Source organism: Sprattus sprattus, assembly GCF_963457725.1.
Source record: "Sprattus sprattus genome assembly, chromosome: 12".
Classification (NCBI taxonomy): domain Eukaryota; kingdom Metazoa; phylum Chordata; class Actinopteri; order Clupeiformes; family Clupeidae; genus Sprattus; species Sprattus sprattus.
In genome coordinates, this window is record NC_137910.1 from 22,880,876 (window position 1) to 22,943,558 (window position 62,683).

General features: G+C 40.6%; 2 protein-coding genes across 2 annotated transcripts; one reads left to right on the forward strand and one right to left on the reverse strand.

The window, feature by feature from the left end:
- Positions 1-2,203: 2,203 nt before the first annotated feature.
- Positions 2,204-50,789, reverse strand: tspan15 (tetraspanin 15; the record flags this gene model as incomplete). Its single annotated transcript, XM_080848413.1, has 8 exons — positions 2,204-2,365; positions 11,673-11,789; positions 12,133-12,183; positions 26,143-26,259; positions 30,882-30,977; positions 31,967-32,041; positions 42,140-42,325; positions 50,709-50,789. 8 exons carry the CDS (start codon positions 50,787-50,789, stop codon positions 2,204-2,206), a joined length of 885 nt encoding a protein of 294 aa, XP_080704539.1.
- Positions 50,790-55,738: 4,949 nt separating this feature from the next.
- Positions 55,739-59,204, forward strand: tacr2 (tachykinin receptor 2; the record flags this gene model as incomplete). The annotated part of the gene is made up of 5 exons (XM_080848906.1): positions 55,739-56,082; positions 57,161-57,355; positions 57,697-57,847; positions 58,169-58,365; positions 59,012-59,204. Exons 1-5 carry the CDS (start codon positions 55,865-55,867, stop codon positions 59,202-59,204), a joined length of 954 nt encoding a protein of 317 aa, XP_080705032.1. The 5' UTR covers positions 55,739-55,864.
- Positions 59,205-62,683: the final 3,479 nt, after the last annotated feature.

A 62,683-nucleotide genomic window follows, 5' to 3' on the forward strand; every position in this document is an offset into this window, starting at 1 on the left:
GTTACTGAGCCAAACTAATATGAGAGAGAGACGAAGAACAAGACTTGTTGGTTGTAGGACCGGGGCAGGCCTATTGTGATTTCTTCTTCATTGAAAACCTTGTTGGAAGTCACTGAATTTTTATTTGATGAAATTTCCTTTCCCAACCCTCTCGAGTCAAACACACACTCTAACTGGAGATTTGCTCACCAGGCCTCATCCCATAAATACGCTTAAAAGCCTGTTGGTAAGAATAACACATTCAAAACACATTCTGCAAAACACATTCTTCTGCCTTTTTGGAGTACTGTAAACCAGACAGGCCGCAAAAAAGAATAACAAATTAAGTAAAGTTAGAGAGAGAGAGAGAGAGAGAGAGAGAGAAACACATGGGAGTAGTTACACAATGATTATTTAGGGTATGCTCCATAGACAAGTAAAATATTTACAGAAACATGGCCGCTATGCAAGGTGAAGCCAGCAGGATGGCCAGAGAAATTAGAAAACCCACTAAAGAGATCTCTTACAATGTACTGGAAACATCAATTATTTATTCAGCAGGCCACACATAATGTTCAAGCACAACTAAATATGAATGCGCACCCCCCTACCACACACACACACAGTTAAAAATTAATGGCATTATGAGATAAATGCAAGATTCAGAAAAATACAAACAAAAATTACTTTTCACTTGCAGCATTTACACTATGTTCCTTCTTTCTGAGTTTGTGTTTACATTAAGATGTTATTCAGGACATTCAAGCAAAATCTTGTACCTATATGGCTTTTGACCACCCAGTCCTCCAGGTGAGCTGGGCTAACAGGTAGAAAGCCATTAATAGTTTTGTAATGTGGAGCCTTTTCCCAGACCTTCACCATGGCAACTGATAGTTGGGAAGGAGGCTAGATGGGGGAGGAAGGGGGGGGGGGGAGTTGCACTTACAAGCTGGTAAACACCAATCATTACTCACGCCTGTTAGGATTAAGAAAGCCATCATGTTTCACAGAGAAAATGTGTGCATTTCCACATGGACTGTGGTAAGGAATGGATTTTCCATCTCTTTGTGCTACTGAAAGGACAAAATATTCAGCTCTATAAATCCAAGAGATTTTGAGGCAAAGGGAGAATGTGTTTTTGCTCATGCACATGCAAGCACTAGACTTCGAGAAACTGAGTGAAGTAGAATATGACTAGGAATCTGTGGTAAATTAATTGTGTCCTCACGGCTTATTCTAAACATGGAACTTCTGAACTGTGCTGTGTGCAGTGGAACAGCAGGAGGTGTGAAATGGAAAAGGAGACAGATTTGTTTGTGCAAAACAAAGACGTTTATAGAGTGTGAATATTAAGACATTAGGAAATTCCAATAATAATGTCCAAATATGAAACACTATGGTTGCTAATAATTCCATCAATAACATACATTGTCATGTCCATTGTTCACCTCACTGATCAAAGGCATTACTCAGTGAGCCATTGAAAGTAGTGGTGCATTTCCAGGATGGAGTCTGCTGGTACCTACGGATGGAATCATCAAATTGAAAAATGACCAAGGTGGGGTTAAGACACTGCGGCATGTTCACATGTGGATGTGCACGGGAACCCAGTTACACAGCTTCATCATGTCTAGCAAGACCTCCAGTGGTATTTCATTGCTCTGACACCCCCCCATAATGTGTGAACAGTCCCTCCCTGGCAAAAACAGAACGAATCTGGCACGTGCCACTATAGGGCAAACTCCTGTAAAGAAATGAAGAACAAGCCCTAACATGCAGGTAGGAATGATATATTGCATATGCATGCTTGAATATCCTGCACACACACACACACAGAGTTTTTCTCAATGTAAACACAGGACAAATATATATACATAAAAAAAAAAACTCACGCTTAAACCAGATAACTTTATTCATTACCAAAATACACACAACAATTTTTTAAATGTTAGAAACAAAAACCTCCATTTGACACACTACCGCAAGATTAGATAAAAAAAGTTTCCCTGAGCCACTGATAGGATAGCTGAATTCAAAAGGCAACTGGTAATTTGCTACTCTCAATAAGTTAACACACAACCATATATGAAAACAAATGTGTAAAATACTAGGAAGTCATTTTCACTTAGACATGCATCCAGCATCCATTGGCATGCTAAAATACTGAGCGAGTAAACCTGAGCTGCTTATAGGCTTGTGTGGCAAAGTGTCATTGGCTGATGCCTCAGTCCATCTCCGGCATGCATTTGCACCATTTTGACAGCTTGCCTTGGCTTTTTGTCCCTCTGGTGCCACCATCCAGTAGCCCGTCCTGGTAGTGCCCGTAGTCAGCGATGGCATCTTCCACACGTGTGATGTAGAGCCAGGTGAACAGGACCCCCATAAACTGTAAAAAACACAGTCAAAAGGTCAAAGGGCGCTCTTAGTGCCCTAAGCTACCGAAAGGTATAGATTCATTATACGTAGCAATTTGAAAACTAGGCTACAACTGAACCCACACTGATCTTATTGCACGAAAGCCATGTGAATACGGGATACGGATACAGTAGCCCCTTATACATGCGCCAATGTAAAGCTGTTACATCGCGTCTGCACCGATAGAAACTCGCGAACGTGTTACAATTGCCTCATGTATAAGGGGTCTAGATGTGAACTGTTCGTTTTTCCGCCGATCGTCTGAGCCTTTCGAGAGAGGTGGTTTACCACGATCGTTCGGCTCAGAAAAGGGCGTGTCAAATCAGGCCGATGTGTCATGGGGGAGTCGGTGCGTGACTGGGGGGAGACGGTGACAGGAGGCTAGAAAGTTAGAGGCTAGAAAGTTCTTGCCTGTTCTTGAAAGGAGACTGATCCAATAGGCTAGTAGGCCTACAATTTTTTATCAGTAATAAAACACAATTGGTACACCATTTTAATATGGTAATCTAGCCTACTGTTTTTTGCTAAATGAAAGAAAGCATATTTAGGAAACGCCACTGGAGCCTATTAATTCCGAAATTTCACCACATTGTAGGCTATATACTGTAACAACCCCAACACTTGCCTGCTTCCCTTGCAAATCAAAGTTTTCCGACAATTTTTCTTACCTTCTTTCTTAGCTGTTGATGTTACTGAACTAAAAGTTGAACTTGTTCTGAAAATCTCGCGCTGCCAATGCCCAATGTCACTTCTGAGTCAAATCACTTCTGAGTTCTCCATCATCTCTTTGAAATTCCTTATTCCACGAGTGGTAGGCTACAATGACTGGCTATTTTAAAATATAACTAATAGCCTAACGAAACAAAATAACCCAGGCAGTTTCATCTTCGAGACGTTAAGGCTTTTATAACGCGCCCTGCTGCACTGAAGGAGCGCTCACTCGCAGCACTTGTTGCTGGAACGCATATCATTCGTTTTGCAAGGTGCTGTAGTCGTGGGAACGACTGGCCTTGTTTCTCCCAACAGGAAAGTAGATTTTCCTCTGCTGATCCCGCGTCTATATGGAAGTTTGTAGAGAGAATGCGAGGGAGTAAAATGCTCCGCACCGTTGCACCGTTGTCCCTCCCTGTATCTGCTCCAGCCGCACCATTTTACTTGCAATGTGAATCATTTAATTTAAATGCTTATTGCCATTTGTTTCACCTTAATCATTTTCTACAAACATGATATGCTATGTATGGTGTAGTAGACTGAGACTCTATTCACTACTGCACAAAAACTAGACACGTTTGCAAAACTAGACGTTTGCAATGAAGTAGGTAAAACAACTTTCGCCAATATCTCCGTAAGGGAGATGGGTTGTGTGCTCAAATTTCCTGGGATCAAAGAAGACGTTAGTATTCATATGCAAACTAAAAATCACGTCTCAGGATTGCTGCGCATGCAAGTTATTTTGGGTGTCTCAACTGTAACTAATACCACTGTCAAATAATTATGAGTTCAGTAAAAGACGGAGCAAACACAGTTTTCTACCGTTGTTGAAACACATCCACGCGTAGGCTCGTTTTCTTTCCATCTGGGAGTGGTTATTCAAAGAAAATATTAAGAACTATATGCTGATAGAAAGAAGGGAACTTTAAGCCACTACACTGCCTGTGCACGATGCAGATCCATGTTGATGTTGTTAGTAAACAAACCAGGTGGGAGCACATCTCCGTGGTCTTTGCGCATGCCCGAGGCAATGTAAACGCTTCACATTTTGCACATGTAAACACGTAACGACAAGAGCCGTTTCCCTTGAAAATGTTCACACCTACACGAGAATACGATACGATAAACTGTTCTGATCACATTGGCACATGTATTAGGGCCTACTGACAGCTGTATTGGCCCTATTATAGAGGCCTACAGTTTGTAACAATTTAAACACTAGGTTACTGCTAGGTCCAAGCCGATAATAATGCATGCAGGCTATGTGAATGGGAGATATACTGTAGAAACAAAGTCAGCTACACATGTATAGACTAGGTGAAATCTTTCCTAAAACCTCATAAATCTACTCCTTAAGTGCTCACAGGGTGGGCACGGTAAGTGTTAACACTCTAAGGTCCAAGGCCTTTTAGACTTTTCTAAGTTGTCTGACATGCCTTGATGTTTTTGTACATTTTGCTTAACTTAAAACATTGATGCACAAATGGAATATATGATTCTATTCTAGACGACCTCAGCAATAATATCATGTAAGTAAAAGGAATGTAGTAAAAAAAAAGTTTAATTTAAATCAAATGTAAACATACCCTTGGAAAATCCTTGTTTCAGAGGTGCTCAGACTTTGTACATAAACACATTGTAAAGATTTATTCACAAGACTTTTTATTTCTGAGCCTTGTAAACATAGGTGTTGGCTAAACACATGTTAGTTTAGCATTCAGAAAGTATGTCTTGTTTTACTACCACATGTTTATAATTTCAGAGTGTCCTGTACCATTCCTAAATCTGTGCCCCTACAAATGCATATTGATGAGTTGGTGTGAACAAACCTGTGACACCTCTCGCAAAGACAAAGGCCATATCCTAATGGCCCTAGAATGTCTTTGTGGCCCAAACCCCCCGGAGTGAATCTTGCCACATCATGACCCAATGGAGATCACTGAATCACCATCTCCTTATCATATGAATAGCTGTCATTTGCTAATGGGTGGGTCCTTAGCAGCAGAAACCCCACTCAGATACTAGAAAGTGCAACACATCAGTTCTATTCCCCTGACAAAGTGCTTATTTATTTTAAAATTTTGAACTGTATATATTATAAAAGAAAAGGGTTCAATGTTTCCGTGGTTGTTCTTTTTATGTCTCTAAGACGAAAACTCGCGGAGCTTTACATTTTTTTTGACAAAAAAAAAAAAATATCCCGTACGAGGGATATAGACCTTTGACTGTTAAGGACTGACTGATGCCTTCCAGAACTGCCATAGACCAGAAATTACCATTTATGGCAAAGAATGTCACTGCAGACCAAATACAAGTCCCAAAGCCAGCACGTGTCAAATGGGTCAAAAACAATGCATGTGATGACAATAAGAAAAGCTATCCATTGTTTTTATGGCTGCAGTCTTTTGTGCCCTGACAGTTCAGAATCAGAATGTTTCAGAATCCCAGCAAGCTCAGACAACAAAAGCAAAATTAAAATCAAGTAAAGTTAGGAACATACTATAATTCAGTGAGAAACATGTTTAAAACAAGTGCTCAGCAAGTGCCTTAGCTTTGGTTACACAATAAATAAAATCTGTCACTTAGAAAGTTTAAACTGGTGCTTAAAAGTACCATTTCCATAACGACTATGCACTGTACAACAAAGCCTTCCAATAAAACAGGCTCACCAATTAGTCAGTTGATGGTGGTGAAAGTACATTTGTGTCTAGCAGGGGCTTTTAGCTGGCGTGATTCATGAGTGAGCCACTGGTTGAACTACTGGAAAACAAGCACAATGAGGCCAGGCTTTCACGAAGCACGAAGACTGCCCTTAACCTGCAGCACAACCTCTGTTTGTGAAAAGGGGACTCAACCATCAGACTGTTAAAATGTTCTTAAGTATAACTTGAGCTATGATATTTTATGTGCAATTACCTAGGATCATTTGTTGAGTCAAATCATTTTGCTGTGTTCATGAGCTAAAGCTGCCCTGGAATGTTTTTATCTTGGAATTAGACTTACTCTCTTAGAATTTTCTCTTAGAATCTTTTTTTCTTAGCTCTTCTGAAATCATAACTTGTCAAAGTCATGTCTACTTTCGTCCATCAAGGATGTTTTTAGTTCGGTCTTTCAGCTGGATTATACAAAACCTACCTGGTTCTTCCTCATGAAGCTAGCTAGAGGGTTGTAGCACGGGCCAAGGAGGAAGATCAGGATCATGGGGTGGATCGAGGAATTTATTTTTCACTTTCTTTAACATTGTGAGACAGGGCAATTGGCCCTAGTGGAGGTCTGCGCTCTCTCAGTGCCTTTCTAGTTTGTATGTGAGTTTAATTCACACCACATATTTAATTTGTTCCACTTAATCACACCACTAAAAATTATCCTGTGAAACATAAAACATTTTATGAAAATTCAACCAAACCATCTGTCAGGTGTAAAGTATTACACTCATTATAACCCAAAATACCCAAAAACTAAATGAGTGCTTGTCTTGACTTTTGATTGAGCAAAGCAACAAGCAAAGCAACAAGCAAAGCAACGAGCACATGCCTGGCGGACTTGTTGCTAGTTGATTTAACAGTGCCTGAGTAAATTCTATGTATATTTTGTTGTGTGTCCAATCTGACACTTTACAGATTATGTTGTATACTGTTTACCGCAGAAAAACATTAATTCTTTCAGATGTAAGTTCGCTATCAAAGTGGCCCCTGGCATTACAAAAGAAATATAGTCTCATTAACTGAATGAAAAAACAATCCCTCGGTCTCACTTTTATATAAGACATGGGCACAATCCTTTGATAAACAAAACAAATGTGTTTGATGTTGAAGATTGTGTTATTCCATTAGTATTAGCTGGACAGCTTTGAAAAACAAGATCTACACTTATACGCCTCCTCTAAATGTGTGATTCAGATGGACAGCCCTATGTGAGAAAAACAGATTATATCTGGACTTGCCATGTTGTAATAGATGTTCCTTTAACACAGCTGGCTAAAATGTGGTTTCAAAAGCAGGACAGATGCCACCCTGGTTTCCTTTTCTTACCTCTGTACTGACACAAAACTAAACCCAAATGTAGCTGTTCAATGGCGCTGAAACCAACAAAACCACGTTGGCCAAGATTTATAACAGCGTCTGCCTAAAATCAATACCAGGACTTGGTGAAGACAAATAGTATCACCTGTCTGAGCTTCATGGGTTTGCTCACACTCTGATCCCAGAGACACTGGGCGCAGGCCATGATACAATTACTGTCAGGCACTGGAGGAAGTGAGGCACCATTAAGTAGATATGTAGGTCCCCAAAGTTCTCAGTTTAAGTGGCCAGCTCTGTCAGCATAAAAGCAAGGCCAAAGTTTCATAAAAAAATTCTCCTTCTTTCAAATATACTTTCTTATTAGTTCTACCAAAATGGGTTTAACAGTGATTTGTTTTTAAAGAATACATAGGCTTGGTGAAAGACATGAAGATGAAGAAGTAGATGATGAAGTCGAAGAAAATTGAGTGTGGGAAGAAGTAACCAAAAGCATATGCTTGTATTCCCGGTTGTCTTAAAAAAAGCACTCAAACAGAAATCATTCAATGATCTGATTCCATTCTAAAATGGACTATTACCCTACAGTCTTAATTCCTCTTAATTGAGTGGCACGGTGCCTCAGGTGCTTGCACTGCCGCCTCACAGCAAGAAGGTCATGGATTCAATTCCCGCATGGGGTGCTGTTGGCTCTGGGGGGCAGGTCTCCCAGGCCTTTCTGTGTGGAGTTTGCATGTTCTACCCGTGTTCACAAGGGGTTTCCTCCAATAAGAACCCCAACAGAAAAACATGCGAAACAGAACACTCTTCTGTCCGTCAGTGACCGAGACGGATGGTTCACGTGATCCCCGGCGCTGAGAAGATGCCCACTGCTCCTGGAGGATCCTGGAGGAACGATGGTCCAGGATGGGAAAATCACAGCGACATCAGGTGTGCGTGTGTTTGTGTGTTGTGTGTCGCTTGTGGCAATAAAGAACTGACTGAAGTCAGCCTTGTTTGTTGTTGCAAGATGGTTTTAACAACCAAGCTAATTCAGAAAAAATACACTGCTAGCCATCTGGATAAACTGCTTTTTAAGTATCCACACTAACCCACTGAATTTCACCAAAGCTCATTCCCTTCACTCAGATGTTCTGAAATGCCATGTACCGTACGCAGAGCACGTGTGCATATGGCGCTCGTGGGCACATCATGGCCCTGTTTCTCTCCTCTTGTTGATCGCTTCTTCAGACAAGGTGTCCCGTACACGTGATCCGTAAAGCTCACGATCCAAATGTGGAACCCCTTCTGGCCTTTCCATATTTGACCACAAATGAAACACTTCCTCCCATTTCCCATGTGTTTCAAAGTGGAGTTATGTGCTCATTTTAGACATGACGCTCTGTTCACCATGTTCTCCTTCAGGGGCAGTGGCAGTGGTGCTGACGTAAAGAAAGAGAGCTCATTTGTCTGCTGCTTGAGGGATAAACTCCAGCTCAAAGAGCGTGCAGACAGCTCGGCTGGCCGCCCCTTACGGATCACTGTTTGTGAGACTGTGCAAGAAGAGACTGCCTAGAGGAGTAGTTAATTAATCGTTTGGCTTATTAAGCCTTAAACCTAGTGATGAATGTGTCTGGGGAGATGCCTTATGTGAAATAAAAACACTTTGTCTGACATCTGAGGGACGAAAAAAACAGCACTTGTGACGAACTGCTGCAGTCACGACCGTACCCCTGTTGCATTCACTGAATAAAAACTTAATCTTAGAAAGCAGGGTTGCCAACTCTCACACTTTTACCTCCTGTCTTACGCTGGCATGTAAAAAAAAAATCCAAAGGCTTTAATGCATCTTTCGCCAAAAAATACATCTGTTTTTGTAGATCTTTGTCACAAGTCAGTCTTGACAGCTGCTATATCTGAGTAAGGGAGTAATAAGGAGTAGTAGTAAAATATGGACCAGGGGCCGTATTCACAAAGCCTTTTATCTTACCACTAGGAGTGCTCCTAACTCGCGCTAAAACATTTTACGTAGGAGTAATTTCTTAAAAGTGATTCACAACGCCTCTGAGACCTACTCATACTAAGGATAATACAAACTCCTAAGCTTAAGATAAAAGCACCGTTGCTATGGATGACGTTGATTCTCATGCACGAGTTTAGAAGGGGTGAGGACGGTGATTGGTTGTTGACAAGCTCTCTCATTAAAAACTCATTCGTGACGTCCCTCTAACAATCCCACTATATCAACTGAAAATAAGAGAATAACCTAGGCTTCAAATTAAGTCATATTAAATAGTTATGGACAGTGCAGTTAGCAGAATGCACACGCATGATGACAAGTTTGTGCATCCAACGGGAATGACACTTTGCACATTAAGCGATCAATATAAAATATGGCAATTGCATGTAATCAAGGCGGTAATAATTAAAGCACCCAGCAAACTGTTAGGCTATTATATTTCCAGCCCTTGACCACTTCAAATATCAGCACATACGGCCCTTCAAGCCCTCCAATCTTAATTGATCAAAGCGAAACAAACGTGAAACGTAGCCTAAGCGAAAGCCTACTGGTCCCAGGACCAATAGCCACTGTCACCCCAGCGGCATCCAGCTGGTAAGTTCTGAAAAACCTGCTGCAGACCGCTCTCCGTTGAAATGCACAAGTCATCGGTACATCCAGGCCACGGTAGACGAAATCGTCCTCATCTTTTGATGGGGCAATTATTGTAATGTGTGTCCCGTCACTGAACATTCCTGCGATCGCCATGGAATTTACTTTGATCTTGTGTAAGCGATTGTCCAAAGGCAACTGGATAAACTGTTGGATGATGTGGGGTCTACAGTGCGTTGATAGTTTGATGAATTAAACGGCTGACTGATGATTCCCAGTGTCGTCATTTGCGTTTTCCGCGAAGCCAAATAGGCTATGTTTCCAAACATTTCACTTCGGGACACATCATTGTTTAAAGGCGTCATTGCATCCCGCGCTAATTCTACGACAATATTAATACCTTCACGGTTTAAGCAATGTATTTTATCAATTCCAAGTCGGCTGCAGCCATCGTACGATTTTTTGTGAATAAGTCTTAGTGACTTAGGAGTCCTCATGAGGAGTTTTAAGCCGTCTTAGACTTAGGTGCTACTTTTAGGGATAAAATACTTTGTGAATTGCTTTGTAAAAAAAAAATAGGAGTCCTAAATTTAAGACTGACACACCCATTATTTTTAGGAGTTTCTCCTAAATTCGCCACTTATGAGCTACTTTTAGCCCTAAGATTCTTTGTGAATACGGCCCCAGATCTAAGATGTGCCTCTTCACACCACAGTACCTGTTCCTCCTGAAATACTGAAGATTTAAGGTAGGAAATTGAGTGGGCAATGAGGCTCCTGTAATATGTGGATCCTGACTGATCTTAGTGAGTACCACTGGATAAAAAAGCAGCTACAAAAAGTTCAAAGGGAAGGGGTCTCAGCTACCAAAAAGCATCAATCCGATCGAACTATACACGTGTGCATAGTGGAGTTCTCTTTTTCTTTCTTTCTTTCTTTCTTTCTTTTTCTCTCTCTCTCTCTCTCTCTCTCTCTCTCTCTCTCTCTCGCTCTCTGAAATAATGAACAGGAGGTTGTGTGTGTGATGAAGGCAAATGGAAGAACAAGACTAATGGTAAGAGAAGACAGGAATAGAATGTCCCCAGAAGATAAGAATAGGTGACTGAGGCGGCAGGCAAGAAGGAAGCAGGCAACCGAAAATGACAGTATTCTTCCTGCCACGTTTGAGTGGTAACAGTGGGGGGGAAAAAAAGCTGTGTTGATCATAATGACAGCTGTTAAACCATAGAGCACAAAACTGTCAGGTGGTTTTGGACCCTGAGAAACTGCAGGACTCCTCCAACTGTGAGACTCTTCATTACATGGAGCAATATATGATAGAATAGAGTGGCTGGTTCAATAGCTTTTAAAATCTACTCTGCACATATTTGTTTTGGCATAATTATTCGGACGATATGTGCATGATATCAGTCATCATTTGCCATGGTCAGTGTTGCTCTTTTGCAAGGCACACAAACTTGTTATAGAGCGTGGACCATTGAGAAACGGACTTAGCATTATGATATGATGATACAGATACAACAGCTGTAATATTAATCCGAGGGCTTAATAATGAATGCACTTATGTCAGAGACTTCAAGTATAGTATTATTGTTTGATTACTTTTGAGGGAAGAACAACATTTCTCATGATCACATCATAGACATTACAGTAACATGACAGTCACTTTCAAGTGGCAACACTAAAATGAGTAACTATTTCACTGTTTGAGTGTACAATCAATTGAGTGTATGTATGAATAACACAGATGTATATATGTGTGTGCTCATATTTAAAGACACCAAACTTCCTCTAATTACTATTTTGGAAAGCCTAGACAATGTCCTATGAAAAAAGCTTGTACAGAAAAAAAAAAATTCTTTTGAGGAAAAAAGTACCAAACTTTACTGTGGACATTGGCACTAGGACAGTTTACTACACATCTTTGACACAGTACACAGTGCTTTAGGGACAACTTACCTGTGGTAGGAGTATGCCAAGTAGCAATCCAGCCATGATCTTATAGTTGTCCATGAACCAGATAAAGACAGCGTTTGTGCAGCCTCGAACATTGATTAAGTTTCCCAATTCATGGCGCTTTAATTATGCCAAAAAAGAAGGGCAAAAGCATTTAAATAACACACATACATTAACTATCTCTTTGTTCACCTAACAGAATGTTTATCTGCCATGCTTAAATAGGTATTACTATTTTATAGGCATGTTGGAAACCACTGCACCAATATACAGGTCATTTAATCTAGTATGTTGGGCACTGTGTAACAGCTGCGCTGCACAAATGAGTTGTGATGCAGCCTTCTACTATACATTGTCAGTACTTGCTTCTATTGAAAGGGATGTGCGGACTAAGAACTGAATGAGTGAAATGGCATGGGATTTTTTTACATTATGGGTTATGGGTGATGAAATGTGTACTTACATTTTTATTCATCACTTCGGATCCACACAGTGTATTGACAACTTCATTGGGCTAAAGGATGAGAGACAGTTTTAGTTTCACTCAAAAAGACACACACAAACCAAATTAATATCTTATAGACTAGTTCAGAGTATTCAGAATATTCCAGAATTACTTCAGAGGACATTTCCAGAAGTGTAGGAGTCAACCAACGCAAAACGACTTTCAATGTGCCCCGATGAAAGCCATCATGTAAATGTTGACTCTTTGCAACATCTCCAGCAATCAACCAAAAAGTCACAGCTCTGAGAGGCTCTGCTGCAGAGTGTAAGTAATGTTTCAAGACTAATGGAGTCTACAGTACACTCACCCCCATCATTTACACAAATAACAGAACATTTGCTTCAACAGACAATTACCCTCTAGCACTTTTTATTCACACTGTGAATACTTAAACTGTGACCATTAGCTTTCTGTGTGCGTGTGTGATGAAGGCAAATACTATTATTACTGTGGTAACAGCAGAACCACAAATACAGGCAACTGGGTTCTCACACTAAGCATCTATCTGGCTCCGGAAGATCTTGACTGAATTTGGAATGCAATCACATGAAGAGTCTGTGAGATGGTGAGGAGAGGAGAAGGAGGAGGAGGAGGAGGAGGAGGAGGAGGAGGAGGTGGTGGAGAGCAGGCAGCTGAGTGGAGCGCAACATGACAGTTATCATTTATTGAAATGACAGCCCCAGACACAGTCCTTTGCAGACCCACTCCAGTGCTTAGCACAGCGTGCGGCTCTTTCAGACCAAACCTCAATACGTCAGGGGAGAGAAAGAGAAAGCTTGTTAAAAGCCTAATTTTCAGCCCTTAACCACAGGTGTGGAAACGGCTTTTTATTACACACATTCGTATGAGCAATCGGAAAGCAGAACTAGCGCCGTAATGGACGTGAGTCAGTCAGAATAGCACCCCGAACGCCGCCTGTCTAAAAGGGACAGCCAGCATGGTGGAACATAGGTGTGATGCAGCCTAGCAGCTAACCAAAATGAAGCAAAACTACTGTGTTAGAGAACACACAAATCTGCCATGACGAGCATTAACATGTTGTACATGATGTACACCAACTTTACTTGAGTCTGAGCATTGCTATACATGTGCAAGGCTTGCAAAAGCCTGTCGCCACTATGTTTACCCATCATTGTTTTTGAGAGTAACAGATAAGCTTGTTTGTTTCCAACATGTATGTTATGGCGCACTTGAGACAACTTGAAATTCACTATGTCTACCATGATATTTCGCAGTACCGACTTGAATGCGTCCAAGCCAAAAGTACACAATAATGTGGCGATGACTTCTGTTCTTATATGATCTCTGTTAAGCTCTGTCAGCTTCGTCGCCATATTGATAATGATGCCAAATTGATAATGATGACAAATTGATTAAATGATGCACCTCGCTGAAGCTGGGATATTTATTTATCTCTGAGTTTCTGAGACAGAGCTTTGACTTCAACTGTTTGTTCTAGTGCAATTTTCTGAGTTTGAAATATCCAAGTTCCGAGTGGTCTCGAATGCGACATTATTGGTCAAGCTAGACACTAAGCTAAAGGTCATGCCCTTTGTTCTTGAATGTGGATGTGGGTGGTAACGTAGGCGTGAAGCGCACTTTAATGGGAGGAGAGAAGGTAAGTGCGCCTAATGATGTATTGCGTGGTATCTACTAAACTGACTGGCGAGCGCAAGTCTCCGATTTGGGCGCTAATTCTCCGCCTCATAAAAGCACGTCTTAACCAGCAAGCGCATTTCCATTGAGTCTGAGAAACGTTGATATGGCAGCAGTGATAACAGCAAGGCGAAGAAAGAAGACAGAGACAGCGCACAGAAATATTTTTTTCAACTCGTATAACACATTTTCAGTTAAATGAACCACAAATCATTAGACGGTACAGGTTAAAAGCCACGCAATACTTCAATTACTGAACCAGATCAGAGACGACATTCCACATTCCATTAACACTCCACTCAGCAATCACATTCCATTCCATCAGTTGTTAAAACTAATTTGCAAATATTGGCCTCCGGATAATTTCAACCAGTTTGTGGAAAAGTGAATTCCCCTTTCCACCGTCAACATTAACATTGACTTATAACTCACGTTGCCCCGCAGACACGGGAGAAAGGCACTTCACTCTCGTTGCCCGCAGGAGCGAGAGAGAGAGAGAGAGAGGCATTGAACTCGCGCACACACACACACCCACACACACACAGCGCCATGACTATCGCTAGCTACCCATACAATGCTGAGAGTTCGGCTCTGAACGCAATTGTGGACTTTGAAATCGCAAACTTTCCGAACGTAATTGGAACCATTGATTGCACCCACGTCCATATATATTGTAGTAAACCCATGTCCCTTGTAGAAATTATTAATCTCGCCATGTACACATCTATATTGTTATAATAGACAGTTTATGCATTAATGCCACCAATAGCATATTCTTTATAATCGTGTTCTTTTAAACATCTCGCTGTAGGTGATGGCGGGCAGAACAACAATATAGCAGCGCACACATTGAATCCGGTCCAGTGATTGAGCGAACGTGAACAAATATATATATATATCTCCATCTCGCTGAACCTTCATTTTCTCTTCCTAAACAAATACCACGGAAAATGCGCAAAAACACTGTGCGTTAATGTGCGACAGCAGTTTAAGCAGTGGTCGCAGTGTTAGTAAATCAGGCCCTATATAGGGCGGAGTAAACACAGATTGCCCAGCACGATCTGGTTTGATAAATACCAAGTAAAATGCGCAAAAACACTGTGCGTTAATGTGCGAGCGCAGATTAAGCAGGGGTCGCATGTTAGTAAATCAGGCCCTGAGTGCAGGGCTTGACACTAACTTTTTGGCTTAGGAGCACTGTGCTCCTAAACCAGAAAAATTGGGAGCACCAGCAAATATCTAGGCGCACCACTATAAAAAGTTGGCCAAATCAAGTAATACTACTATTGATCAATGTTAACAACCTGGAATAACATGTTTGAACAGATTATAAAAGGAAAGGCATGACCTTGCTAAGGCCTACATTGATAGGTGGAAAATAATTGCATGGTATTTTAGGTGATTTAGATCTGGGGCCGTATTCACAAAGCCTTTTATCTTACCACTAGGAGTGCTCCTAACTCGCGCTAAAACCTTTTACGTAGGAGTAATTTCTTAAAAGTGATTCACAACGGCTCTGAGACCTACTCATACTAAGGATAATACCAACTCCTAAGCTTAAGATAAAAACTCCGTTGCTATGGATGACGTCGCTTCTCATGCACGAGTTTAGAATGGGTGAGGACGGTGATTGGTTGTTGACAGGCTCTCTCATTAAAAACTCATTCGTGACGTCTCTCTAACAATCCCACTATATCGACTGAAAATAAGAGAATAACCTAGGCTTCAAATTAAGTCATATTAAATAGTTATGGACAGTGCAGTTAGCAGAATGCACACGCATGATGACAAGTTTGTGCATCCAACGGGAATGACACTTAACACGTTAAGAGAAATATAAAGCGATCAATATAAAATATGGCAATTGCATGTGATCAAGGCAGTAATAATTAAAGCACCCAGCAAACTGTTAGGATATTATATTTCCAGCCCTTGACCACTTCAAATATCAGCACATACGGCCCTTCAAGCCCTCCAATCTTAATTGATCAAAGCGAAACGAACGTGAACCGTAGCCTAGGCGAAAGCCTACTGGTCCCAATAGCCACTGTCACCCCAGCGGCATCCAGCTGGTAGCCTAAGTTCTCAAAAACCTGCGACCGCTCTCCGTTGAAATGCACCAGTCATCGGTACATCCAGGCCACGGTGGACGAATTATTGTGATGTGTGTCCCGTCACTGGACATTCCTGCGATCGCCATGGAATTTACTTTGATATTGTGTAATAGGCGATTGTCTGGATAAACTGTTGGATGATGTGGGGTCTACAGTGCGTTGATAGTTTGATGAATTAAACGGCTGACTGATGATTCCCAGTGTCGTCAGTTGCGTTTTCCGCGAAGCCAAACAAAAATCTTTATGTTTCCAAACATTTCACTTCGGGACACATCGTTGTTTAAAGGCGTCATTGCATCCCGCGCTAATTCTACGACAATATTAATACCGTCACGGTTTAAGCAATGTCTTTTATCAATTCCAAGTCGGCTGCAGCCATCTTACGATTTTTTGTGAATAGGTCTTAGTGATTTAGGAGTCCTCATGAGGAGTTTTAAGCTGTCCTAGACTTAGGTGCTACTTTTAGGGATAAAATATTTTGTGAATTGCTCTTAGTAAAAAAAATTAGGAGTCCTACATTTAAGACTGACACGCCCATTATTTTTAGGAGTTTCTCCTAAATTCGCCACTTATGACCTACTTTTAGCCCTAAGATTCTTTGTGAATACGGCCCCAGGGGTTCCCAACCTTTTCGACTTTTCGTATTTGTAACAGGTCAGGGCCCAACAGACACTACGCTTATTTTAGTTTATCTATATTCCATTAGGCTAATTTAATCTATAATCCATTAATTCTAAATTATAAGCGAACATCAGCACCTGCTACAGGTGGAAGCCTAGAAATTAATAAAAGAAAATCTAACTCTAGATATTGCATCAAAATTGTATTGTGCACGAAAAAAACACATAAAATCAAACACAGAACTTAGTTGCCGTAGGCCTAGGCCTATTTGTGCACACCAAACAAGCAAGGAAATAACACCAGAATATACCCAAAAGGTAGCATGCACTCAAATGAAGTGATAAAACATGCAAACAAGACCACTCAGCTAGGCCTAATTAAAATAGGTGATGCTTCAGACATGCAAACAAATAGGTTCAAATAATGTTTAATATAATGATTCAAATAAGTGGAAAAAATATTTAAATCTGTGGCTGCAATCTATTATCAACATAATTAGCACTTCCTGGGCAGTAGTTCGAATTGGTAGCTCTCCACAGAAAGGCATGTCCTCTTGGAGAATAACACTCCAATAATAACGCACAAAAAACAGCACTAATGCAGCTTTACTGGCGTCCGTCGACTCGTCTAATTGTTTTAAAAGGAGCGGGCTGCCTTTCATCTGTACGTGAGTGCTGGATGTCACGTCTCCAAATGTCGATTCAGATTTGAGCGCCTCATTAGACAGCTTTAAAACGCACTCAACACACTGCAATTGGGCTCAACCTCCATTCACAAAACCAAATATAATTGAATCAGGGTTGTATTTACGCTGTATATTAATTGTTTTGGTAGTAGTTCTTTCGCTTAAGAAACTTCTCAATTTCTCCGCTAATATCGCCACAGACTGGTCTAGTTATTTTCCTAGGGAAGTCGTGGAGTGTGGGATGGCGACCATCTAACCCGGGACTGCTTTCTGTCGGGTACTTTGCATTAAGGTGATCACTTAAAGACGAGCTGCTTCTGTGCTAGGTACATTTAGCTCTCAAATGCTCCATACAACTTTAGCTTGGTCGATGGTTCCGTCATTTTGCCTCTTAAATAGAAACTTTCCTCTCAGCTCTTCCCATCTTCCACTACCGCTTCGTTATCTCCTGTCTAAATGACTGCAGGCACGTTTCGTGTCGTGTCAACGCAAACCGAAAGTAAACTAAGTTGCGTTAAGGCCGAATTATGCTCTGTTTTAGACGTAACGCGTAAGCACGTAAGATACACAACCCCCCCTTGCGCGGTAAAATACCCCCCCCTTACGTGCTTAAGTGCGTCGCCCAAAATTCCTGACTATGCGACTGAAGGCCGAATTATGCTCTGTTTTAGACGTAACGCGTAAGCACGTAATTTACACAAGGAACTTGTTTTAGACAAGTTTTGATTTAAGGTTCGTTTTAGACGCAGAGCCGTGTTGCAAGGCTTGTGAGCCGTGTTGCGTGTTGCAAAGCAAATTGACGCCAGAACTGTAGATTTTTTTTGAGTTAAGTAGGCCTATTTATTGCAGCAGGACAAAGGAAAAAAACTTACCGGAGCATGAAAGTGTAGTGGGCGAAAGGCTGGATGTTATGAATACATGTGTTACACAAAATACAAATGTTGGCAATTCAGTACCAGTGGCGAAAAAGACAGCACATGACGCAAAAGTTTGTTTATTGACATCTTTTAATGACTGCGACAGGCTTTAAAACGATGTGTTTATGAGTTACATTATTCAAAGATGAGGTGGTAAACGGCGAGAGAATCTCATCATGTTGTCAATGCTTGTAACTACAATGGTGCTGGCCACAAGGTAACGGCAGGTTACTGTTAACTTTTGTATGAGCAGACCGGGCTCATTCTATCAAACTCGCATGTGCAATTGATGGATTCACGTCAATATGAACTCAATGAAAGATATCACCATGACTCACAAGTGGCGGAAAATGAATATGAAAGTACCTATTTGTTCGTGAATGACCACATTCTCTCCAAACAATCGCGGGTGAGAATGGGATATTCGCGGTAATTTGAGCGTCCTTATAAGTGTTTAAAGAGGATTTGTAAAGGAGTTCATGTCTTCGGTAGCATGGTGACACCAGCCTACGTATTTCCTCCTGAATTGATTTCAAGCTCATACTCAGTCTGGCCCAACCCCGTTGACAATCGTCTCCAGGACTCAAAATCCTGTAGGACCAATCAGCGAACAGTTCAGAGCTGTGACGCAAAACTCGCCTTGGAGGAAAAGACACGAAAAGCTATCGGAAAAGTTGTCTCAACTCTCGAGAACATCAGAAAATTAAAAGGAGAACAAGAGTATTTTCTTGTAAGTTTTATGATTGGAAAGGACGTCGTAGCTCTTCTCCCAACTGGCTTTGGGAAGAGTTTAATCTACCGAATGCTTACTAAACGGTGCTGATTGGTTAAGGGAACTCCAATGATTTTAAACCTCAAGCTAAGCACCCGCTCATCTCGGAAACGAAAATGCATAGCGTTTTGCCAGACTGAAAGACGGAATGAAATGGAGTCACAGGCTGGTAATGGCCAGGCTATGTCTTCGGACCTCTTCTGTTTTGTTTGTTCCTAATCCATAAGAAAAGGCTTGTGAGACGGTCTGCAGGGTATTCATGATTTAAAAAAATGTCTGGGTCTAAAAAAGACTGTATGCTATTAACCCAGAAACGTGAGACTGTGTGAAAGGCTGTGGTAGCCGGCCAATCACAGCCTTTGCGAGCTGTGTAGGGCCGTAGTGTTTTAGTCGCATAGTCAGGAATTTTGGGCGACGCACTTAAGCACGTAAGGGGGGGTATTTTACCGCGCAAGGGGGGGTTGTGTATCTTACGTGCTTACGCGTTACGTCTAAAACAGAGCATCATTCGGCCTTAAAACACTACTGCCCTACACAGCTCGCAAAGGCTGTGATTGGCCGGCTACCACAGCCTTTCACAGAGTCTCACGTTTCCGGGTTAATAGCATAGTCTTTTTTAGACCCAGACATTTTTTTAAATCATGAATACCCTGCAGACCGTCTCACAAGCCTTTTCTTATGGATAAGGAACAAACATAACAGAAGAGGTCCAAAGACATGAACTCCTTTACAAATCCTCTTTAAACACTTATAAGGACGCTCAAATTACCGCGAATATCCCATTCTCACCCGCGATTGTTTGGAGAGAATGTGGTCATTCACGAACAAATAGGTACTTTCATATTCATTTTCCGCCACTTGTGAGTCATGGTGATATCTTTCATTGAGTTCATATTGACGTGAATCCATCAATTGCACCAGCGAGTTTGATAGAATGAGCCCGGTCTGCTCATATACAAAAGTTAACAGTAACCTGCCGTTACCTTGTGGCCAGCACCATTGTAGTTACAAGCATTGACAACATGATGAGATTCTCTCGCCGTTTACCACCTCATCTTTGAATAATGTAACTCATACACACATCGTTTTAAAGCCTGTCGCAGTCATTAAAAGATGTCAATAAACAAACTTTTGCGTCATGTGCTGTCTTTTTCGCCAGTGGTACTGAATTGCCAACATTTGTATTTTGTGTAACACATGTATTCATAACATCAAGCCTTTCGCCCACTACACTTTCATGCTCCGGTAAGTTTTTTTCCTTTGTCCTGCTGCAATAAATAGGCTTACTTAACTCAAAATAAATCTACAGTTCTGGCGTCAATTTGCTTTGCAACACGCAACACGGCTCACAAGCCTTGCAACACGGCTCTGCGTCTAAAACGAACCTTAAATCAAAACTTGTCTAAAACAAGTTCCTTGTGTAAATTACGTGCTTACGCCTCTGCGTCTAAAACGACCCTAAATTGGCCTTTACCTGCGTTAAAATATTTTATCGCATTAAGCCCGTCTACAATGATATCCTAGATTAACGCATTAACGTTGATAGTCCAAATTAATTTTGTTGTCAAGTAAAAATCAGTTCTTCTTGGAAAATTAGTGGGGGAAAAACACCCTGAAACGCGCAATTTTTGCCTATTTCTATAGGCGCACGCGTGAGACTGTGATTTCAAATCAATTCGCACGGCCAAAATTCCAGTCGCATGTGCGACCAGATCAGTCGCACTGGCAAGCCCTGGAGTGTTTAATACCTGACCCTCAATGAGGAAAGTCATAGGTCATTTATTCGACAAAACCCAGCAAAACACAATCAGCAAAACACAAACAGAAAACTACACTTTCTTCGGGGCTACGTCTCTTGCGGGTTGTTAGTCATGGTACAATGAACCTCAATCTGAGTTGACTAGTGTAAGTGTACATCACATCCTCTTCCTGCCACACAAGGTGGTAATTGCCTGCAACACTCAGAGAGAACTCGATGGACTTCAGAGATAACTGACTGACCACTGAAATGCTGTAGAACTGAGAGTTGGTGTCTAACCACCTTGCTTCACCTCTACCATTGTACAGGGACTGTCACGCACTCTGAACAAGCAAAAGCTACAGAGAGAGGTGAAAAAGTACAGTCTCAGTCACCCAGCACAGATTTCCAATTTTGAATGTGCAGGAATAAAACATAGAGGAATAGCCGCTGCCAATTACTGTCCCTAAAAAGCATCTCTCTTCCAACTTTCACACTGGAAAATCATATTGCAAAAACAGTACAGATTACATTTGTGAAAGCCAAACATGTAAAGTATACAACTGATACTGTCCCTTTTAGAGAATAAATGACTTAAGGGAATCTATTTAAAAAACAGTGACACCAAAAGAGATAAGCAGCCCTGCATGTTGTCTGCTATAACACCAATAGCAGACGGCAGGCAGGCACTTAATTCCACTTGGAGATTTCAGACAGATGCTCCTGCAGTGTCATTTTTTCCTAGGAGTTGAAAAGCCAAGTCTGTGACTGTGTCAATACGTTCCATGGTCGGTGTTCACAGAGCTCTTAAGATGTGTTCTACCTCATTCCCTTTTTCCAATGGCGCTTAAATGTTTAATACATTTGTCCCTGTATGGAGGAGGATGAATGAGAGGAACAGATAGCAGTGGGAGGGCCCAAAAACATCCCCTGTGCATTCAGACTTGCCAGCCTGTCAGTGGGGTTTCAGGACAACAGCTATGGAAGATCAATTCAGAAGCCGTCTACGAGATGATTTTTTTTTGGGGGGTGGGGGATTCTTTTCAGTGGCTCAGGCTAATATCATCATTGTCATGATTGTATGCAGGCTTGTCGACTGTAAATACCTGCCGTTTTAAGATACGACTGAGTTCTGAAGTGCAAATTGAATAATGCTTTTCATTTCTGGTGAGGTCCCTGAGGAGATGCATTCTCTAAACAATAACAGATTTCTTTTTTGTTGTTATGTCAGAGTAAACAGCCAGGATGTTTAGTTTATTTCGAGTTTATTTTCGCACTGCCATTTTAAGTCTTCTCTGTTTGAGTGTCTATTTATAATTGAAGTAAACATTCGAGGACTTGTCCAAGTCCAAAGTTCAAGCCAACCTTTAAAAAAAAAATGTTTTACCCTGAGGAAATTAACATTAAAAAGAGAATATTAATAAAATATTGTATAACAAAGGCATATTCCTTTGCTTTTAGGGTGGAACTCTGTGCTTTTTCATTTCTTGCTATGGTTATCCATCCAAGATGGGATTATGAACCTGTCGGTATCTGTGAGGTATCTGTGCTGGGCAACAATGTGTCAAAGTAGGTATTACTTGTTCACAGTAAAGTAACATTCCTGTATCGGAGACGCTAGATCATTGATTACTTTAGGTTCATACTGGTCCTTTGTAACAGAAACACATGTATTTTGTAACTGGTTGATGTTTGTGAAGGTGTGTTTTTATAAGCATTAGGGACAGTTGAACGATTTAACAAGAGAGGTGTTCATCCATGATTTAGTTTCAGATATTGATTAATATAGTAATAAACTTGTATGTTGCCTTCCTTCGTGCTGATGTCTTTGCAATATCCTCAAAGCAGAAAGAAAAATCACCTGACATCTTACCCATCCTTGCAGAGATTAAGCGACTATCTGTTGAAGAGAAAATGTATTTTTTTTATCTCTGACTCTCTGGACCTGCCTTTAAGTCAGTGAATAGACAGATCACCCTACATCACTGACCTCCATAAGCATTAGTCTGATTCCTATTCTTTAAGATCAAGATGCTCTCGTTTGATTAATTTCTCATGGGGGACTGGGCCCTTTCAATCCATGACCCTCTCCTAGTGAAATCTACAAATGAAGTCTTCAAATACACAATAGATTTGAGTCTCCCAATTATTAACAAGGAACTTGAGGGTCGAAGAGAAGAAGCGCAGATTACCGCTGTTGGGAGGGTATAAGGAAAAGTGTGTGTGTGCCGCAAAGAGAGGCGTTAAGTGCGCCTAATTATGTATTCTGTGGTATTTACTAAAACTGCCTGGCGAGTGCGTCTCAAATTTGCGGGATAATTACGCGCCTCATAAAGGCACGTCTTAACCAGGATGCACGTTTTGATTGAGTCTGAAAACTTCGATATGGCAGCAGTTATTAGAGCAAGGCGAAGACGCAGACAACGCGCAGAAAGATTTTTTTCTGCACGACTAACACTTTTCCAATTTCCAAATTGTAGAGCCAGAGCAGCATATTCATTTCACCTTCCATGTTTAATTTAACGTTATAACCAAAATAAGTGCCAAAGCAACCGAACGTCTGAACTTCAGTTTCCCCTGCCCTGTCCACAATACAAGTCCAGTTTTCAAATGTATCCGTCAAGGGCAGCATTTTTGAAAAGTATAGTTTTCAGTGCTGGAATACACCGTTTCAAAGTAAGGGGTGTTGTGTATTCCTACCAGACTATTAAACGGGATGCTATGGGCAGTTAACCTGGCTATTAACTATCCTAGCTATCTCTAGCTTAGGGAACCATCTTAACAGTTTGCAGTTGCCTGTGTGTGATAAACTCATGTTAATATGTGTAAATATGAACTTGTGAACATAAACTCGTTAATATGACGCTGCACAGGCACACTGAGGGGTAGCCATAGCAATCCAGAAACTCAATGTTCATTGAAAAGTTGAACAGCCCAAAATCAGCTCACCAATAAAGGACAATCATGAACTTAAAGTGATCACAACTTTAAATGTGGACGGGAGGGCTAAACGGAAAAATATTTATGAGATTCTATATTTACCTGGGTTGTTAAGCTGCGGTCACAATGTTAGTAAATCAGGCCCTGAGTGTAAAAGAATAGTTTGTATTTTAGTGTATTTATATAAAAGAAACACACACAGTCCACTGACTATGACCGTACCTGTAGAGATTGCCCTTGGAAAGTGTATGTTATTCACAATCCAATTCTACAGGCGGACAAAAGAAAGCTGGCCTTGGTGGTTTCATTTACTTTGAGCCTTCCCGGTTGGCAGACAAAAGCCTGAAAAACCTGTGGTTGGATACCACAAAAAACCCACAATGGCTACAGATAGAACTGATAGATAGATTGTTAGATTTAATTTGAATATGGGCAGTCAGAATCATTAAATATTAAAAGGACAGGAAAGGGGTATCTGTTCTATCAGTTTCTCATTATCAAGGGAGGTTGTGGATGGCCTCTGGTTTATCAGTTAGACCAAACTCATCACCTGAGCAGACCATGCCGTCAGGTCCATAGGTGTACTGTGAATGGGCCTGTTAAATATTGTTATTTTAATTTATGTAAAAACTGCTTACAACTAGTTAGCTACCATTCTGATTCGATTTTGAAATAAAAAAGTACCAAAACCATGTCCTTGTTAGCTACATGTGCATGGGAAATTCTGTTTGGTGACATTTGGGTGTTCCATGATTCACTAGGTGAACCTCACAAGAAACTCTGACTCAGCTGCAGACGTGAGCACATGGCAGCCGCAACTATCCTGAATCACGCGCGACGTGTGATCCGACTGTACAAACCGTCAGCCTGTGGAGATCTACAATCTAAAATACCTATGAGAAACCCTCAGTGAGGTAGGGTGGCCATCTGCAATTGTCTTCGACGTGTGGGAGTGTGATGCATGTTTCTGCTGGGCTAAGAGGTTCCGTTAAAAAAACAATGCTATTCTATGTAAAGGACAAGAAATGATAATTACATAAAATTCCCAACTGACAGATCAGAACCATCCCAATTAAAACGGGTCAATAGTTTGAAACAACAACTTGAACATGCTAGCAGTACCTGTCCTTCTGAAAATCTAATGACCATTTGTGACAAGAACATGTATAAACACCTACAATGCTGAATTCATGGCTTTTTTTCACTGAAGCCTTAAGTACAGTATATCACGAGTAAACATCTATGCTCGGTACGTGTAGCAGCTACCTACAGTGTATCTCAAGTGTATCTAGAGAGTGTATTCGCCTGAAGAAGAATCGTTATCAAGGAACAATTCACCCTAATGATGACATAATGATAATACAACATGATGTCCCTCTGTATGGAAAGAGGTAATGTAATCACAAGCGTCTGCATTGTGCAATAAACTGTCATCAAAGACACCCTTCAGCAAACATCCAACCCACTAGAAATGATTGGCCTGAGAGCCCTACACCGACCTCTTTTGTATACATTTGCCTACATTTAGATCTTACACATAACCAGTCCATCGTATCGAGGATGATCTCCTTTCATAGAACACTGTATAATTTCAGGGCTAGTTATGAGTCCTGCGATGGTTGTGTAGATCTATTCCTGCATGTGTGCATTTGCCTTTATTCACAACCCACAGTTATGACGTGCATCGTATGATGTACACATGAGTGAGGTGTCCTGTGTGGACTACATATAGGGACTGTGTGACCATGCCAGTCTTCAAAATTCAGCTGCACGACCATCTCCATTGTTAATACCATCAGCTAGATCACAGGTACGGGGCTATCTGCCACTATTCGAACCGCTCGTGGAAAGACAGACAAAGCCACACAGTGTAGCCGCACAACAGGGTCCCTGCTATCTGCATCACCTGATATTAATCTCTTGTCATAACTCCATTCGGCAGACCTCTGGAGAGCTCCAAAAGACAGAAAGTAATTTTCAGGCGGATTTTGTAACTTTAATAACCTCCATCAGAGCCTATTGTATATCACAGTATCTTCCGAGATCGGGAAATATTATCAAGAGATTTTTCCACCAAATGTGATTTGTCGTGTATGATGAAAACCTTGTAGCAATATTGCCTGGACTCAGCTCGCCAAGACGCACGTCACTGTGCACACACAGTCCACTTAAATGTACAAATGAATAAAGGCAGTCAAAGAGATATGGGACAAAAATATGATGATGAGGATGATCACTGTGCACAAAAGGCACAAAAGACACAAAGGATAAGATGAAAGAAAGGTGATAACATATTGCTCCTTATAGGTTTTTTCACTTGCAGGCCTGGGCTTAAATATATTGGGAAAACGCTGGCATAATTTAACACACCACTGTAACTATAGGAACTATGATTGCAAATGAATGACTGAGTACTATTTAGAATAATCCATCTCTCCAAAATGATCTTAGTGAGCTTATGAGATCAGGGGCGGGAGGGCATTGACATATTCATTACTTTGTGCGTTATGCCAGAGCACACTCACCATAGTCTCCAGGCAGCAGGTGTAGGGCACTCCACAGGCCAAGGGTCCGCGGCCGCTGCAGTTGTGGTACATGTTCACATTCCAGTCAGTGAACTCCTCGCTGCCACAGCACTGGAACTGGAGACACGAAAGACAAATAAAGCAAAATACATCAGCAGTCCATCACATACCAGATGTGTTAAAGACTCTCCAAATGGCAGAAGCGTTACAGTAAATAAAAAAATAAGAGTAAATGAATGCCCCATTACTCAATATGAAAATAAATGCTTGAATGAATGAATGAATGAATGTGCACGCATACTGGGGGGCTTAACTGAGCTTGAAACGGTCGGTAAATGTATCTGAAATGTGGAAAGACGTCTGGGAATTGTTTTGTTTATTTTTTTCTAAAGTGGCCATGCTTAAGTTACGAAAACACATTAATCAATTCTGAAGTGCAACTAAGCAAGAAAAAGAAAGCAGCCATCTGTGAATCATCTGAAGTATTTTGCAAATGAAGCCATTCACAAAATGTTCAATGCTTTGTTTTTCTGCAGCGTCAATATGATAATTAGACCCATCTCTGCTGAGTGCAAAATACGCTGAAATACAATGTCAAATGTCTCCAGCATCATGAAATGGCAAACCATGATACCACATAGTAAATAAACATAGTTTATAGAAATCATTAGACTACTTTATCAATATTACTAATGTGTTTTATAAAACAGGTCACTTCATAGATATGGTAAAACGGTGAATGATTTGTGTATTTATATCTGCTTGTATAAATAAACATTAGTTACCTCAATTTATATGCCAATCCCACAAACACATTTGAATGACACTGAATACCATTTACAGCCCAAAGAACCAATTATTTCAACAAGTAGACACCTTTGCTCAATGAGATACGTTTAATGCAATGGAAATGGGGGCCCGGTTTGAATCTTTATGGATTAAAAAGAAGCGATGTGTGCCTGAGAACATGGCACATCAGGACTAAAGGACACATTTATGCAAAATTTATATTTGAGGTATAATCAACACAGTCAAGTTGAGTGGGGTGATCCTGTCCCAGGGAGATGAAAAGGAATGTTTCTCTCTTTGACACACACACACACACGCACACACATTGAGCACAAAATCTCACACACATATGAACACACAAAGATACACACACACACACACACACACACACACACAGACACACACACACTCACAAGATACAGGCACAGGCATTCACATGCCTTAAGCACTTGCACACACACACACACACACACACACACACACACACACACACACACACACACACACACACACACACACACACACACACACACACACACACACACACACACACACACACACACACACACACACACACACACACACAACACAGAAAGCTCTGTGACAGCATATAAAGTATTCCTCTCTACCTGCGCAACGCTGCTGAAAGGCTTGCTCCGACAGCCTGATAAACTACTTCACTTGGCTCAGTAATGTCCATTAACTACGTCGCTTATCTGTACTTCAGGTGTGGATGTAGAGATGAAACAGAGTAGACAAGCTCACACTAAACCTTGTTCTGTAGGCCTTAAAGACATCAAATAATTGAAAGAATCAATGAAACCTTTTGGTTGAGCTGTTGTCCTGCTCTAATAATGTTTTGATATGGAGCACTTTATCAAATTGATAACTGTAAGGTCAACTTCGTGGAAAAAAGTGTTGGGGTTTTTGAGGATTTTTGGACTTCTGATGAATAGTAGGTGGCTCACAAGCACTGGCCTGGGTTGACCCTACACGAAATATCCTAAGCTGTGCTTTGAGTGAAGACTATCCAGTCAGACTATTCATTAAAGTTGTAGTCCACAACAACAACAAAAAAACATGCTTCTAGATAAAATAGGAAGAAAATCTGTGCTTTTGTTTCAAAATACAAATACATGGTTTGCCATGACTGATCTTCTGCAGGTTGCATATCAAACGTGAAGCACGGAGCACTCCTGGGAAGATGTGAGCAATGCACGTCTAAAACTCTGCACAGCAAAATTATGGGGATTTGTACCCTCCCCTGTGGATAAGAATTATTTTTTTGTAAAACAAATTAAAATATATAAGATTATGGATTATGAAATATGGGTGTCTTACTGTGAAGCTGTACTACAGCTGTACTACTACTACTACACTTTTTTTTGTTAAATGACATTTGTACACATAATCGGCGGATTATTAAATCAGCAGGAATGGTTTGATGTTAGCCCAAGAATCCTCCTTGAGAGCAGCATGAATAATTACAGAATCTCAAGAACAGACTTTGCTTTTCGTGTAGAACCCTGTCTGACATTTAGGAAACTTTAAGGCCAATTCACAACAAAATAACTAAAAATGTCACATACAAGTCTAATCAGTGAGTATTCACTCGGAACTAAATGCGGATTTAAAAGGTCATTAATCATGTTACATTTCACTGGCTCACGGCACCAAGCATCATAATTAACATTTTTATCATTCCCAAATAGTTTGCTCTGAAGGGTTCCTATTGTGTCATTACCAATGATTGAATAGGGATTTGCTAATATAATGAGTCAATATCCAGGAATTATTCATTATTTGTTAGTGTGGTTGCTCAATCGTAAGCGATCACACTATTGCTCTTCTGAAAATGTTGTCTTTATTTCACCTGTTTTTTTGCCGCCACTTCTGCGCCTATCGCTTTGAGATATCGACACCACTCTGTCACGTCCATCTTGATCGTGCTCTTGTAAACTTGTTTGCAGTGCCTCTATTGTTCTTTTGTTATTGTCGTTTTTCCTCCCTTTTTTCTGTTTGAAATGAATGGTGGAATGTTCGCCTATTGTGACGTTACTGCCAGCTGTAGGCTACAGGATGTAGACTGATGAAGATTTTAGTATAGTTAAGCAATATAGCACGAGTGGGAGTGGGGTAGGTAAGGGATAATCCCACGGGTGGTGTTCGCCATAGCCACCAGGGCCGCAGGCCGAGTGGTGGAATTTTAAGAACTTTTCATCGCGGAGTGATTTATTATTAGCTGTGAAAAGTCCTGTAACTGTTGGTATGTTGACGAATAACCTATAGCATGGAACGTCTCTCGTCCAATCAGAAACAGCTAAATTACGCGATAGAACCCAATTGTTTTATAAAGCTCTATAATCAGTTATTTCAACCTTGCCATTAAGTTTACTTATTATATGGCTCTTCAGAATGTTCCAAAAAGTACCGTTGATTTGAATGGGCCATCCCTACGTCATAGGTCACATTAATTCCTGCTAACAGACCGCTGCGAAAGATAATCACCGCTGTCATTGGCAACGGGTTTTGTACTTATAATTCACATCTTTCATATCATTCCGCCAGAAGTCCAGTCATTTTAACGCAACAGTAGACAGTAATTTGAAGTCAGCAAGTAATGCGCGTCGGGGTGTTGTTCGCCCCGTCGGGAATTATTTTTGTAGAATGACCTCCGGACAATACATTATCCCTTACATATCTAGCTGTTTAAAAAATTTGATTTTCCGGTATGTGACATTTCATGATAATTTGGAACTCAATTCTGAGCCAAAGCAGGAAGCATTTAAAGTTGCTTCTGACAAAAGCATCTGCGAAATACCTGACCTTTAGATTAATAATAGGACAGATAGTTTTTGTTTATGTTTATGTGTATGTTCTGGGGCGAAACAGAGCCATTCAAAATATTCACGTAATTTTCAAATAAACGAAGATACCACCACCACTGCAGATTAAAAACGGTCTTCATTTCAGCTGATGTTTTAATTCAAAGTGACAAGGTATCTTAATATCTATGATAACTAAGTTAGTCACTCAACTAGCTCCAGCCAACAGCTAACCCTAGGTAACATAACTTGGCCAACAGCAACATAGGACACTAACGTTCATGTTTACAGCTTACATTGCACACTTTAACCCACTTCATGGACACTCATCTTATTTAAATAAAAGCCGAAACCACTTAACACTGTGGATTATTTGCAGCCTACATTCCCAATCAGCCTTAAATTTATTCTGCACATTAGTCCAGCATATCGGGTGAATACTACCCAACTATGGATAGTGTTGCTGAGCTAGGTTTACTGATCCTCTGCTGCTGTTGAGCAATCACCCTTCACATTTTCTCGCGGAAATGCATCTCTTGTTAAAACCACAAATGTATTCTAAACTCTAACATATTCACAGTCTAAATTCTGACATGTGTAATGTGTTAGGGCAGCGAAGGCTTCTGGTATGCAGGAGCGACAGACTGTGGAGTGTCTTCCCAGCATGCCATGGGAGTGAAACTGTTTATTCTGTTACTTGGTTTGTTAGGGTGTTCTGTTGATGTGGTTCATGCCTGACTTTTGTGTCCTGCGGTAGCGTGTATCATTTTGTCTGCGTGTGAAGCTGTTTAATGCTTGTGTTAGTTTAGCGCTATGTCCACTGTCAGCATAATGACCTTCAGTGTAATGCAAGACCTGCCTTTCATTCCCCTTGTTTTGCGTTGCAAAGCAAATGAAGTGGCACTTCTGGGGTTGTGCAGTGTAAGGAGCACAAGAACTGCCTTAAAACCGAGATTCCTGTCTCCACATAGCCCTCTTACATGGTAGCTCGCCACAATACATTATGAGACAGAAAATAGTTCCTAGGCGTGTTCAACAGAACATTACAGTGACTGAAGGTGTGGTGAGTGTCTTCAAATATCAGATACTTTTTTCTGTAGGCTGTACATGTCTGAAAAAACTTACCTTTCTTTGAACAAAATCCAGAATGTTTTTGAAGTCTAGATCGTCGTAATAGTTCACCATGCCTTTCCGAATGTTTTTGTTTAGCAGTTCCACTGTCTGCGCAAGGGTGAAAAAACCGGGATATGAAGTTAAACATTTTCATACAGCACCATTTTCAAGTTTGAGTAATTTACTTTGTGTCACTTGAGTCACAACCTGTGGTCAGGACTGAAATGAGGTGTTTCACTCAAGAAGACACGGTGTAGCTACTGGAGAGGAGGACCTGTGTTATTCTTTGAAAAATTGAAACCACATAACACATAACCCCTAACCCTTGGCTCTGTCTAAAACAAATGAACCGGCAAAATGAGACTAACAGCCAGCCCCTAGACTCACTCGCTCTGACTCACATCATGGCAAACACTCCTTCACTTGAGTGAGCAATTCCACAAAGGCCATGGCTTTCATCTGACCACAGCCATGCAGCCACTCCATCCTTCACTGCTCAGAGGAAAACAGAGACTAGCTGGCCGGAGATGAGATTGAGCTGCTCTTCACTCATGAATATTTGAGGCGAGCGCTCCATGAGTGGGTTCAGAGTGTAATGGACAGACACTGAGGATTTACCTAAAAGTATACAAATGCTAAGCCAAGCAGGTGCTGAAAGCTTAGGATTGTGTAGCGGGCAATGCCTGGTGCTTTGGCAGTGGTAACTGTTAAAGTGTTTCCGACTGGGAAGGCGCTAAAAGATGTGTGCCAGAAGTCTAAAAAAAAAGTTACAGAAATATGCGCATTATGTGTGCTTGTAAATTGTAAAAGCTCTTTCTTTTTTGTTTGAATAAAAATGCTTTCACAAAATGGCACCTTAAAATGACCAAGACTGAGCCTCTGCTACAATGAAAGTAATTGTAATAATGTCACCTGTTCTCTGCAATGAACCTATGATTGCCTTTTTCCTGTACGTGTCCTATTTTTCAGAGGTTTTATAAGAGCCCTGGTTAATGCATTCACAAATTTGAAGCAGTTGTTCCTCTCGAGTGATGCTTGAGTTGCTGTTGTAGTGTATGCTATAGCGTGGAAACAGGATGTTGGCTAATTGCTCTTACCTGGTTTCTAAATGCAAGAGCCAGTATTCCTCCAAGAAGCTCCAGGATTAAACAGACGCTGAGCATGTAGAGAAACTGCAAGGCAATGACACAGATACTTTCATCATTTCCACGCAATGATGTTGCTGGTACAGCATGGTACCTCAGTTCCGGTGCAAAAGGAGAGAGAGAGAGAGAGAGACAGAGAGAAACAAGCATACAGGCACCGTAAACCATTACAACACAACAACATGTAAAACACATGAATGTGAGAAAATGTACAGTGAATATACAGCCGCGGAAAAAATTAAGAGACCACTTCAAAATTATCAGTTTCTCTGGTTTTACTATTTATTGGTATGTGTTAAAGTAAAATGTACATTTTTGTTTTATTCTATAACCTACTGGCAACATTCCTACCAAATTTCAAATAAAAATATTGTCATTTAGATCATTTATTTGCAGAAAAATGACAATTGGTCAAAATAGCAAAAAAGATGCAGTGTCTTCAGATCTCTGTGGCTTGTAGGCCTCTCCAGGTCGCTGTCTAACCATCAGACGACCATGTGTTGGGCAAAGCTGAAAATTAGACTCATCAGAGAAGACGAACTAGGAGACCCTCCAGTCCGCTTTGGTTCAATCCTTATGGTCTTTTACAAACCTCAGCCAGGCAAAGTACAACGTTGTCCCGGAAGAAAAACTTGCTTCCTTTTGCTCTGACAATGTTCCCCAACTCTGAGAAGTGTTTTTTCCAGCAGGGCAATGCTCCATGCCACACAGCCAGGCCAGTAAAGGTGTGGATGGAGTATCAGCAGATCAGGACCCTGTCATGGCCAGCCCAATTTCGAGACCTGAATCCCATAAAAAAAACTTTGAAATGTGATCAAGAGGAAGATGGATGGTCACAAGCCATGAAAAGAAGCCGAGCTGCTTGAATTCTTGCGCCAGGAGTAGCATAAAGTCACCCAACGGCAATGTGAAAGACTGGTGGAGAGCATGCCAAGACACATGAAAGTTGTGATTTTAAATCAAGGTTATTCCACCAAATATTGATTTCTGAACTCTTCCTAAGTTAAAGCATTAGTATTGTGTAGTTTAAAAATTAATATGAGCTTGTTTTCTTTGCATTATTCGAGATCTGAAGACACTGTATCTTTTTTGCTATTTTGACCAATTGTCATTTTTCTGCAAATAAATGATCTAAATGACAATATTTTTATTTGAAATTTGGTAGGAATGTAGCCAGTAGGTTATAGAATAAAACAAAAATGTACATTTTACTTTAACACATACCAATAAATAGTAAAACCAGAGAAACTGATAATTTTGAAGTGGTCTCTTAATTTTTTCCGCGGCTGTATATGATATGTACAGTTAATTTCCACAGCATATCAAGTAGCCCAACAGGTGGAAGTCCAAAGATCGACGTGCCCCTGCAAACAAACCCAGTCTGAGTTCAATCCAGTGCATATAGTGCATTTCAGTAGCCTGACGATGTCATACTCATAATTCTAGTCAGAATATGAGTCTGATACTGCTCCATTGAGCTGTGATTATGGGGCGTGTTTCAACAAACCAGGAAAGAAAATGCCTCTTCGCTCAATTGGATACCTAGAACCAATCAGAGCAACGTAGTATGACCATCTGATACAATAAACTTTTACCGGATCCCGTAGGAAGGACGGCAAAAACATCTTTTCGATCGACAAATGCCTTAATCGCGTTTCTCTGTTGCTCTTTCAAATTGAATGCGCTGTCAATATCTGTGAGATATGCACTCACGTTATACTTATTAGCAGCGAGGCTAGCTAGCTACTATGTCTTTCAATGGATTTTTGGTCTAAGCGTTAGCAATAACCTAACAATAAATGTCAAGAGAGCTTCAGTTAAGACCTACAATACTCTACAACATTCGTGTTGCACATACACAACTAACCGAGTCAATGTAGACATAAAAAAGTCGTGTAGATAGCTTAATTCACATAAAATATTTCCCACTAACAGGCTCCCGAGACGCCGCCATCTTGGTACGATTTCGAATCTACCGTTAATTCAACTCAAGCCATCTGTCCATCATCGTGTAAAGCCCGCCCTGGCAATTTGATCAATTAGATCCACTTCGGCTTGAGCATAATTTCTCCCCAACGGAGTGGGCGGGGTTCGGTCTGGTATCCAAGCTAGCATTTCAGGTCAGTATCTGAGAAATTGTGGCAAGGGGGGCTAGCAAGGGGGATTAAGTGTTCTGACTGCTGTAGGAAAGAAGATTGTTTGAACCGAGTGATTTAGGTTCATAGACCTGTGGCATCTTCCACAGGGTGGTGGGGATGGAAGAGATGGTGGGCTGGGGGTTTCTATTCAGGAGTGTTTGCCCTGGTGGGAGGGAGAGCAGGTGAGCTGATTATTTTTACTACGTGGGTGAAGGTACACTTAATATAAAGTGAGTTGACTGGTGGAAGGTCACAACCAATTACATTGAAGGCTTAAGTGACAATCTGGTCCAGTTTTGTCTTGGTGCGACTGTCTGAGCTCCAGCATCAGACAGCAGGGGCTGATGTGAGGAGGTTCTCTAAGGATAGCTTTATAGAAATGGACCAACAGGTGTTTTTTGACATAATACTTGCCAAAGGAAGTACAGTCTTTTCTGGGCCTTTGTAATGATGTGGTTGGTGTTGATGTCCCATTTCACAGGGTTACTGATGTAGATACTGAGGACATTTGAAGGAGTATCTCAGGGGTTATGGGTTGGTCAAAGATATGAACATGATTTTGATACTTGTACTCCTTCTGAGGCCTACAGCTATTTCGATTGTTTTTGAGGTATTGAGTTGGAGGTTGTTGTTGCTGCACCAATTTACAGCTCAATTCACCTCTTGGTGGTACTGGGATATTGATAATTCCAATGATAGTGGTGTTGTCCACGTACTTGAATATATGATATTCCACATCTGGACATCTGGATAAACATGTGATCTTTGACAGTCGACAGTAAAAGAAAAATGTGCATTTGGTCAAAGTGTCAATTTTCTAACATGGTAAAAGAAGATCACTCTCATAAAAGGATCAAGATGAGGATGGGTGCATATGATGTTGAAAAAAAAATGGAAATGAACAGGGGCTAGCTGAGTATTTGCATAATGATTCTCTAAAAATGCAAATTGGTCAAGGAGAAATGTCCATGTGGTGTGGGTAGACAACTGCTCTCTAATGCGGCCTTATCAGAATTGCTTGACCTCACAATCCATCTCTGAACATATTTCCCAACACAGCATCTATGGGTGAACTGAACTGCACAGATGAAAACTCGCAACATGCTATTTATATTCAAGGTGTGTCTCATATGTGGAATATAAATAGCATTTTGTGTGCTTTGTACTTTGTGAGCAGTAAGTCCTTCGAGGCAGTGCTGCAACACTGATCAGTTTCTGATAAAGGATGAAACAGAAACGGAGATACAGTGCTGCAACACTGATCAGTTTCTGATAAAGGATGAAACAGAAACGGAGATACAGTGCTGCAACACTGATCAGTTTCTGATAAAGGATGAAACAGAAACGGAGATACAGTGCTGCAACACCAGTGGTGGTCCGTCAGGGGCCAGCAAGGCCTTCTCTGCTGGCCTAAACATCAGAAAATAAATGTAATAAAATACATTAAATTTTAATATTTTCTTTTCATAAATATGTATTAAATTGACCGATCGCGAAACTCCTCCCTAGAACGGCCCTTGTCCAATCATACCTTAGCAACTGCTGCTAAGAGAAGAAGGTCCGACAACTTTGAGGTCTGAGCAGCATGGTTAAACAGTGTGCCTACGGGACTTGTAGGTATGACATGAGGTACCCTGAGAGATTAGAGGGATACGTCGTTTTTTCCCGCTTCCCCAAAGCCCAAAACACAGGCGCAAAGGTGCCAGCTGTGGATTAAACAGTGTGGTCACCCCACACCCAACTCAATATATCGAAAAATGCACATATGTCTGCTCCAAAGTAAATTAAGCTGCTTGCTGCCAGCTGGCTATCGCTAGGTATGACGGCTACCTATCTAGTTGAGAGAAAATCCCCAAACGGTTATGGTTCATGAATACTTGTATTATTACCACTAAAATAACATAACTAGTCTCTTCAATAAAGTGTTCATGTTAAAACATTTAAATGTTAATCTATGTGACCGTCTAAATGTCAATGTTACTGTCTGTATGATTGCACGCAGAGCTGTCGAAGCTATTGATAGCAAACGCCAGCATTGAACAAAACTTTTAACAAACACTTTGTAGTTTGTATTTATGCTTGATATAACATTGAACAGAACTTTTAACGAACACTTTGTATGTATGCTGTTGGCGTTCGCAATCGCCAGCTTTGATAACTCAGCGTGCAAATTTACAAAAGGTTTTACTGACGGTAACATCAACATTGCATTGATGGATAGTCACCATCCTAGCTAGCTACATACCTCCAGAGTCTCTCGCCAGAGACGGAATAAATGATAAGAATAATCTTTGGAGGTTATTAGCTAGCTTGAAATATTATATACAGATCTTACCCAGTGGTGAAATAACATGACTAGTCTACAAGGTTGTGCTGGTTGCATTTCAATGAAGAGGTCGTAGGGTTTCTATTTTTTTTTTTTATTGAGACCTGTATGCCTGCCTTGCCTTTGCTTCAATTATTGTAGTGTCCACTTCGTTGTTGATCTTAATATTTTGGATATATCCTTCCACTGCATATTGCAGTCCCTTTTGGCTTGATCTGGAGGATACTGCGGAGGTATTACTCCAAAAATCATCACTCATACTGACAGTTATAGCGCTTGTACCCGTACTCGCCATGGCTTTTAGGTGGACAGTTCTGTGAAATGTGTCGGACGTAGCAACAATAACTACGGGGCGGAGCCCTGGCGATCGGTCAATTATTCCCCATAGTCCATTCTCTTCATTTCATAGCTTCCAGTGTTGTTTATTTATGTTAGAGCTTTCATCCAATCATATTTCAGCTATCATGTGTTGCCAGGCTCCGAGAAATCTTCCCCGAGAACAGAAATCTTCCCTGAGGCCTTCAGAATTCACAGTGAAGGCCTGTGTACATCTGATTGGTTATCACAACTGGCTGTTTCAGTTCATTTAAGTTGAATGAACTGAAACAGACAGTTGTGATAACCAATCAGATTTCGAGTTGGCGACATTGGGCCGCCAGCTAGAAGGCCTCACGTTGAACGTGACACGTAAACGTCCTTTGATTGGATACTGAGGCAGACTGACGCATTGCCTCAGTGCTCAGTTTAGTTGGCGAATGCGAAAACGTACACTTAGCGAAAACGTTGGTAAGACTAAATATAATTACATTAACCAACTCAAATAAACTAGTTTACACCAACTTGATAATTGCAGTGTTTGATACAATTACAATGCCATTTTCAAGACGGAACTTTCAAGAAAAACTGGATATCGTGAGGATCGGGTAGTTAAACTGCTTTGCAGGTGGGACAATGCGATGTTTAGTGGACAAACTTGTTAAAGCTCACATAGGCTACTTTCGGTGGACTTAATAAAACTTTGTAGACTAATCCCTGAAAATCGCCTTTTATTTTTAAGTTGTGACAGTAATATCCAAGCGATCATATAACTGAGAGTTTACTTCTCTTAATGTATTGTTAATACGGGTGTATTGATTTTAAATGCTCCGGAAATATTAATAAAGTCTGTTGTACTCGACTTTGTTAAGGCGAGACACGGCAGGCAAAAACATAGTTTTTATCAGCAGTGGTCAATTTTGAGATTTTGAGCTAGTTCACTCCCTAAACATGTAATCTTTCATACTAGCATAAAGAAAATATCCTAATTATACATTAATGTGTATATTTATTCACATTTTGTCTGTTCGTGGCGTCAGCATTCTCCTAGGTTTCCTGGAAAGATGGCATTCTAACGTAACGTGCAGTCTATCGGCTTTCTGATGCCTGTCATGCTTGGTATCGTTGAAAAGCTCTGAAGCTCCCACACAACACTATGTTATCCAAATAAGGACATTTCCTTTCCAGCAGTAACCAATTATGTTAGTAAAAACGGGGCTTTAAACCTAATGACGCAATTTAATTGGTTTGCGGTGGTTTCTGATAGCGTGATTCGTTCAGACGCATCACGTGGTATGGTTTGACACTTCCTTGAATCTTTAAATGCGATTTTCTCAAAATGAGTTTTTTCTCATACTTCAAGGAAAAAATCTCTACTAAGTTCAACCTATATACACCAAACTTTCCAGTCTTGTACCCAACTATATTATGAAGACATTTACAAAGGGATTTGTAAATATATTATTCCTAGCCTGAATTATATAACATTATATCCCCAAAAACATGGCGAAAATCGATTTTTTTTTTTTAAGGCTATTGACAGTATTTTCTGATTTACAGGAAAACAAAAGTAGATATCCATAAATCCCTCTGTCTTTTTTTTCCCATCTAATATGGGAAAAGGAATTTTTAACCTGGCTTTATCCCAAGATCAGATTTATTTTAAACATTATGCAAATTAGCGCATATTTAATGAGATCATACATAATTTGCATATTCAAACATCAAAATACAAAAAACTTGTAATACATTTTTTTCTCATCTAAACATGAGTAATCAACTGAGAAAGTTTCATGGTGATACCTATTATTTAAGATTTTTACCCTATTCACCTGTAGTGTCTCGCCTTAAGGTGATGCAATGCTCACTTTTACTGCCTTTCTGTATAAATATATGGTTCAACAGCCATGGCGTCATAATGATGGTATTAAGAGGTGGATTCACTCAGTTTAACTTTCGTGTAGGACATCGCTGAAGGCCTAGTCGTGAAATGCACGGACCGCCACTGTGCAACACTGATCAGTTTCTGATAAAGGATGAAACAGAAACGGAGATACAGTGCACGGCCATGCATTTATATCAAGGGCAATGGCAGGACACTGGCATAAGGGTTTGTTAGAGGAGGGTGCTTCTCACAAATAGCTGCTCAAGCTCTTTTTCTACTTTTGTGGTAATAGCAGCAACAAAAGCCTACAGGGCTGAATGGGATATAAGTTAAAAAGAGAGAAATGTTCACTGCAAGGTTATGTTATACAAAGGACTGATTTATTTCTTGTTGTAAGTACTTGATTCCTTGTGCGAAACATCTTCCGGACAACTGATGTCTTAAGGCCTTTCAAGAGTCTATCCATGTCAAGTGGGACAATGGCTCCCACTCAACCGTCTCAGATTTGGCTGAACATTTTTTCAAGGTTGTTCATACCCTTCTTAATAGGGATAGTCCCAAATATTAGCTCTCTACTCCAATAGTTTGGTCACAAAAAAAAATGTTTTAGGGTGGAGGGGGTGCCTGTACTTAAGACGCTTTTTTTAGCAGCGTTTTCTGAAGAGCCATTTTCAAATTGCTATTCCTAGAAAAGTGTTTAACCTAACTCCTTTCTAAGCTTAAAATATGATACCATTACTTGGCCTGGGTATATCATAGTATTTGGGGTGCTTGAAATTTCCTTAAATTGGTAAGTTTGGCCTGGAATGACTCTCAAGGTAAACCCAAAGCTTTTCTCTTTGGCATCTGATGTGGATGTGATTCCTTTGATTGTTTGATAGGGAAATGGAAAAACGAACCGATTCCTAACCTTAAATCACCTCTCAGTGAAGGGCATTGACATGATCTCTGTTAATATGTTCATCAAGTCCGCACAGGTAGTGGTGTGCATTTTAACAAGATTTTTCCCATGCTTGGTTTGCACGTACGCAAAGCGTAATCACTGTTTTGTGCCATTGCTGTGGGTGTCATATCAGTAATCCATCCTTTTATTTCCTGAGTGTCAGTGGGTTATGAGAGACTGTGTACCTTTCCCTTTCTTTAGTGTTCATTTGACATAACCAATCAATGTAACAGGCATTCATCCTGAAAGAGATGATACTGGCCAAGGAGAAGAGGCTAAACTGTATCCATGCCAAAGTAAATATGGGCAATGGCCCAGTATGACCCAAAACCCATTAAAGCAGTCATGCAACTTATAAATGACAGGCTTCACACAGATACCTCACTTCTTAAGGACTCATCTGATATCATACTCATCAAAATTTGTGAATAAAACTGAATAATGAACTTTCATAATGACTAGAAATGCTGCACCTTGTATTATACAATATCTTATTGATCAAACCATGAGATGAATTCATTGCATTTTAAAAGAGGCACGGTCCACTGGTCTAAAAGGATCATTATCAACAACCTGTAAAGCATTACCCCTAATGGACCTGACCTTTAGAGCCCCATATTTTCAAAGAGAGGCTCCAGGGAACATGGGATACAACCAGCTGTGCAGACGACCTCTGCAGCCTGGATGCTATCCCCACGCTAGTCTCTAGGTGTACTGTTGAGTACTGACTCTTTTTTATTAAAAAAACTGAACAGGTCTTTGCTTAGACAAAAGTAATCCTATGTGAACTTAAATGTGCAATTCATTAGTTTTTGTTTTAATAAATAATGTAAAATAATCTTGAGAAAATACATGAGAAAAGCTGTCAATGGTATTGTTGTTTTAAAGGATTTTTTCAGTGTCATACCAGGATAAAGAAGTAGTAGTAGTGATATTCCCAGGTGAAAATATATATATTTCTCATATAAACATACTACCGGTCACATCCATACAACAACTACATCTAAGCTGCAGATGCTGTTGCGAGTATTAGCTTTCGGTCAGAGTGAAAATAAATTAATAAAGCTCAAAGGACATTCCAGTGTATCTCAAGCTTCGCCAAGCCCTGGTGTGTACATGAAGGAGAGCTCTGTCCACTCTGCAACTGAAGTGGTTCAAGAGAGACAGGAAAATGTTGTAGAAGGAAAGAAAAAGAAAGACAGAGAGAATAACCTAGATGTTCTTCCCCATCACAGGAGACATTCTCAATGGAACATTCTGGGGCTTTCAAAGATGTGCTGTATGAAGTGCACACCTCATTATATGGACTCTAGATAGAGAGAGAGAGAGAGTGCATTGCTGGCCTTCTTTGGTAAAGGTCAGTGGCTGACTGAGCTCCTGGAGAAGCGGGTGGTCTAGCCACAGTCACGGGAGGTGTTTGTGTCTCAGTGTCTCGCCACCTGCAGCCATTAAGTTTGCCTTTACAGTGAAGCCCCTGTGAGGCCAACTTCAAGGCCCCTCAAAGGGGTCAAAGTTGAAATGAAACCTTCCGTCATCTACACTCTTCAGTGAAACAAATTATGTTTTCTAAATGAAGTTCGGTAGGAGCCAACAGGGATGGTCGACAGCTGCCACTCACCCAACTTCCGCATTATAGGAGTTTTAAACCTGCCTTGCCTGTCTACAACGGCATGCGCTCCAGCATAGCAAAGCATCCCATCTCTACCCAATTCTCCCACTAGTAGCTCTACAGTCAGGGACGCACCAAACTGAGATCAAATTACTAGCAGAGACAAAGGCCTGTTGCGTCGCCTCAAGTCACCTGTGTCAGGGCCAAAATGTAGCACTTGAACACACCGCAAAGACTACAGCCAGACTAATACTACAGCCAGACTAAGACTATAGCCAACACACATGATCTTTACCTGCATGAGAGGGAATAACTCCTCATATCAGGATCAAGGGGCTCAAGGGGCTTTCCTGAACCTGTGTCAAGAACAAGAGATAAATTGATGCTAAATTGTTATGCTTCACCACCAATCAGAGGGATCTCTCTCTACCTCTCTAGGGAGATAATGGCATTAAAACAGAGTAAAACTTGTAAGGAGATATTTCAGATGTAAAAATGTCTTTGTGATGACAGTCCTTGATTTGTTTCTGTGGCCTCACCAAGTAGACTAATCTCAACTAATATCGTTGTAGACATTTTATGGATTTGATTTGGCATCAAAGTGAATACACATTTCAGCACTTGCTTCTCAGAATAACAAGATAAACTGCGTCTGCACAGTCACAAGTGAGTATGTGACTCATTATGTGTCACCTAAAGTGTGTCAATGTGTGTGCAAGTGAGAAAGAGAGAAAGAGAGTGAATGTGTGTGTGTGTGTGTGTGTCTGTGTCCACTCACAATATGAGCGTATGAGTCGTGGAACAACTCTCAATTACCAGCAGACTCCTGCGATACCACATAAACACCACATCAGTGTGTGCTTGTGTGTACGGTCACCTGTCAGTGAGTGAGAGAAATTCAGGACTTACCACTTTGAGGAGGCTCAGGTTATCCCTGAGGGAAGCCAGCACCCCGATGAAGGACACGATGAACATGACCACGCCCAGGAGGATGAGGATGATGGCCGGGGCCAGGAACGCCCCCTGCAGGGTCTTATAGCGCTGGCGCTCCACCTCCGCATAGATGCCAATGGCCAGGATGAAACCACCAATCAGCTGCCAGAACAAAGAAACAAAATCACAGGGATAGTGTGTAGTGTGTCCACCTTATGGGGCAGAGAAGTAGAGAGCTCAGAGCATATGTTTGCTGCTAAATGTTGGCCCCTGTCCTCCGAGGTTTACAGTGTGTTCTACGCAGGGGAGTCACCTTCTTACTTATAAGAAATAAGTAAATGTCTAAAAGTAAATGTAATGAAAACAATGGCCCTGATATGTAACACAGAAAAGTCTCGGACAACACACTACAGTGGACATTGACATTTATTAATTCCCCTTTTTTCATGTGATGATACTCAAAGATTATTGAAAAGCCTTTATTGTCATTGTATTGGCATACAACAACTTTTGGAACAAGTACAAAAACCACATAAACAAAACACCAAACTGGAGAGCAAGGAGCTGCTGCATTTTGAATGCATGCCGCCATCTTGGATTAGTCAATTTGGCTATGTCCGACTTCATTTTGTTACTTAAGTAACATCTAATTATTGCTACTGGCCACATGCTTTTTAAGTGCACCCTCCATTTGTAGACATTTCAGGATTTCACAAGCCAAGAGCTGTTTGTTAATACTACAGCTTCTTAAGAAGATGCTGCCACATGGCAGGACCTGCATACACTATTAACAGCTAATTATGGGCACCATATGGTCTGCAGACCATGAAAAAAAAATGCACACCAGCAATCCCCTTTCCTCGTACCCGATGCCTTTCATTCAGCAGATGGACACCACAAAAGGCACAGCTTTTGCTTGGTAAAATGTATTTTTGCTTTACCCATTCACCCAAAATGGGGTGCTTGTATTAGCTGGCTAAAAATACTTACAATACATGCTTATTAATGTTAACATGGCTTCTTGGGGCTGATGATTGGCTGATGGCCTCTGGCTCACACTGGCTCAATTAAATAATTAGCTAGCATTATCAGTGCTAGCAAAACAGCGTAATTATAATGGTCAGCCCTCACAAAGTAACAGGTTGCTGTGTGTTTGGTTATACTCCCCACACAGCTGGTAGTTTGGACACAGTGGGTGCCGAATGTGCATAATTGATGTTTTGCATCTGGCTTCTTTCTCTAGTTTTGTTTCCATTGCCTTCTCAGCAGGGCAGGGAAAGCAGGTAACAGCCATCTGCCTTAATGAAACTACATGAAAGGCCTATGTAGAGTACTGAAGGACAGCAACCCAACTCTGGACTCAGACTTGGCCAGGATGAGGTAGATCGGCAGCAGCTCAGTGTCACATCTGGTCGGTCCACTTTAAGCTGGTATGTTGGTTGTGATGTTCCAGGAATTTTTTTTGTACCGATGCATCTCACTCACTTCAGTTCCATTTGGACACTCTGCATTTATTACAGTTCATCGGCTGAGTGGTATTTCACATTATTTTTGTCCTCTCCTCTATTTTTGTTTCTGATTGCTGTTCAGCAGCCAACCATATAACAGATCTACCTTAATTTCTATTGCCATCAATGCCAACATTAGAGGCACAGACCACAATTCTGTTGATATTTGAGCTCAACAACCAAAAAAAATTACACCCTTCGCTTACTGTGGAGGACCCTGAGGAGTAATTCTGAATTTGACAAAAAGTGTATTGGATCAGAATCGCAGACTTGCCTTTAAGGCAACAGTATGACTCTGGACTGGATAACAAATCAATCCAAATGTCTTGCCAATCAGTCAGCTGTTTCTCTGGGGTGACGGCTAACAATCACTGACATCCCCCGCTGTTTTCTAACAGCTCTTCATAATGTGTGGAACACAGTCTGTCGGGACTTCCATGTGATTAAGCAAAACTAAATAAATAATGAACCAATCCAAACGCACATACAAGGGAAATCACAAGATAAAACACTCACACACTCTGAGAAAACCATCTGCTTCGGCAGCTGTGAAACATGTGTGATGTGTGTGTGTATATGTGGCTGTCACACATGAAGCTCCTGCGTGACTCATTATGACGCAAAATGGACCTCCCGAGCTAATAGTGTCTCTCTGAAATTGCACCCATCCAGGTTCAATAAACACTTTCAATTCAGCACCCACAAAAGGCTGGTGTACAATGGGAGGAAAAATAGGTTAAATCCAATACATGATGTGCATTTGAGTTCATGATTTTAACACATTTTGGAAGAGCCTCAAGAGGCCAACATTGAATGTATGTATAGCTATTAGCAGAGAGGTTCTCTGGGGTCCTTAATAACGCGACACTTGTTACACAAAATCAGCTATCATCATTTCATCACCTAAAATCAGCTATCATCATCCCCGTCCCTAAGAAACCAGCCATCAACAGCTTGAATTACTATAGACCGATTGCACCTGTAATCATGAAGTGCTTTGAGAAACTGGTTCCACGGCACATCAAATCAACACTTCCCCCCAATTTTGACCCTCATCAGTTTGCTTACAGGGCAAACAGGTCCACGGAAGATGCCATCGATGTAGCCCTCCACACCGCACTGATCCTCCGGTTGCACTGCAGCAGACAAGAGAGCCCTCCAAAGGGTCATCAACACAGCTCAAAAAAAAAAATCACTGGCTGCTCACTGCCCTCCCTGGAATCCATTGCCGCTTCCGCTACCTTAGCAGGGCCAATAACATCTTAAAAGACTACTCTCACCCAGGCCACCACCTGTTTACTCTCCTGCCCTCCAGACAGTGCAGATCCTTTAAGAGCAAGCACCACGCCTCACAAGAATAGTTTTTTCCCCGACGGCCATCAGATCACTAAATACAGACATGCAATAAACACTTTATTGACTACAAGTCACACAAACCATCTCAGTCACCTTACACATGTGCATAAACAAAACTGTTTCTGTATTTATTGTAAAGCACCTCAGGGAAGTACTGTTGATGTATATATTGTTCCTCAGGGAAGTACTTTAATCAACACCACCGCACTTTGTTGAACTCTTAATATATATATATATATATATATATATATATATATATTTTTTTTAAGCTAATCCTACTCTTTAGATAGTTGTAATATTGTTGTGTTATATGTCGTCCCTCGCTGCACCAACAGGGGAAGCACTCCAATATTCCACTGTTAAATAGACTACTAAATAAACCACTTTATCCAATAACCTTTCATTCCTTTACATTTTAAGACTGACCTCCATCCTCCAAAGTCTCCACCTCGTCCTCAGTGGCAATACATTTAAATCTATTTCTGACTGCCAGAGACATTGTGATTCTCAGGCAATTTATTCTTGTTTTTACAAGGATATAATCTATCGGAAACATCAGTAGTCAAATCAGCAGCAGCTGAAGCCTTTTCTGGGCATTTTTGATATAAAATAACACTAAATGCCAGCATTTTAGCAGGGTCCATTTAAAACTGGGGAAATTCTGTTCACCCAAAACAGGTTTTACTGACGATGGAAAACAGGGGCGTTTCTAGCAATTCAAAAGATCGGGGGCAGTCAAGTTTGCCAGGGGCTTTATTTGAGGGGACGTCTGCATTGGCTGGCTGGGGTTGATATTTCTACCTAGATATTAAAGCAGCAATATGGAGTTCTGTTCCAAAACTAGTAAGCTAACTACCTAAAAGACATGCAAAAACCTTGCAAACACCACCAACAGCCCAGCTGACACTTATAGAAGCTTGCCAACACACTAACTGGTGCCTTTTGGCAGTGAAACCGGCAATGTCATATGTGTGAAAGCTTATCTTCCATTTGTGCAAGGTGTTCCAGCCCGTTACACAGAACTACATAGGGCATATCTTGGATGGCTAGTGGGGAAGACACAGGTGTTTATCTGTCCTTCATATGACCATATGCCTTTAAAATGAATATGAAGATTGTACCAAAATGAGTTGCCTATAAAACCATACCTCAAAAAGTGTGACATTTTTGCATAGTGTTACTTTAAGACATGCATGACAAAAGAGAAATGTATTTTGTTTTCTTTTTTTATCCCTATATAGCCTATATGTTGTCTCCCAAGTGTGTTTTGGCTAAACTGTTTCTAGTAGTCTATTTCAAGTCTATTTCAACTCAACTGAACTAAGCTGAACTGAGAGAGGGGGGAGGGGCACTCTCTTCAAAGATTTGGCTGTCAGTTCACCGTCAGCAAATTATTGGTGTAAGGGCTATCTAGCCTGGGTTGCTGTATTATCACTTCAGTAAACGTTTTTGATTTGTTTTGGCGTTCAACATAATGCGATACATTGTGTAGGTTGAATACCGACGCTCAATGATTGACACTGATATCTTGAGTTTATTCTTGAAATTACCCAGAAGGCTTTTTGTCTGGGTGCGCGCGTCTTTGTGTGCACTGTTGCTTATCCTTGTGGACATGGATGAGCTCTCTAAACGTTTTGGGGTGGACGCAAATCTTTTTGAAAACGCAAAGGAAACACTCCATTGGCCAAGAGTACCTTTGTTCTTACCATGCTCTTACAGTATTGGCCTGAAAGACACAGAAAGCTTACTTTAAGAGAATACCCAAAGGTTGACTCAATAAGCACCAGTCTGTAGACTTGCTTGACAAGATGTGAGTACAAAGTTATTTTACTGTGTCATCAAGCCCTTGACTATTGGCAGGGATGGGTCAAAAAGGGTGATGACCAAATTTGGACAGATATGACGTGGACTGTGCACACCCAAAGGTCGGCCAAGTGGTGCCTGTGGGTACTTAATTGAAATGAACATTGATGTGGCCAGTCTGAGGTCGAAATGATGTCTGGGGTTGCTGCTGCTGTTATTATGGGACACTATAAGATGAGTGAGACATACTTTAACAAAAATCGAATTACTTGGGGACAGGGATAAATTCAACATACTTATGTGTAAATTGATGCTTTAATCTGCCATTTGTACATAAGACAAACAAGCATTGAAAATTGCACTATCGGATCTCCAAATTGATTAATTTCATTTTGGGGCTTTTCAGCTGAAAACAACCCTGAGCAAACTGTCCTGTCTGATTTATTGTAGGCTCAGACAACTGGCACCATGCTTTGTTTATCTTTACCTAATCTACAAAAGGGCCCATTTATCAACAGAGAGGAGGGCTCACACAGGCAGCAGTTGTGAGCAGACTACTAAAACAGACTATTCTATATGTCACATTTCCACATTGGCATTAAACCCTGCCCCAGCATGTTTGCCAGGAGACAAACTGAATACTCAAAATATGCGTGGAAACAAGCTCTTGATCCCAACAATTACTTAGCAATACCAAGAAGTGCACAAATATGTGCTGTCATGCTGACTTTGTGCTAAACACCAAAATGGAATCCTGTCAAAGCCGGAGCTCAAGGCGGTAGGAGATGAAACAAGTCAAGAAGGTCGAAGTGTAGAACGGATGTGTTACAGAATCAGCAGTGAGTGTCTACCAGAGGTAAGCCCCTATGCTAAGGTTATTAAAGGACAGTGAGAATGCTGACCAGCTCAGAGAGATGGAGAACAACCAGCACAGGAGGCACAAAAGCACAGGACTGTGAGGTCTGTGTGTGTGACCTGGCTTTGTGACGTGTGTAACAGTATGCTTGAAAAAAGGCCCTTCAATGGCAGGATAATGTGGGTAGGTGGGAGGTCTGTTGGTGGCATTGTTTATGTTGGGTGTGATGGGCCTGGACAAGTGCAGACCTGTTCTTATGCAGAGCTGCTCTGTTAAGTGGTAATGGAGAGAAAATATGTGAGAGAGTGTAAGTTACATAGTGAGAGCACAGCATGCGTGAGTGAGACAAGGTGAAAAAAAAAGAAAGAGAGACAGACAGACAGAGAGCGAGAAAGATACAGAGAGAAAGAAAATGTGTGTGTGCGTATGGATATGTGCATGGAAGGGGAAATGTACAGAAATAAAGAGAAGAATGAAACGTACTGTCTACCAGTGTTGAAAATGAATGGTTTGATCAAAATGCAATCATCCACATTGTCACTTAACTGAGTATGATTTAGACACTGAATGCGAGGAAAGGCAATAACATAATTTCCCATTCATTACTGCATGACTTGATGATCCCCATGACATGGAGAAAAATAAGGATGTGTCCTAGGAAAACATAGCAAGATGCATCCTAATTAAAAAAAAAGTTTAACATTAGAAGAGTGCTGTTTGGAGAGTGAGTGATAGAACGAGATTGCTGAAATAAATCAGCGTGTATGCAATCATGCAAATGGAGGGAAATTAGACTGAGGCACCCTCTCATGCATAACAGCTGTAAACACCAAGTATCATTTAAAATGGCTTCTGAGCCTCCAACAAAATCTAAGACACATAAACTCTATAGCAACAGTAGTACCAGCTTTGCCTGAAAGAAATGTTAACGTTGCACTCTAGCCTTCATTACGGTTTACAGCTAAACAAAAGAAAACATGTAATCTCTGACCATAAACAAATTAAATTGAAGTATTCATGGATGGGCTATTTTAGTTAGAGTTTCGAAAAATGTTTAGGTACCACTGGTGTGAGCTCATTTGCTCCTGCATGTTAGATCTGCTGAGGTTAACGCAAGCAGAGACCCAGGCCTACTGGCTTTGTTCTCTAAAAGTATCTCTCGCTTTGATCCATCCATATTACCCTCTCATGGTGCCACCAAAGGTAAATCCTCTCATATTTGCTGTTGGCAATCAATTATCATGTTAACTCATGTGAAATATTAGTTAACTGGACAATAACACATTACACTTAATGTTGACAACAGAGAATTCAGTTTCTAAGAAATAAAACCACATAAATGGAGAACCTTCTCACTTCTATCCCTCAGCAAGTTTTTTTTGTTCACGAAAAATACACTGTCGACTGCATCTTCAAGGGCTTTTCTCTCGGGACAAATAAACTCTTTGTACTTGTCAACATCATCCATCGTCCTCTTAAGCCATTTATCAGACAGAGATTTATGATCGGCAGAGGAGAATAAGACAAGTCTGAGGCTGGATAAGTCCCAACCAATATTTATCACAGCGCTTACATGTATACCATAAGTCTAGGGACCAGCCATTTCTGCTCTTCCTGAGCACTATGATGCACTTTAAAGAAGCTGAGAAAAACAAACAAAACAACAACAAACAAACAAATCTTTGCCTCCACACTTCAAAAAGTTTTGCTAGGCAGCAAGTTTATAAAGCATGAAGTAAACATTTACCAAGACATTTAAAACAACGTCTGTTCTTTTGACATATGTGACACCTGTCACAATGTGGCTCTAATTATCGCATTGACTGGCAGAAAAAAACACCCTCTCATTGTTATAAACAAATTACATTCAATCAGTTAGCTGAAGCATATTGAGCACAGCAGGGCACACGTTTAGAGCCAAGCCTCTAAAATAATAGAGATGATAAGTGGAACTATTGGTATATGAAGCTGAGTGGCATCTACCCAATAATACTGGGTTACTACTGTGCAGGTTCTCTAATCTTCCTCTAATAGATATTTTGACACATGCTGGTGTTAATGGTTAACTAGCCAAGTCTCCTTGGCCAGGTCCATGCTGTCAGTACTTAACCCTAGGCATGGATCTTGGAACAGTTCACAGACTATTGTGATGTATTTACACAAACCACTGCAGAAGAGATAGATGGCATACTTCAAGATCACATGACTATACTAACAACAACAATGCACTGAGGTTTTCACATAACTACTGAATATGGCCAACATCTATGAACTGGCCTTCTACAAATAACCTATGTAACATGAATTAGCACCACTAAATATATAAACCTAACCTTAACCTTATCACTTACACTCACAGAATTGTTATAACAAATTATTAAATCATGGTAGTCAGATTATCCACTTCAGAATGTATTGAATGAACAGGCGCAGCAAGATAGCCTAAAACAATTCCAGTTGGGCTGATCAAGGTACGTTCAGCGGTCAAACTGGCAAGGGATTTATTTAACATCTTTGCGTTTTCTCTTTTAATGGTCTACCAATAGGCCTACAATAAATAGGTGCGTGTCTGTGTGTAGGCTACTGATTTGACTCTATTGGATGACGACTGGAGCAGTCCAAAGGGAAACAATCTATGCCTGCAGCCGACCAACAAGTAGACCCATTTACTGGCTTCAGTGAATGACAAGTACAAAGGTAGCAGCCTTACAGATAATTCTTATCGCGAGGAGGGTGTGGCTTTATTGCCGGTCTACGTAACACAGGTAACGAAAGCAACAGGTTGACAAAAAACAAAATACCGAAAACACAGCGGCAAAACGCAAAGTTTAGTTCGCTGTTTTATTAAAAACATTTTTGTATCTCGCACAAGTACGATTGTGCCCTCAACAGCCTGCCCCCTACTATGACATTCCTAACATGCAAACTGCTCTCGACGCAGTGGCGCTTCACCCGCCTTACGAATCTAACGTTAGCAGTAAGTGGACATATTATTTAACTGAAAGGAGAGACGGTTACTCACCCAGAAAACGGTGGCGTATATGATGAGAGTGAACTTTAAAAACAGGTAGGAGCACCTCTCGCAGTACCTAACATCTGACATGTTTGATGAGCACCGTCGCACTCCACACCCGCAGATCCCCAGATACTTCCTGGTTCCAGCTCTCACCTGGAACTCTGGAGTCGCGCTGCACGCGCCTGGTTTACAACAACAGCAGCGTTACAGAAAGTTTACAAATATGTGCGTTGGCTAATCTGGGGCTGGTTTAAGGAGCATTAAGTTGTTGATTCAAGAACTGGCTTTTCACACGTATCACACGAGAACCACACTGTCTATCGGGTCAGCACTGTGATTTAAATAAACTGGATAGCGTTTGTTTGCACTATTAATAAACAATATGCTCTAAGGCCTACTATGAGAATGGCAGATATTCCTTCTTGACAAGCAGACTTGGCTTATGTAAACACGCAGAGCTTGAGCGCATCAACACATGGGAAGGTGAAAATTGGCAGCCTTGTAGGCTAAAACATCCCGTTCGCCCCCTTTTGTTGACAGGAGAGCTATCCGGCTAATGATATTCGAGATGCCATTGACAACTAACTGAGCTGCACCGGTGTTGAATCTATTGTGGTTTATTGTGGTAAAGAGTAAAGTGGGTCTGAACCCCATGTGGTGTGGACGTAGAACTACACGTCATGTCACCAGTGTTTCATAGTTAGGTTTCCTCCGGTAGGAGGTAACCTATTGTTATTGTAGGCTTTCTTATGTTGCTGCAATGGGAGTCAATGGCAGCCCATAGAACCATATGGTAACTTTTTGTGAAATTTGGCACACTCATTAAGGACTGTCCCTTCTTCATTCACACCAATTTTCATGGCTCTCATTACACCACTCTAGCGCCACCAACAGGGCAAAGTTGGACTTTTGTAACACACGCAACTTTTGAACCGTATGACCGATTTTCAAAAATGAGGTACCAATGGATTCCCTGGATCAAGACGAATTAAACACACCCTATGGCGTCAATTTCCGGTTGTATAGATTTTCCGCTATTTCCGGTTTTATCAAAAACCTTTGAAAGCCTACTCCTCCTACAATTTTTGGCAAATCTTCATCAAAATCACCAGAGATGATCTTCAGACCTAGCCTCACAAAAGTTGTAAACAGAATTTTGATCCTCACAACCGTTTGTCCGGTACAGCCACTCAAATTCAGCTGAAAAGTCGCCAAACAGGAAGTGAAGTCATATCTTGGCAAATCTTTGTGAAATCAACACCAAACTTGATATGTCACTGGAAGACACTACAACATGTTCCCATGTGAAAAGGCAACTTCATATCTTCAAAAATGATTGATATAAAGCAAATTGGATACATTGTTAACGCTAAAATAATGCTTTACACATCAACAGGTCAAAAAGTGATACTCTGATTCAATCACATGTTCATGTGAAGACACTTGAGAATGTTAAGTACACAAATCTGAAAAAAAGTTGACTGTAAGATGAAAAGTGGATTTTTGGTGAATATTTGAAACATGCATGCTTGGCTAATTTCTAGGGTGATTTTCGGTAGAAGGTCTCTCTCTCTCTGCTCCTTTGCGCGTGTGTGCTCCAGATTCTCTCTCTCTCTCACACACACACACACACACACACACACACACACACACACACACACACACACACACACACACACACACACACACACACACACAGGGACAGGCTCCTTTGACACGCACAAGCACACACACACAACATTTGAGGAAATGTAGGGATGACCACACCCCTTCTCACTCTTAGCTTGAATTGAGGATCTTCAAAGTAATGCATTTGAAATGTAATATCCCATTGGCAAGTCTGCAGCATGGATCTCTCTATACAATGACAAATTGTCACAAAAATACATTTGGTTCGCAATGTCTGGTGGAGGAAACCGCCATCGCTGCTTGCAGCTATATTTATTAATTGTTTTGATTATCATTTTTCAGTGTATAACGGGTTTCTAATCACCATGTTACCTATGGTTTTTTTCAAACCAGCATTGCTGTGTTTTCTGTGGTAAGCTACAAAACCTTTTATCAAAGTCATTCTGTATCGAAAACTGCTTTGAACTAAATTATCTACTTTGCTGAAACTTTACTGAAATATGATTGTGAGTACGTTCATTACAGCCATACGGCATACTTAATTTGTACTTTACTCTCCATCTTCTTAGGTTTAGACAATTATAAAGCCAAAAGTTGTTGTCCCGTTTCTGCACACTTTGTGGTCACAATATCACATGATGCCTCATGGCAATGTCACTTATTTTAGTGTGCATCACCTCAAACCCACAGATGGTAAAGTCCAGTACGTTTGCAGAAGTGCTCCTTCTGCATTAACTAAAACCTTGCCATCCAAAGAATGCAAGGATTTAAAATGGATGTGCCTTCCTGATTGTTTTACTGCTGGTTTTCATTTAGATAAGTGTAATGAAGAATTTAGATGGCTGGTCGGAGTTTGAACATAACTGATTTGGTTAGGCATAGTAAGGACATCAACTGATCTGTTCTGACTTTATATAATGCAAATTTCAAGGGCTTCCTCATGTCTGCCAAAATTCGTTTCTGTAGAATTACTGTCTTGGGTAACTGAAACACATTAATCACTTAATTATTTTGCATATGTAATATCCAACTTCTGTGTGACAATATTGGATCTGTTCAAGGTGCCTTTGTTTTAAGAATCTGAGGCACTCCTCTGTGTGACAGATCTACACATACTGAAAATGAAAACATGGAAAGTTAAAACATGGGTGTTTGTCTGGTGGATATAACAAAGGGTTGGTATGGTTGATGTGGCAGCATTTCTATTTTGTTGACGGATTAGACATTAGATTAAGTCATTTAGCTCTATATGATTTAATAGTTTTGCTATTCCCTAGTCTGAATGTCTACAATGTAGTCTTTGTTATTTTCACTGATTCATCAACTTGGATTGAACATGGTCCTAGATAGTCATTCTTCATACTACATGCTACTCCCTTTTCATACCTCTCCAAGAATTACATTTTTTATGAGATTGACACTCTGATTGCTGATTTGCTGCATATTGGAGCATGCGATCAAATTATTTCTACAAAAGAACAAACGAAAAGAAAAGGATGCTCAAAAACCAAAATCTAATCAGTAAAATTGGCAGCTACCATTTTTTGTTCCACTGGACATACATACTAGAAGCCAAACACATAATCATGTATTGCAGTGGGGAATTACATTCATGGAAATTGGGGTTTTGTAACATTCAGGTAAACCTGTCAATCACACTCAGAACCATGTCCCTCAACCATACGTCAAAACATCGTAATTACGAGTGGGAGGTATTTAAATTAGTGGTTTCACACCAACTACATAGCTTGATTCAGCCATTGACTGTAGTTATACACAAAATACATGCAGTAGTAATGGAGCATTTGCACCATGTAAATGATGTTGCCTTTTATGAACTGATTAGGCTTCTCTAATAATGTTTTTGTCCATTTGAGACCAGTGCTGTTAAGTGAAAGGTAATTAGAAGTCCTCCACATAGGGGGCCCTCACCCTGTGGAACATGACTAAATGCTGTTAAGTACAACTTAATTAATCCTGTTTGTCTGGGGCTGAATCGATTTGAAGGATTATTCTGGACCCTTACTTTGTATGGTGCTTTGAAGGGAAGTTATTAAAAGTCACAGTCATCTTCTAGTCATTTATATTTATGCTCATTTTATGTGTGTGTTGACTGAGTGTTGAGGATTCTATCTTTTCTTTCTGCCTCCCCTTCATAACTGTCATAAATACACTCCTGTGGATAGTACATATAGATAGATATGTGTGTGTGTGTGTGTGTGTGTGTGTGTGTGTGTGTGTGTGTGTGTGTGTGTGTGTGTGTGTGTGTGTGTGCGGGTGTGTGTGCGGGTGTGTGCGTGTGTGTGCGTGTGTGTGCGTGTGTGTGTGTGTGTGTGTGCGGGTGTGTGTGCGGGTGTGTGCGTGTGTGTGCGTGTGTGTGTGTGTGTGTGTGTGTGTGTTTGTGTGTGTGTGTGTGTGTGTGTGGCATGTTAATGGATTTCAGTCAAAATCATTCAGGTGATACAAGCCTCTCCTGGACAGCTTACTGGACTCTAGTCAAGACTGACCACCTGGTGTTTATGAACAGAAACAATCTCCTTGGAGAGTTTTGATACAGGGGACTGGCTCATATGGTCAAAGTGGAACTCATTATTGTGTCCTCTCCTCAAATATGAATAGATTTGGCAACCAATTCAGTTTATAATTCAATAAACAACACTGTGCACCCGCATACAGAAATGCTTGCCATGGCATTCAACAACGTTTTAACTGGAATTCCGTCCTAGTGCATGAAACTCAGATTTTTCATGACGTTGTAGTTGGCATATGTAAATTGGAGGACAGAATCAACAAATTAGTTAAATTACATGTCAAGTAAATTCTTGTAGGCTACGGCTTTCATCCTGATTTTTCCATGCACATGTTTGGATTGGGAAAGCGCATGGATTCAAATGCAGCCCGTTCTTCACCTGCTGTGAAAAAAGCTGTTTTAAATAAGAGATTAACTTTGATATCCCGCCCGAGGGAACAAATCATATCAGGAAATCTGCTCTCATATCGTAACGTCACTGCTCAGAAGTTGACACACCCCCTGCGCCCCGAACAGGTTTTGCGCCTGTAATCAGCCAAAGCTCGTCAAAGATCTCCGGCTGCCCAACGGTGCATCAGGTATCACTGGCGACAGGATCTTTTCTTTTGGAGAGGAGACTGGCTATTGAGGCAGGAGATAACCTTTCACTGGCTTTAACACAATGAGCCATCAATTGACCATCACTACAATGAGAGGCATTTATCGGACCGTCGGTATTACCCTGGAAACATGAAAAGTGAAGGATGTTAGCTGATGTGACAAATCCAATTTGATTCAGTCCTTACATGCATTATTGAGGAATCTTCAGCTGTTGGCAGATGTTGACATGAATACAACTTCAAACCCCCTTTTGGCTTCAACATTCTTTTACGAGGATGATAGCAACGACACCACCGTGAATCTCTTTGAACAGCCAGACTGGCAAGTGGCACTATGGGCGATCGCCTATTCACTTATTGTGATAGTGTCAGTCATTGGAAATGTTACTGTCATTTGGATAATCATGGCGCACAAAAGAATGAGGACAGTAACCAACTATTTCATTGTCAACCTGGCATTTTCGGATGTGTCCATGGCAACTTTCAACACTGCGTTTAATTTCGTGTACGCTATACACAACGACTGGTACTTTGGGTTAGGATATTGTAAATTTCATAACTTTTTCCCCATCACTGCCATGTTCTCCAGTATATACTCAATGGCAGCAATAGCCGTTGACAGGTAAGTAATCAAAAGTACTTTCCTTTGAACTTTCATGAAAGCATAACTTTTATTTAAGTCGAGCTGTGAACGCAGATAACAGATCGTAAAGCAATGTGATTAGAAGGGCATAGCGGAGAACAAGGAAACCAGATGTGAGCGTGCGCCTGTTTCCAAAAATTATGAAAACGACGAGTGAACACACAACAAAAAACACCTGGTGTATATAAATGCCTTTCATCTATATTTTGCTTTACATTCAGCGATCAGATGGGGGCAGCGCTTTTGCCAGTCAGTGATTTGAGGCAGAACATACCAGCCCAAGCCATAAAGGACATTTTAGAACGACCGTGTGCGGTTTTCGCCACAATGGTTCTTCCTGCGACCTCAGACTTCTTTTGGTCATTTAATGTTCTTGTAAGTGGAGGAAAATGTCCATAAAGGATATATGACCCATTGCAGTTCGGTAGTAAAAAGTGATGTATTGAGTGGGCTGTGTGTTTGTTGCTGCCTTAACACCTGTGATATGAGATATGTCACTCAGAGTTGGTGCCATCTTTACTATCCGTTTTATCAAAAACTCTGTGGCAGTATATAGGCTATAGGCAATCTTAGCAAATCTATCCAGACACATACTCTCCAAGAAACACAAAGAAGGCATGTGAGATTAAATCCATGAAGTCTATATTTACTTGTATTGCATGTTTTCCACATAATATAAATACATTTTGTCACCTATTTTTTTCCCTCGGTTTGAAAAACCTTGACTTTAAAATACATTGCACTGATATAAACTTCCCTCTAAAACACTTTATTTGAACATTAATATAAATTGCTTTAGACTTCTTGTAACTAATTCTAGCCTCACCTCCTCATTTTGATCAGTGTAGAAATAACTGAGGCGCTCACCAATTATTCAGAATTCAAGATGTGCATTTCAACCTCATCTATGACCTCATCACTTCTCAGTGAGCTCACAGGGTTATGAAAGGAATCATTCCTCAGGGCAGAACTAATGAGATGCCTTAGCACCCTCTATCTTCAGCTATGCAAGCAGATCCATTCATTTGAATTAGGGATGCCTGTGTGTCTTCCATAGATACATGGCCATCATTCATCCACTGAAGCCCAGGCTGTCCTCCACAACCACAAAGGTAGTGATTTCAGTCATCTGGATGGTGGCGTGCTCCTTGGCCTTCCCCCAGTGTTTCTTCGCCGGCACAACGTTCTACCCGCCGCGGACCATCTGCATGGTGGAGTGGCCAGATGATTATGGAGGGGTCCACCAGCTCATGTAATACATTAGTCACACATTGATGTGGTTCGTTAAATATATCTGTGACGGTCCTCACTGTGAGGAGGTTGAGCTATTTCCAAAAACTTTATGACTTTATTTTATACCACATGTAATTTATTTTCCATTATTTAGTGCAGTTGAATAATATAGATAGATAGATGGATACTTTATTGATCCCGAGGGAAATAAAGGTCATCCATATTGCTGTGATACCACATTGAAACATACATGGCAACATAGTGATTCCTTGAATCGTTCCCTCTTAGATGCATCCGTAAATACTATAGATTTTACATTTGAGCTTTATTTAAAAACCTATTTCTTTCTGTGTCCCCCAGATACCAAGTAGCTGTCATCATCCTGAACTACTTGCTCCCCCTGCTGGTGATGCTTGTAACCTACAGTCTGGTTGGACATAGACTGTGGGGCAGTGAGATCCCAGGTGAAGCAACTGATCATTACCAAAACCAAATCCAGGCCAAGCGCAAGGTGAGCCAAACATTTCTCTGAGTCACAATACTCAGCCATAAATCATAAATTCTCTAGATTATATGTCACTCAGCAATCTGTGACAACTGGTTTAGCTTTTGACAAAGTGGGGGGAATGTAATTAAAAACCCGTTGACCTCACAACAATGTCTGTTCTAGTATAGGGTTTGCATAGATACTTTGGAAGTTAAGGTTGTTCTTACAGAGGATTCTTTCAAATCTCTTAACAGTGATTCTTGGTTAGTGAATAGCCTAGCTGCTTTGAAGTTAGTTGAAGACAGATAAATCAGGTAAAAATGGATCTCCTTGCCTCCAAACCAGGTGGTAAAGATGATGATAGTGGTGGTGGTGACGTTTGCCACCTGCTGGCTGCCCTACCACATCTACTTCATCCTGGGCAGTTTCAACAGGGACATCTACAAGCAAAATTACATCCAACAGGTCTATCTAGCCATCTTCTGGCTGGCCATGAGCTCCACCATGTACAACCCCATCATTTACTGCTGTCTCAACCAGAGGTGGGTGTCATATCAATCTCCCACAACCTATTTGGTCATACAAAAGCATGCTTGTAATTACTGTATGTCAATGGTCCAAAACTTTGTGCTGGACATTACCAAAGATAAAAGTGTAAAGGAAAAAGTTGATGTCTTGTCAGTGGTTGACTGACAGAATGTCAGCTTCATAAACCATGAAATGGAAAACAATCATGTCATTAATTTGTTTCAAGGACGGCTTAATCACTGCCACAGGGTATTTATTATTAAACAATATTTGCTAAGTTGCATCCCCATGCATAATACATTAGATTGTTATATTCCTACTGCATACAAACACCAATCAGTTTGGAAGGATGTCGGGAAAAATATTATATGCTGTCAGATTTATTTGGCTTATTAAATTGCACATTTTGAATACATTTTAGGTTTTGGGTGGGAGAGGGGAAGAAAAAAGATGCTGCAGCTTATGATGGAGAACCTGTTTTAAATACACAACACCCTTAACAAACCTTCAATTGTTTGAATACAATAAAACATTTTGGGACAAAATAAACTATGGGAATGTCGTGCCAGTGATTTTAGGATGAAAAAGGTTTCATTCAACATTACTTTCATTGACAAGAAGAGTCTTTGGAAGTGATGATTCTTTGTAATTACTCCCCAGGTTCCGTTCAGGATTCCGGCAAGCATTCCGCTGGTGTCCCTTCATCAAGGTAACAGAGGAGGACAACATGGAGTTACAACACATGCGGACCTTCCGCACAACCCGCAGCTACCGCACTGAGACCACCAGCCTCACGGCCCGCAAAAACGGCAACAAGCAAGAGGACACCATCTCCAAACTGATCAAAGCCTAAATGAATGTCTAGGAGTGAGCTGTTGGATTAGGAGCGGACGAATGAGAAAATCCAGGTCTGGAAAAAGAGAAATGTTAGAAGGAAGAGGACAGAGAGCTCATTCCTATTTCAATGACCATGTCCACTACCTGCCATGCAGTACCTCAGTGTGAGTTGAAAATGAGCACATGTGGAGTACGGATTGAACTGTGCTCCAATGGCATAAGCACCAAGCCTTATCTGTCAGCCAGTCATGAAAGTTGACATTTGTGTTTGTGGTTGGGAAAGTGTGAATCTGTGCTATTGTTTGCTTTTCTCAGCTCCTGTCACAGCCCACAGATTGAAATGTGGAAGTCGTCACTGCTGTAAATATGAAATCAGTATACATATATAAATAAATGTTCAGTGTGACATCTGTGACAGTGTTGAAAATGTGGATTGCTAGAGTTTTCTAGAACAAATGAGATCTGCTGTAAAAATAAGATCCAGTTAAAGTCCCCATTTTAATTGTCAAATGTACTGCAAGTGTAAGTGTAATCTTAAGTGGGAAAAGATGAGGCAAATTGTTATTGCCTTCATTCAAGTAAAGGTTGTTCATTGTCAGCAAGTTGACTGAAGTAGAAAAGAAATGTAAGGGTGTTATTGGTAGTGATAAACAGGGAAATACCAATCCGGGATCTTTCACAATACCAATTTGAGCACAATTAATTAATAAACCTTCTTGTAATATTATTAAAATGTTAAATGTTATTGGAGGATTGGCAAAAGCTATTCAAACCAACATGGAGACAATATGAGTTTAGTTTGAATTATCAAGCTATAATTTATGAACAAGACAATTTAACACAGGGTATACAATTAAAACGAGCAACAGTTTCAAGACGTCCGTCGCCCTGAGTCTGAGGTTTCATTAGTCAGCATTACCTGAGCTCAAACCTTGTGCAAAAATGTAGTTTGGAACCTAGAGATTTTAATGCTCATCCAAAACCTGGAATAGCCTAGCAACATAACTGTTGGTAATACTCTTCATCAAGCAAAGCCTGCTGTGCATGAACTAAAGTTAATTTATTAACTTGGCAAAATAATTTTGCTAGTTTAACCCCATGAGCAAGATCCTAAGCACAAACATGGGTGGGGTAGTGCAATGCTCCCACACGCCACACAATAGCTTTAGTTTATGGACTTTGCTCCTTGCTTTGCTGGTTGCCCGTCAATGAAATTAGGGCCTTAGAACTTATACAGTCACCTGAGTGAGCGCATTGTGACATCGTCAATACACTTTCATTACTGAAGAGATAAAAGCTGAGGATCTAGATATTCTAATTTAGTAAAACATCTTGCATTGCACTACTCATTTCCAGCATGGAAGACAAAAGATAAATAATTGATGATCTGCATCAAGCTTGAAAGTCCTGATTTCAGAGACATCAAGGACATTTTCACAGAAACACTGTCACAGGAAGCTTCAAAAGACAACCTGGTGGCACAAATGGGATAGTGGGTATTACAGAAGTCCCCCAGAAAATGAAAGAAACACAAATCAATCAGGATGATGGCAAAATAAGTTAGTATTGGTGACACTAGGATAAGAAGAATATGTTTGAAAAGAAGATCCAGTGGATTATAAGCTTACATTTACACCCTGACAGGGTTTTCATGCTAGATAGAGCACCTTGAGTCAGGCCCAGTCAAATAACATGTAGCTCATGGAGTCGCCACAGTGCAGCTTAGACTGTTTACCGTTAGAAGATGCTACTTTAAGAAGCCTCATCACCATCGGCTGTAGCTTTGCATGCCAATCCAAATGTCATGTTTGTAAATGAATGTGCAAAACGTATCCTTTCTAATTTAATAGTGTGTTACTTAACAAATCTTGTGACAACCTGCTGGTTACTGTATTTCAAAATGAACTTGCCTGTGTTAAGCATCTGTAATTCATCGCCACCCCATTTACAGCCTGTATGTGTGTTGATGTTGACTGTAATACAATGAGTGTTGAGGTTTTCAAAATATTTGAAATATTTAAATATATAAATGATGTAACATATGTATCACCATTGGGATTATGACGTTAATACTATATGTGTTCACTAAATGTCTGTAATGTATAGCTGTTTTGGTATTTAATATTATTGATGATATTGGTTACCCTGAAAGAGAAGAGAGCCCTGTTAGATGCACCAATGCTTGGGAGGAGCATCCTTAACAGTAGATGGGTTAGGGTTACCCCTGCATTAGTAAAATATTGTGTTTATCAGATTGCCAGTTTGAATACAAAGTGTTTTATTTCTTGAATATGTGAAAGAGTATATTGTAGGTACTTGGAGTGCGTTGGTGTTCTTCAGGTGAATGAAGAGTAAAACAGTCCTTATTATATCGAGGCATACAGTGTCTGCACACGGGTGCTGGTTTCTTGCTCCTGTGTGGAGTTTTGAAAGTTTTGAAACTCACTTTGAAATCCTATTTACATGTTTATATGATCTCCTATTAATATAGGAGATATTCTGCTTCTCATTTGGACATGACATGAAAAAGACAAAAATAAATGGTCACTTGGGCCTGGATGTGTACGTCCCTTGGACTGGCACAACAAACCATGTATGTTTCCTCAGTGTAGTGCACCGACCATGATTCTGTCAAAAGATGCTTGTGCAGTGAAGTAATTAACACGTGACACATGTTTGGTTGCTCATCAAAATACAGTTTTATCATATTTGGTTCATGGTTCATTTTCTGGAGCAACTATAGAGCGTCTATGTAAATGTACAAAATAAATGTCTGCTAAACCTCTGTTACCAAATAAGGCATGCATTCCTCATTACCCGGGGCTAAAATACACTGTACAGGTATTCTCATGGTAGAACTCACAAAAAATGATCTTCGCAACACACACACACACACACACCCATCCACTGTAAATGTATCATTCTGTTGCCTAGCCTCGAAAGCAGAAGGATTATAGTTCGGTAGTGCCCACTCTAGGCTTGTGCCTGGTTACTTGCTGCACAGCAAAAAGCAAGGGGCAGCATAGAGACATTAGGAAACACATGGTGCTCCTTGAAATAATTGTAGAAATATATATATACACACACACATACATATATATGTATATGCATATATGCTATGTATATACAGCCGCGGAAAAAATTAAGAGACCACTTCAAAATTATCAGTTTCTCTGGTTTTACTATTTATTGGTATGTGTTAAAGTAAAATGTACATTTTTGTTTTCTTCTATAACCTACTGGCAACATTGTCTTCAGATCTCGAATAATGCAAAGAAAACAAGCTCATATTCATTTTTAAACTACACAATACTAATGCTTACACTTAAGAAGAGTTCAGAAATCAATATTTGGTGGAATAACCTTGATTTAAAATCACAACTTTCATGTGTCTTGGCATGCTCTCCACCAGTCTTTCACATTGCCGTTGGGTGACTTTATGCTACTCCTGGCGCAAAAGACCATAAGGATTGAAAAAAGCGGACTGGAGGGTCT